This window comes from Symsagittifera roscoffensis, chromosome 8, assembly GCF_963678635.1.
Source record: "Symsagittifera roscoffensis chromosome 8, txSymRosc1.1, whole genome shotgun sequence".
In the NCBI taxonomy this organism is placed as follows: Eukaryota; Metazoa; Xenacoelomorpha; order Acoela; family Convolutidae; genus Symsagittifera; species Symsagittifera roscoffensis.
In genome coordinates this window covers 14,183,779-14,255,445 of record NC_087069.1, presented here as the reverse complement: position 1 = coordinate 14,255,445, position 71,667 = coordinate 14,183,779, and the positions used below count along the sequence as shown (strand labels likewise).

The window sequence follows — 71,667 nt, the reverse complement described above, 5'->3', positions numbered from 1 at the left end:
GGTTTACCAGACTCATCAGGGCCCATAACGATAGTGATAGTGGGAGTTATGATGGCGATACGATGGCTGGAAGCTCATGTAAGGGAGAACAATACACAGAAGGCGCCAACGAGAGAACAATTGCAGAAATTGGATTGTCTATAAGATTTATATCTTTTTGAGACAAGGTGCAAAATCTTGAACATTCCGATGGAAGTGAAAAAGATATGGACCAAAAGACGTCTGATGCCATGGTTTAGAGCCAACATGACTGCATGGTTGTACGGACATGCTAAGAAGCATATGTCGAAGCACAGCAGTGTGTACAGTGCGTATCAACTGGACATTGGGGCATGAGCTTTCAAGCGAGCTTTTGTAACTCATCGGAATGCAGTGACCACCGCAGTGAAGAGAACTTCCAGGACGAGTGAATTTAACGGAAGGGAGAAAGAAGAGATCTTGAAGGAAGATCTGGAGAGAAACGTGACGTTGTGTCTCCACAACAGCTTCTGCAGGAACAGAGAATCTAACGTTGATCCTCTACCTTGTAGTAAACAAAGAGTAGAAGAGCAGAAGTATTGGAGGACTGCTTTCAACAGCGTCAGAATAGCTACCGATGTGTTGCAAGACACAGAAACTAAAAGTGCAGAGTCAATGTCGCAGGAGGAGGAGATGGAACATTGACAGAATGGTCGAAAAAGAAAATGCAAAAAAAAACGAAATTAGAAAAATTTCGAATTTTAAGAACTTATAAACGACGAAAAAATAAAAAACAAAGAAGTGATGAAAGAGAAGAAGTTGAAACTCAGAATTGTTTTGTATGTGACGAAAAACCCAAATGAGAAACAAAGCAACCAAGTTGTAATTGAAACTGAAAGAAAACATTTAGTTGAATTTTGAACATTAAAAGAATTTGTTCCTTTTATAAATTTGCATTTTGATTTTAGTTAGTGGCTTTAGAGACACTTACTATTTATTTATAAAGGCTTGAGTGAGACATATTTAAATATTCCAGCATGCAAGATTGTTTTTAATCAACTAGGACGATTTATCACTTTGTGATGACATGAAAAGCTTGGGTAATCTCTTGAAGAGGGAGATTATTTCATTGTTCTTTCTAACCACAGAGTTCCTTAATTTTAATGTTCAGGACCAATAACAACTAAAATTTCCGAAAGGAAGAAGCATAGTAGGATCATTTTAGCTTGTTGGTTGGCAGGACTCTCCTGCAAACTAACACCTTTTAACACCTAGGAGAAAAAATTTTAAATCAGGGCATTGACATTGGAAGTCGGAAAAATATTTTATCTTAAGTCATATCCTCGAACGTGCAGATTAATGAAAGAATTTGGAAGGCTATGGTGATGTAGTATGATGCCATGTATATTCTGCAGTGAGTCGATATGACGTGGTTAAAAGTGATTTCGTGCATTTTGTAAATTCTGTTCAATGGCACTACCATTTTTACGAAGACTACGAGATTCAATGGGGAGATCGACCGGGCTGTCCGGGGAGTATGTAACATTCGACCAGAATTGACAAAAAGACAGTTTCGAAGGGTTGGCGGCTAGCCTGGAGAATTGGCAGTTTTAGAGGATTAACAGCGTTATTCAGACGACTAGACAAATCGTGAAGGCTAGAAGATCCTGGAATTTTTTTTTTTTAAATTTCGAATGATGACGTCAGATTTTCTGAGAAACGTCAAGAACGGCGATTTTGGCTGAAATCCAAAATAAAACAGAACAACGATAGAAGTTGCGAAAACAACAACGACGATACTAGTGAGAAAAACAGCCATGAGAGATAGAAGAATACGACACAGTATTAGCAGAGACCGCTCCGAGTTGCAACGATTGTGTCGCTACAATCGTTGCATGGCCATTCACACTAACGGTGAAGGGTGGAAACCAGCCTTCCGGAGAGGAAATAAGGGTGTTATTTCCCCGGATTCAGGAACTTCAACCATTTTAAACTAACTTTCAGCTTCCTGGTTATAACCTGAATTGAATTTAATTAACATCTGGATTCATTTTCTGACGATGAGAAGCTAGGAGTTAAGGGAAAGATGATGATTTTTATCTACTGAACTAAAACAATAGTAATATAATAAATAGTAGTAGCCCTGTTTTTACGAGTGACCTCGTGGTCTTGAGATACTGAGACCCAGCCATGAGCTCACTAATTTTGCATGTAAGTAAGTTAATTTGAGCGTTCTGGTCGAAGCCGGAGAACAGTAACGTTTTTGTCGACCCGATGGTAGAAAGACCACCAAAAGAACTGGCTTTGGTAGAGACGGTGAAAAGAATGTGGAGCTTTGTTTAGACGCTGGCCAGTCGTTTTATAGCTTAGCTTTAATTTCCGTCGATATGTACTTCCGGGCGAAGGTTACAATTTGTAAAGTTTCGATTGGTGGAATTTTTTTAATTTTTGAAATAACGAAGTGTATGACACTTTTTATGATCTTTGATCATTTTGTACAGATAGTTTAGAATTTATGAAACCTGAAGATGCACAAAATGTGCGAAAACGTTTGTTTGAAATTACAATTTTAACGCATTCTCAAAAATGTAATTAGAAAAATAGCTAATTTTGTTTGGTTTTGTTCGTCATGCTTTGATTATAAAAAACCTAGACGCCGGATGTGTTATATTTCTTTCTGAAAAATGTGGATGGTACCATGATAACTATGACAGTATATCCGAATGAATAGTTATACGCGTCAAACAAATGACATACTAATCTACAGTTAAATTTTGAACAGTCTAACGAGAAGGGTAACTTAGTTTTTGGGGAATTGAATGTAAGGGTGGATTCTCGGAAATATCTTATCTGTGGATGGTATTAAAAGTCAAGTGATACAGGGCAAAATCTTAATTTTAGGAATGCACAATAAAGAAACATAATATAAATTATAGTTCAAAGTGGAATAAGTTTGAAGAGGCCATGAAAGTAAACAGAAAATAATGGGTTGACAACCACTACAAAGGAACTTAAAATGATAAGATCGCGTTGAGGAGACTTGATAGAAAAGTCTACAGGAGCCTTGACAAGGCTGAAAATCAAGAGGGGATCGACTATAAAGACACATCACCCATTGCGGTGCAGTACCGAGCTGGCTGAAAACCTCTCTACTATCCTTAAAGTATTCTTTTTCGCGTGACTTAAAATCATAAATGGATTACAAGATTTCATTTAATCGGTGTAATTCAACCTATGTTGGACAAACGGTTGACAGCTTACTACTAAAGTAGACGATCACCGAAAAGAGGACTCACCCCCTGGGCTGGGCAACCGCTAAGGCTGTGTGGAAATGAGGGCACGATTGCGGGAACCAGAAAACCAGAATGAACTTTGTCTGTTAGCTCGTGAGATGCCGGTTGGCCGAAGCGGCATTTTAGTATAGATTTTAGATTAGATCATCACAAGGTAGATTTTTACGCTCTGCAGTTCATGAACTCATGGCGCTCGGAAATTCAGGGGGCCCCGCCAACAGTATACCGGAAAAGGTGAAAGGAATCGATGATAATCATCAAAACTATTTCAAAAAAAAAATGTATTGAACGATTTACGACTTGACCGTTTAGCTCTGTGCTTTTATTCTCCTCAAGTCGCTAGAAAACAATGAACTTGAGTCCTTTTTTCACAAATATTTCCTTGACTGGTTGATTTTTTTTAAATCTGACTTTTGAGTCATCATTAGTGTTGTTATATCTACTTTTGAATTATCAGTTTTTATTAGCAGTTTGCAGTCATTTTTCAGCGCCTGAACATCACTTGTTTTTATAATTTTCTAGGCAGCTTCTTGCAGTCATTTTTTCAGCGCCTTAGCACCACTTGTTTTCATATATTTGTAGAGCAAGTGATGCGAACGTCCACTTTAATCTAAGAAAAATAATTCAATAAATACGTGAACTCTGTTTGAAGGTATCACGTTGAGCCTCACATGTTAAGGACGACTAGTCTAATCGGTAAAGGTAAAATGGACCTTATTTAATGTTAGATGATATAATTACCCGCAGGTAAAAAAGATAACCGCAGAATCAACATATTTTACTTCCAGTGCATATTTAGACTTTGACCTGTGCTGCTGATTTATGATTTAGATCAAACACGATTTTGTTCAGACTCCATCATAATTAATGAAATGATTTCAAGTACTTCTAATTTTATTCATGCGTCGATTATCAAATGTAGTAATAACTGACACTTTAATAAGCTTTCAGTACGAGATGCGTTACGGCTTTGCGTTCACTCAAATGTGATAAAGGTAATCCGGCAGTATCTTTAATGGGTTTCCTCATTTTAGTTTAAGTTTTAGTTTAAAATGTCTATCACAAGGGTTTGGACTACAAAGCGAGAAATCCGGCTTCCAAATAAACTTAAATTCACAACCAATCATCTAGGGGAGAAGAAATAATCGAATCAGTAGATGTGTTGGCAATGGTCAATTGCACTTTTGTGCCGGCAAATATATACCAACTATCATCTTTTTTAAACAGCAACCAGAAAAAATCAATCATCTACTACAAACAGTCCTTAATTGGTTCGGTTTTTATTGCAATGTCGTTCTTTCCTTCACCCAACTCACCACGAAGCTGCAATTCTAATTCAGCGAACAACCCGTCTGATGTCTCATCACCTGAGTCTGATCGCCAATCGAATTCAGGTTCGAGCAACAAATCACAGTCACAGCCTATTCCACTGCTACAAACCGGTCACGCGTATCGAGCAACACAAGAGGAGCATGGCGCGTCGTCATCTCTGGCGGGAAGTTTGGAGAGCAATACTGCTGCAAGTTTAAATCAATCACCAGCAAGGAATCGGTTCACATTGAGCAAGCGTAGATCAAAAATTGAACTCGGTTCAAGGTCTGTGCCGAAAAATATGTTAAGTTCAATTTCAGTGCCTGATAACATGCCTGGACCAAGTTCTCTTCCCACGTCAGCAACCCCACCCAGGCCTCGCTTGGTTAGTGCTTTAAGCTTTTATTGTATATAACAACTCATCCAAAAGTTTTCAACTCGTGATCAGCAAATCGAAGATAATCATTGACTAAAAGAGTATTTTAATGGACGCTTGTCAATATGATTTCAAGGTATATCTTGGTAAATAATTGAAGTGATTAACTTAGTACCCTGTCAAAATTAAGTTTCCAAACTAAGTTATCTATTATATATCTAAATGCGGGCTTCATTATCTCTCCATGCTTAAACTTTTTCAACGTATTATTTTTGAAAACTTTAAAATCCTGACGCAACCAACAATAAAAAATTGGACTCCGAGAAGTCCGAGGAATGTGAAAAAGCACCAAATGATGGAAAATGTTACAAACTTAACACAAAGAACACAAATTTATAGATAAGAACATAAAATGAATCACTTAATGAACGTTTCCGGGCGGGTTCCGCGCTATAATTTTTGCATGTTCAACGACAGATTTTTAAAGATCTTTAAGCTTTGTCGGATAATGCAATGTTTTTAAAATAAAGTTAAATGGTAGTTATAGCTAAGCATCGGCGGCAACTAACAAAAGCATAAGCGGCAACTAACAAATTGTTTTTTACAATAAGTTATCGCCCTCTATAAAGTCAAACTGTTGATTTTTTGTTATTTTTTCCTATAATATTCTTATTAAATCTGATGTCAAAGGTTTACTTGAAACAACATGTTGTTGAAAGCTTATCTTTATAAGTGACGACGCACAATTTTGAGAAAAAGTTATGTCCTTCGAAAAAGTCAAAGTTTTGAAACTCTGACAGTATTTTCAAAACTTTTCGACTCTACTCGAATATTACCGTGCCAATTCTCAGGTGAAGTTTTCTATCGGGAACCCAGTTTCGGAAGTATTGTCTACTTTAGCGGCCACTACCTGCTTTCTTAGAGAAGAAGTTTTGGGTTTCGGAAAATTTTTGAACTTTTGACTGTTTATTGGAAAATCTTTGATTTTTCTTAACTACCCTGGCAAAATCTGAGATAGAAACTCAATCGAAAAACTGGCTCTGTGAATTTTATGCAGAAGCGGCGACTCCGACTCCCTTATATTTTTCTAGAGAAGTTTTTTGTCCTGGGTGGGCAAAATTGCATTATATCAGACATTTTGCTCACTTAGTTTAGAAGAGAAAACGTTGAGAATTTTGGCAAAGTCCAATTTTTGAATTTCTGCATTTCGTTCCGCATCGGATATCAAACATATCAAACACACATTTCCAAAAATCAAAAAATATCAAACACACACTTCCAGCTTTAGCTTGGCCTTTATTGTCTTTTTTCGAGTTATACGAAAATTTGGTCCAGTTTACAGTTAGCAAGTGGTGTGATGATCGGCTTCGCCTGTGTAGGTCGCAATATTTTTTTCAGGAAATCAATTCAAGTTTGTTTGCTTTATGGTAGGCTAATCGATCTCTCCAATTGTGAAAGCAGAGTTGGCGCGAAAAAGGTGATCGATTTCTAGTTTCGAAGGTAAAATTTAGTTTTTAAATTTCAGTGGAATAAAACTTTCTCGTGATAATCCATTTTTCTCAAGTTGACTTAACTTTATCAAAAAAGGCCGATTCTATCAAAACGGGCAACGCTACAATTGTTTTTATTTTTTTCAAACCCACAAAAAACTTGTTTATTCTGAATAAAAATGCCTTCCCACCAAGCGCGGTGTGTTTGAAAATGAAAACATTCTAAATAATATCAAATTGAGATAGAAAGGTTTCCGCATCAGCAAGTTTAATTTTTGAAAGCAACAATTAACAATGATTCGTTTTTTCTTTCAAAAAAGCATCGAAGCAATTTGTCCTTTTTGTATAAGGTGTTCCGCTTTCTATTCAACAAACTGCTATGCAGTGATATGTTGCTTTCCTAGGTTATATATTTTAATGAAATTTATCAATGACTTGCTCTTTTTTCTTTTTTGAAGCGTTTGAGTGATATTTTATGAAAGCTTCGCAGATATTTAAGCTTTTTTCATTGAAGAATAATACCCAATTTTTTGTTACCACATATAGTTCTCTTTCACCAACACAGCTATTCAGTGAATCCTTTTTTCTTACATCATGTAGTTTTTAAAGTTTTTCAATAATTTTTCCTCTCATTTTTTGCAGTGATGTTTTATTTTACTGGTGTCTTCTCAGTTTTTTCACACTTAAAGGTTTGCAGTGGTGTTCCCTTTCTGTAGGTGTTTTTTTTCTATGTTTTCTAAAGCAGGACATCTTGTTTTTGTTTTTTAGTCTGATTTTTTTTATTTTTCAGTGATTTTTCCTCTCATTTTTTCGCAGTGAGTGTTTTTGCTTTTTTGGTTAGCGAAAGCTTTGCCTTGATGTCTTCTTATGTCTTTACACTGAAAGGTTGCAGTCGATTTTTCTTTTTCATTTTTGATGTTTTTCTATAGCTGGAGGTTTTTTGTACAATTTAAGTGTTCGTTGGTATCTTTATCATTTTGATCCTCTGTTCTGTTGAATTGGCGTGATTTATAAAGCGATATATAAACTTCTTATAAATTCAGCCAGTGAAAAAAAAATTATTTTTGATTCAAAAAACTTCTTTTTTATCAATATTTGAATTTTTACTAATCATCTCATTCTGATGGTAGTTTGTTTTGTTGAATCAGTTTGATTTGTGAGTTTTTCTATAGCTCCAGTAACGAAAGAAAAAGTTTAAGTCAATTTTTCAATCTCAGTTTGATTTGTCATCTTATGGTCCTCTGATTTTTTGAGTGCGCGTTCGTTTTGTATTATGATTTGAGCTTTGAAAAATAACATCTGTGGCTTTTTGGGAGAAAAATCTCTTTTCTGATATGTTTTTAAAAAAAAGAAATTGAGGTTATCATGATCTGTATTGCTGAATTAGCCTTATATTTAGGTCTGACATAATGAAACGGCGCCTGTCACTTTCATTTAGAGGAAAGTTAGTTGTTATATTCAAAATCATTTTTAATTAGGTATATGAGCACTTTTTGAGTTCAATTCTAGTCCATTGTTAACATGTCAAATTGTGCTCTCCTAACCGAAAGAGTAATTGGTGCGAAAAATCGTGGAAGGCTTCTCGAAAGTGGAATTTTTAAGGCTTCTCGAAGTTTCGAAAGTTTCTCGAAGTGGAAGGCTTCTCGAAGTTTCGAAAGTGGAATTTTTAAGATTCCCCAATGAAATAAAAACCCATTAATTCAGTTTTCTCGAATTGGTTGTATATATCAAAAATGTGTCAGTCCTAAATTGTTTTTGAAATTCAAAGAGCTGTAAGGTGGTTTCTTTTGTCTTCGAAATTCAAAAGTTGACGTTTTTTTCTCAAAAAACAAGTTTATTTTTTTCCTTGCGTTCATCGAATCTTTTCCAACTTTCTGTTGGCTATGTTTTTATTTGGCAATTTTTCCGCTTTTTAATGCCTATGTGAGGAATATAGGAAAGCGATATGGTGAAAGCGTTTCAGTTTTACCTGTTTTCAAATAGAGTTTGTTGCGGCTTTGAATCTCTCGGTTGAGTTTACCCGGCTTTCTTGCCGGATCTTCGGTTTTAAGCTTTGAATTCCTCTCACTCTTTTTGGAATTACTTTAATTTTTTTGCGGATGGACTTCGATTTAGTTTTTGTCGGAGGCTGTGTTGCCTAGCTTTCTTCCTTCAAGAAAAATCTGAATAATATCTATGCCTTTTTGTTGCTTGTCGGAACTCAGCCAATTGAAACAGTCAATGTTTTCTTTCAATCATTTCTACAATTGACAACAAGCCTCATTTTAACCCCCCTCCCCGAAGGTTTCCTAGAATTTCTTTTCCATGGGGTCTGAGTGTAACGCAATTTGACACATGGAATCCATTTACAGTCACGTTAAATCACTGGTTCTTTTTTAACGGTAATATATGTGGGAAAGGGCCGCTTATCTAACTCTACCCTTGTTGCAGGATCGTCGCTACAGTGGGTGCTCCTTTTCTGATGATGACTCGGATTTCTGTACCGGAGAACCCACCTACCTGTCAGTGGTAGCCCCAATGTCTCCCACATCCCCGTATATCTCCCCCCTTGAAACATCCCCTCCCTCATCTAGGGTGAGTAAAATTATTAGATCAGAAAGAAACAAAGAAAGAATTTATTTATCCGGAAATGTGATATATTTCACATTATGACTTCCAAATAGTTCCTTTCAAATAAAAATTGTAAAGATTTTGAGTACTAATTTGCCTGAAGTTCGATATTTCTGATCATATCAATAAAGAAACCATTTTAGCTGATATTTTTTGGCAGAATTTTTGTTGATTGTAATTCTCTGGTTGTAGTATTTTTTTTAGAGAAACTACTGCTGGTGCTGATTCAAATTATCCGGTCAAAACGAATAAAACTTTACATTTAAAACGCGTTTTGTTCAAATTGGGTTGACTTTGAATTTAAACTGACGAATACAAATAATTCTTAGAGTTTTAGCTGAATTAATATGTTTTATGCATTTCATTTTGCGACAATCGGGAACTAAAATTTACCAAACAAAAACTATCATTTTTGAATTTTTTAGTCAGTCAAAATTGAAGCCAAAACTGTTAATTCAATTACTGAAGAAACTATATCACAATAAGTCTCTCAAATAGCACAATAAAATTTAATAAGTGTACAAACTCCAAAAAGTTGCGCAAATAAAAATTGGTTTGTTAAATAGTAAAAAGACATTTTTTTGTTATCAAACGAAAATAAGGAATTTGAGAAGGTAATAACATGCTTAAACTTAGTTTGCTGTTTGAGGCTCACTGGGCTATAGTTTTGTCGCCAATTGAACAAATAGATTTGGCGTAATTTTTGATTGACTAGAAAAAGCAAAAAAAAAATGTTTTTGGGGCAAAATTTTGAGCGCGAGTTTCGCAAGAAAAATGCACAATTTGTTCTTCTAAAATTCCTGGCAATATTTGTCTTCATCATCTTTGTCTATAATTAACTCAATTTGAGAAAATGCATTTAAAATTTCAAGTCTTATTCATTCTGTCTGGATAGTTTGAATCAGTGCTGTATGTAAACAGGTCGTCATCATGGATAGTTTATTGATTGATTTTCCTTTTTTAGCCAAGTGTGACTTTAACTGTGGATACTTCCAGCAATACTTGTCCTGGTCGAAATGTTATTGCGGCCACTGTCCCCTTTGCTAATGACAAGGTATCCACGAGATACTGGCCTCCTGTTGTCGTCAACAACGAGACCAGAGTCGCAATGAGCAGCACCACCTGGTGTCCGTCTCCTGATGAAAGGTCAAGGTCACTGCCCGATATCTTGAATACCTCGAAGGATTTAGATACTTTGCGCGATGTTGCGGAAACCTGGCACGATGTCACGGATACCTTGGATGATCCTGATAATACGTTGCGTGATGCTGCGGATACTACTATTGATGATGCTACTGTACGGGATAGCTTGCGAAATATGACAAATACTCCGCAAGGTGTAGAAATTGTCCCGATGAGAAGAAATAATACTGAACCTGAAGCTGAATTATCTTCGACGACTCAGAAATCCGGGTCAACTTCAAGCAATTATATGTCCGTTGGGAGTTTTTCGGTGGACTCAGTTGGATACCAGTCGTCGTCACGGAAAGCTAGTTATGATACAGCGCCTGATGGTCTTTTAGCTGTAGCTGATAACTCCAGCAGCATTGTACAAGAGTTCTACGCTCAGTATGATGCCAGATGCGGCATGCACTTCAAACAAGATGCAGTCAGTCGGATTGAAGAAACGAGCGAGTCCACCTCGATTTTGGATACAGCTAGTCGTTGCTCGTCAACAGTTGGAAAAGGTACGAAGTCAACAGGAGGTCAAGATCCAAGTAGGAATCACGATTCGATCGACCAATCGCAAGTTAAGAATGGACCAAGTGGCACGGGGTCTCCGAAATTGAATGGAACAGAAACACGAGGTTCTAATAGAATGAGAGATGGAGCTTATATTTCTCTCGTTAGTGAACTCGCTACTAGTTTAAGTTACTCCAATCAAAGTTCGGAAACAGAAACGTGGGAAACAGAATCTGATAATACAAGTGGTAGCTCATTAAGTACTACAATGGAGTTAAGTTCGCCCGCGAAGCATCCGTCTTCTGCTCAAGGAAGTTTGGAAGAGATCTCTATTGCCACGGGATTAAGTGCGCTGGAGATTAGCTCTAGCACAGAAACTTCTGACAGTTTTCATGAGTCGCAATTCAACAGTTATTTGAGTCCAACTTCTGACTCGACGACCACTGATTCAGAAGACCACAACCAGGATAAACACGGAAAGAATAAACAAGATAAGTTAAGGTAACCATGTTTCTTTAATCGTGAAAGAATGAAGTGGTTTTCCCTTATGAAGGTCCTGGGGATTTTTCAGGAAAAAGTTGTAAAATCTTTTCATCCTAAAATGTGATTTTCTGCTGTTTGAATTTTAATATTTTTAAGTTCATTTCAAATTCTTCTGCTAAAAATTAGTTTAATTACGCTCTCCAATCAGGGAAGTGGAAATGACGCAAAAAAACCGTAAACGACCTCTAGTTTGAAAAGTGGTTATTAAATTCTAGATTTGGGCAAACTACGCATCAGGTAAGCATGAGCGAAGTCCAAAGTTTCTATCGAACCACTGTTGCCCCGTATTATAAGATCAAATTCTTTCTTTTTAGCCCAGAAGAATTGGAGTTGCTTGAAATCAGAGAAACAGATCCAGAGTATTACGCGAAACTCAAGCAATTGAACCATAGTATAAAGGTAACGCAAGACATCAGATACAAACAGAATCACGTCAAGTTTGAAATTTGCCCTGGCCACAAGCGAAGATTTCATGATAATGGTACGCCCCATGAACACAGACATAAAGATTCAAATGTGAACCACGAAGCAAATGAAAAAATCAATGGAATGAACCACGAAAGTGGCGAAACAAACAAGATTAAACTTGAAGTAAACAAAAGAAAAGAAGGAACAAACAACGAAAATACAGCGGTTGACCAGAAAAGTATCAATGAGAACAATGGAAAAGTTTCTGACTGTGAGACGTCGCAAAGTCCGAGCAGCGCATCTTCACTACAAAATTCACCTGCGAGTTCTCCGAAGATGGAGAAAGCGCGAGTAAAAAGCCCTCCATTGCGAAAGTCACTAAAAAGTAGCCCACCGTCGGACACGTCAACTGAGAGTAGTCCAGCGTCGTCCGATAAATCCCCGATGCAGATATTGAGATCACCGAAGCACTACTCCCAAATGAAAGATCCCAAGACTGGTCGGGTTCCAGGAGGTATCTTGAAACCTGAGAGAAAGAAAAAAGTAGAGGTTATGGGTTCAAAACAGGGCAACGGCGGGAGGAACGTGCGGTTCAGAGACTCATCGGGACAACCTTTGACTCATGTTAAAGAGTTTGATGAACACAAAGAGTGGTTGGAACTGGTAGATAAAGATACCTTGGAATACGAAAATAAGCAAGTTTTCAAGTGGGCAAATGATCCTGCAAGACCTAAATTGAAATGTGGATTTGTCCAACCGGCCTCGGACTATTTGAAGTTCAGAGAAAAGCTCTACTCGAACTGCGTGAGCTTGGAAAACGTGGATATTCAGACTGACTGTTTTCTTGCTGGAAGTGTAAAAGTAAAGAACGTCTGTTTCGAAAAGCGAGTTTTCATTCGGATCACGTTCAACTCTTGGAATACCTCGACAGATGTTATATGCACGCATTCAGGTAATTAATGAAAAATGGTTAGATAAACCACAGGAACACTAGACTTCTTCCCTAATTCGTCCTTTTGCTGACACCATTAAAAGTCAGAAAAAACTAATGAATGGGAAAAAAACGTTCAAGTTCCTTGATTGATGGATCAAAATCGTCCATCAAGAAGAAGTAGTTTTTATAAATATCAATAAACGCGTTCTAGACTTTTTCCCGTAAGCAATTTTGTCCATAGGATGACTGAACTTTGTGGTCATCTTCAATGATTTCTACCCATTTTTGTACCCAACTTCTTATAGACGTCTTATTGCTGTAATTCAACAGCTAGATTCATCGACTGAATTGACAAATGTTTTACTGCTAAAATTTTTTTGAGATGTGGGTTGATTTTTTTGTCGGCTTGATTTCGATCCAATTTTTGTCGGCTTACTTGCCGGGTAATTAATTCTGTATTTTTTGATAGATTTTTGAAGTATTTTTTCTTAATTTTCATGAAGGTAAATATAGTTCATGGTTTTCTGGTTTTATAGGCGCCAAAGTGTTTGTTAGAATTAAAACTTTTTTGAACTTATCTGCTGAATTTTTTTTTTTGGCAAAAAATTTCAGTTTTTTTTCGGATGCATGGTTTTTTGATTTTTTTTCTAAAAGTGCTTGAAACTAGTTTGAGTTTTAATTAGTTGAGTGTGTTTTAGGTTTGAGCAATTTTATTTTAAATTTGGTTGAAGTTGATGGTTAAACGTATTGTTTCAATATGTCAAAAAAATTGATACATTTCCAGATTTTTTTGCAAGATTGAATCGACTGTTTTGTCTGCAAAGGAATGTGGCGGCAAGTTCTGCACGTGATTCAGGAGTGTGGCTCTTTGGCTGAAGTTTTTGAAATTTCTTTGTGGTGGATTTTTTATTTCTTTTATTGGCGGATTTTTTAATGTTTTTTATTTGTTGCGATCTAGCTTTTTTACCTTTGCGAATAATTTTCATAATTAATAATTAGTGATGTAATTTGGTTTTTGTAAGTTTTTGGAATTTTTTCTGATTTTCGGCAAGTTTTTTTCTGTAACAAATGTTAGTAATTTTTTGCTTTCATGTTTTTGAAGTTTTGTTTTTCATTTTTTTTCTTTGTGGTTTTATTATAGCAATTAGCGGATTGAGCCTTTCATCTCCGATTGTTCTTGTTGGATATGCAGATTGTTTTGTTGCAAGATTTAATGAAAAATTTTCGAGAACATTTAGGATTGTTTTGTATCTCTTTTTTTTTATTGAAATGGTTTCTTATCGTCTTCATCGATTGGTTAACAGAAACAAATGAATAAGCCCAAGAAAAGGATAAGAGTTGAACCCATATCCATCTTTTGTTATGAAAATAATAGATTTTTCTAACGTTGGCAATAATTTTTATTTTTTTTTGTTAGCCTACGATTTTTTCAATCAAATACTGTTCAAGTTTTTCAAGTTTGAGACACATTATCTTTTGATTTCGGAGCTTCATTGTGTATCGCAAGAGGTGCGAAGCTCAGCTTCGCCTCTGTGTAAAGTTTGTTGCGGCACAAAGTTACTTTTTCAGGCTTTGAATTTTGATTTCTTTTGGAGTTAACTTCATTTCCTTTGTTAAAAGGTAAGCAAACTCTACGATTGAACATGAAAAATTTAAAGGTCACTCAAAACGTGATTGATTTTTATTTCTTATTTTTTTTTCAGATTTTATCAGTGAAAATAAAATTTTACTTTTGAATCCATTTTCTCAAATTGGGTTATTTTTTCAAAAAATGCCAATCATGAATTGTTCTAGTGTTCTCATGAATCGTTCTCTTGAATTTAGTGGTATCTATGTTTTTCTTTGAAATTCGAAAGTTGAGATTGTTTCAAAAGTTCAGTCAGTATTTTTTTTCTGTTTACCTGCTTTCATGACTTTTTTCAACTGTCTGTTGGCTATATTTACCCTTGCTATAAGGAAGGTTATTGCAATCGGGTTCTCGACTTTTTTTCCTTAAATAACTTACTTCACAGAAAATATATATATATATATATGTTTTTATTCGTGCTTTTGTCATAATTTTGTCGGCTCCTTTTTCCGTTTTATTTTACATTCATTTATTTTATCTGGTAAGCTTTAAACTATCTGGTAAGCATAGGTTTTTAAATGATTTAAAAAGTTTTTACTATATTTGAAAGTTCTGTAATTTGTGGATTTTTTTCGATTAAACGGTTTTGGCTGATATTAAATCAGCTTCGTCAAATTATTTTGCGCAGTTTTGAGGGCAAAATGTATTGTTATCCCTTTATGTGTTCCGTTACGAATGATTCGTAGAAATGTTTAAAACTGTATAGCCGAAGTTTTTTTATGACAATAGTTTAGTTTTCTGCTCAAGTTCTTTTCTTCTTTATTCTGTTCTCTTTAGAAATCTTTTCTTTTAGATTGAACCTTAACATCTGCCAGGTTCCTTCCTTTTTGGCCTAGGGGTAACGCCGTTGCCTCGGCACTTTAAGGTCTCTGGATCGAGTCTCGGCCGGACTTTGTTTTTTTTTTATTTTGTGCAATTGAAAAAAAATTCGGTTAATTTTGGATTGTCGATTTTTCGTTTGTCTGCTCAAGTTTTGTCGGCAAAATTACAACATCACGGATTTTGCTTGTGCTGTAAGCAACTTTCATTGCAGTTGCAAATGCAGGTGTTGTTTAATTTAGTTTCAGGTTTTCGGTTTTCGTACTTGCTCCGTAAATTGTTGTTTTCGGAGCAAGTTGCTCTGCTCAAAGATTGTCGGCTTTGTTTCCTCTGCGTACGTTTTGTTCAGTGGCTCATTCGAATTTCAATTGTATGGCAAGGAACTTCTCTCGAGACATCAAGAAATGTTAATTTTGTTAGACCTTGTTTATTTCAACTTTTTTTTTTCATTTTTCCGATTTCTGTTTTTTGTGCTTGTGTTGCATCGCAAGTGGTCCGAAGCTACGCTTAGCCTCTACTGAAATTGAAAAAGCTTCAAACGTGTTGTTTTTTGTTTAAAACTGTTTTTGAGAAGCTGATATTAAATCCTAAAGGGTTGCTTCGTTTAACGCTTGGTTTTTTCTCAATAGGTAACGGGACAAATGATACCAACCTGTTCGATACGTTCAAATTCCTAATCGATATCCCAGTCTCGTGGCATGACAACTACCGAATTGAATTCTGTGTATGCTTCGCTGAGCAGAATGGCACGGAACATTGGGACAATAACGATGGTCTGAATTACTCAATTGTTTCCGGACATACAAGTCTGAACACCCTGTCAAATCCAAGAAACACAGTATCGACAGATGTGAACTCGCCCCTCTACGCATATTGGCTTGCAAATTCTGGAATAGATGAAATGCACCCGTATTGGTGAAAACTGGGAAAGACGAGTTCCAGAAGTGTCTGGTTAAACTGAATGTTCATTGATGTTTGGAAAGCGAACAAGCGAGTAAATCTGAAAGCCCTGTTTGGAAAGTTAAAAGCTGTGTTTGTCTGTAGTTTGCTGATAGAGATTATTTGGTGCACTTACTAATGCAATAAACTTTAACTCAATTTTTGACTAGCCACTTGAAGTTGTAAAACTTTGGTAAAATTTGTTTGTAACCGTTCCTGTTGTAAATATTTATTGGACCAGTATTATTCTGGCTAACTCTGCTGATATCAAACTGTTTTTTGTTTGAAAATGACGTCCAACCCCCCTTGTTGACCCTTCGAAGTTATTCACTCATCTGATGGCCTTCAGTGACCTTTCCTCCGATCAAAGTTCTATCAAGCTCATATTTTTGATTGATTTCACCTTCGGGCATTCGAATTAACTAGTTTGTTGCTATTGTTTTAGTTTTTGATGTTTTTATATGGAGCTCAATTCGTAGAGAACTGTTTTGCGCCAAGAGATGTTTAGTGGTTTTTGGCTCCTCTTCGCTGAAACTGATGAGAAAGAGTGGTCAAACTAAACTAGCTTGAGACATGTTTTTACTTCTTAACTACTTATAACCTGTTAGTTATTATACACTATCTGTTAACATAACTGAACAGTTAATTATATTTGTGCTTTCTCTTGTATTTCTAGTTTGAGATTACAAGAAATTTGAATTATAAAATTGTCGCAGCTGGCGACGAATTTGTATTTGTACAGAACTAACATGATAAAGTAGATGTGTTTCAAAATTATACTGGATCTCACAGGAGTGGTTGTATTAGAATAAATAACATCAGGTAGTCGATTGTCAAGTTTACCAGCTTAACCATACAGGATTGTAACACTAATAACTTGTAATAATCGCTCTAGGTTAGTAGTCTAGTATTAAATATATGACTGCTCATCTTAGTTTTCTTCTCCTAACCCTCCTTCCACGGTGCTTCACTTTCAATTTCAATTCAATTCGAGCGAATTTCGAATCATTTAGTTTTGTACAAAATTTCAATGATTTTTATCATTAATTCTTTTCAACTAAAAAATCCCTAGCAATTATAGACCGTAAGAGATTAGTTGAGGACTTTTTTAGCGAGTGCAAACACGTTGTTAAAGTGCAGAGGTCTTCTGCACTAAATGGCCCAAAATCAATATGTCTACATCTTTTTGGAACTCAAAATAGTAAGGTTGGATTTGATTGGCTAATAAGACACTCAAATTCAAACAACATGGTCCGGCATTTCAATTAAAATGTCAAGCAGATAAGATTGTTGGTCGAAATAACCAAACTTTTATTCTGCTGAAGCCTTTTGACATTTTTTTTCTCGTCCGGGCAAAATTTCCCAAGCTACTTTAAACATTATTTTTAGACAGAGTTCCACATTTTGGTAATTTCGGCTATTATTTTTATCTGCTGGAAGTTTTTCCTGAATATGTTGCCTGAATTTGAATGGCTAATACTAGCCAATCAGATTGGACCGCATAAGCTTTAGTTTTAACTCAAGATATAAAAATATTGATTTTAGGCCGGTTTTGTGCATAAGACCCAACTGCAGTTGTTACATTTACGTTTCATTTGATTAATTGCAATATGAAGGTGACCGAAAAACATCGAAACCGGTCAAAATCTGTTATGAATTTTGTGGTAGTTCAGGCGTGTAATGCGACCCTCCCCTAAGTGACCTGCCGTAGAATGTCCTCCCCAAGCATGTATTAATTTAGTAAATTAATTATACATAAAATATTCATTTTAAACAAGCGAGCTGAATATACCCTGGAGAGTTTTTTATACCAAGTAGCTATTGAATCCCATTATTATCGTTACAAACTTAACCATTATTTGGTATCAATAGATTTTTTTGACTAAATAGATCAATTTATTTTGCCATCGAAGCCAATTTCTGAAAAATGGGTATTTTATCCCCCCAAATTGATTGGGGGGTTGTACGGTTGATCCCAAATTTTTGTCGCGATTATAAGTACCTCAAGGAGCGACCGCCAGGAATTGAGAGCGGTATCATATCTGTGTCCTTCATGAATTTTGTGGTAGTTCAGGCGTATAATGCGACCCTCCCATAAGTGACCTGCCGTAGAATGTCCTCCCCAAGCTTGTATTAATTTAGTAAATTAATTCTACATAAAATATTCATTTTAAACAAGCGAGCTGAATATACCCTGGAGTTTTTTTATACCAAGTAGCTATTGTATCCCGTTAATATCGTTACAAACTTAACCATTATTTGGTATCAATAGATTTTTTTGACTAAATAGATCAAAAATGAGTATTTTATTCCCCCAAATTGAATGGGGGGTTGTACGGTTGATCCCAAATTTTTGTCGCGATTATAAGTACCTCAAGGAGCGACCGCCAGGAATTGAGAGCGGTATCATATCTGTCCTTCCATTTTTTCTTGGCTTAAAACAAATTTGTACGGTTGATCCCAAATTTTTGTCGCGATTATAAGTACCTGAAGGAGCGACCGCCAGGATTTGAGAGCGGTATCATATCTGTGTCCTTCCATTTTTTCTTGGCTTAAAACAAATTTGTACGGTTGATCCCAAATTTTTGTCGCGATTATAAATACCTCAAGGAGCGACCGCCAGGAATTGAGAGCGGTATCATATCTGTGTCCTTCCATTTTTTCTTGGCTTAAAACAAATTTGAACAAATTCTCAATATCATGATTTCACAAAAGAATATAATACTTTTTCCGAAAAGATATCCATCATAAGTTATATTTTAAATTTGACCTTTTATGTCTGTCAAGCAAAAGTATATTCTCTTATACAATTTTTTGGAGATTTTGCTCTTCTATAGTTTTTTTTTGGACTGGGTAGGAGGCTTCATGGAATTTAACTTCCTATCCATTAACTCAGTAGCTTAAGATTAACTCTTGATTAACTCGAAAAAGCCAAAACAACCCATTTTTGAGGTGAAATTTTGGTTGCGATTTTCGCAAAACAAATAGAACCATCTTAATTCCGGTTAATTTCTAAGCATTTTTTGTTCTCTTCTCTTTTTGTCTAATCTTAACCGAATATCAGGTAACTCGGGTGTTTAAATCCAGTAGATGTCAGTAGTTTTAGTCAGAAATGAATATAGTGAAGAAACTGATACAGGCCATGTTATTTTTTTCAAGGAAAAATTTTCAAATTTTTTATTGCAAAATTTAAAGTTTTTCGGTTGATCTTGTTAGGTGACTCATAGAGGTCGCGATGATCTTATTTTTTTTTCATGAAAAGTCTTAAAATTTGCGCAGGCTTAAATTTCCTTTTTCGCTATTTGACTTAAGAATTTTTTCAAGTTCAGTTCATTTATTTTGGTAGAAGGAATGCAAACTCCACTATCGAACAGCGAAAACGTGGTTGACTTCTAGTGTCGAAAGTGAAGTTTAATAATCGAATTTCCATTGAAAAACACATTTACCTATCGAGCCATTTTTTTTTTCATTTTTTCAAAATGATCAAAAAAGTGTCAGTCATAAATTGTTCTAGGGCTTTTTAAGATCATCTTTTTTCTCTTTAAATTTCGAAAATTGAGCTTTTTCATAAAATCTCATTAATTTTTTCTACTTACGCCCATTGACTCTTTTCCAACTCGACGTTGGCTTTGTTTTTGTTAATCATAAATTTGAAGTTCAAGATTTTGAAACTCGACTGTTGGAATCTCTTTTTTGTATATTCTCCTGGCCTTGATTTTTTGTAAAATATCTTTGCGTTGATGGATAGTGTCTGGGTTATTTATGTCAATTGATTGATTAAATAGCAATAATTTCTAGCTGGTCAAAATCAGATGTCAGTAATTTTTTTGAGTTATCTTTTTGCTGTGTAATGATTTTGCATTGGTTCTATGTGGTAATCAAATTTGTATTTTGTTGTGTTTTAGTTCAGTTTAATTTTAAGTGGTTTTTTTTCACGCAAATTAGGCTCCAGAAATAATTTTAAGACAAGACCGAGGGTTTTGAGTTTGAAGTTTTTGCAGTAATGAGTGGATCACATCAATATTTGAAAAAGTTCACGCGGTGTCGAGAAAATTATTCCTTATTCTGGTATTTTATTCAAGTTATAATTCTCAGACGCGTAAAATTTTGAAGCGCTTGTAGTCACGATTCAAGCGATGTTTCAAAAATTCAAAAAAAAATCGAGAAATTTTTGGTTTTAAGACAAATTAAGAGCGAGAAAATTCAGCGAATAGAACAAAAAGTGGTTTCTTAAGCTGTAAAAATTATCTTCTGAAGTTAAGTTAGCGCTCCTCTGGAATCGGGTAGAAGAATTATTTTTCGAGTAAAAAATCAAATCGACCCAATTCTTTGGAAGTACCAGTTGAATCCTGACAAATTAAAACAATTAACTGGACGCATTCTAGTCAACGTAACAACAGGAGAATTAAACATAAACACAATCTGAGATACACTTTCTTCGGGCCTTTGGTGCTATAGCCATCCCCAGCAAATTATATCCTCCCTACAATAGTATAAACACAGTTTGTGTGTGGGGGGTATAGTTTTCGCATGAGTGTCTAAAGTAGAAAAAAAGACGAATCTTCCACTTGGTCGCCACAAATTAGGGGCTCGATCACTCGGCTTAAAAATTTTTCCACGGCTCATTTTTGCAGCCAATTTTTTAATCTGCATTTCGAACTTCCTTTTTGCCATGTTTGCTTTTTGCGAATTTCAGCTTCGCCTCTGGGTTGCACAAAAATAGTTAGCCGTGGCTCAGTCATCAGAAAACCACGAAATTTTGCGATGACTTGCTACTGAAAGTTTGCGTTACACGACTATGTGTGATTGCGAGACTTCGGGTCGATCAAATTAAAAATACTGAAGTTCTGAATTCATACTTTTACACACGTACATATGTTATATCTGAATTACAGGTCCGAACTTTTGTTTTCAGATATTGTGTTTTGAAATCTTTTGTGCTAAATGCTTTGATGCTTCTGAAAATCAGTGTCGAAGGAGTTTATGACGCCGATGTCAAATAGTTTGAAGGATTTTGTGGTGTCCCAATGTCCCAACCGTGTCTTTTACATCCCCGATTTCATATCAGAAGTAAAAGAGCAAGAGCTGCTACGTCATATTTACTCCGCGCCCAAACCCAAGTGGGTTCATCTGTCCAACCGTAGATTGCAGAATTGGGGAGGAATTCCACACGCGAAAGTAGGTGAGATACCAAAATGGCGCTCAAATAGTTGTCCACAGAAAAAGTTTTCTTTTTTCGTGGATAATTGCTGTCTCGTTGAATTCATCAATATTCAATGCCTCTTGTGCGAGCGCTTTTGATGCAGTGTTTCTAGCGTGTGGGGGCTTTTATAGTGTTATTGGCAAATAAATTTGGGGTCCTTGAATTGGAAGAAGAGTTTTTTTAAAGGTGTCTATACTAAGTTAGTCCATTGTCTGAAAAAATCTTTAAAAAATTTAGTCTAAAAATTGAATACATTCTTGAAAAAGGTTTCTTTTGATAGTTTTGGATTAAAATTGATCTGCTTCAAATTGATCTGAAGGTGGTTATCTTATATGTTTTCTTCTTTTATTGTTGTCAAAAAATTACAAAAAACGATGCATATATTTCTTAAGCAGGGGCACATCAGCGGTTCTCCGCGATGAGCTGAACAGCTCGAATGTTGGTCTCTTCCCTTGTGAACAAATTGTCAATTATTGTTTTGGACGGGGGGGTCGTTTGAATGAGACGTTTTTTAGTGGAAGTATTTGCTGAATTGTAGAAGTATTATGAAATGGAGATTTTGGTTCAGCAAGCGTTATCAAATCGGAATGTAGACTTTCGAAAACTAATAAAATCAGTTGAATCACTTGACATGCTCAATTTCATGAAAATTCAAATTTAACAAATTGGTGAGTACTAGATACTATAGGTTAGTTTCAGGGGAGACTTGAAACTTTTCAAAGTTTTACACAGTCGTTTTCTTCGCCTCAAGTGGCGTCTGCTCAAAGATTGTCGGCCTTGTTTCAGCTTCGTTAGTTTTGTTCAGTTGCTTGGCATTTTTGCCTAGATGTCTCGCTGGGAATTTTTGCCTAGAATTTTTGCTTCGTAAAAACGGGTTTTATGAAATTATGGGATCGGGTTTTTTGTTTAAATTTTTTGAGACGTTTGGGAAAATTTTATCACTTGCAAAAAAGTTTTTTTTTCAAAAACTCTTCTGCCGGTTTTCTAAAAAGGGTATGAATAGAAAAATCGCCTACATTTTTATGTTACTGCTTACTCCTCTGGCCTGTTTTTGCTTTACCCCTTTACTTGCAGCCTTCGAAAAAGTCTGTGGGGGAATTTTTGACCCATGTTTTTGATTTTTTTCTAGTTTTCTCAAAAACTAACATACCAAATCTGAGTTTTTGGTTTCATTGAATAAAACAGACACGAAAAACTCCTCTCCATAAGCGGTTACGCCCATACTTTTTAACGAAATTATGGCCCTCGGAATATTTAAGTTAACATTTTTCATCGTTTCTTGAATCTTTTGTAACTTGTTTAACAGAATCACTTGTATCACCTGTATCTTGGTTCATAATAACGAATATGCCTGGGATGGCAAAGGTCCTGGGTTCGAATCTGACCAGGATCTGTTTTTTTTATTCAAACGGGAAATATTCTGTTTCAAATAAATCTTTCGGCCTTTGATTTGTCTGCTTATCTGTTGTCCGGTTAGTTTTTTCATCGTGAAATCGTTTTTTTGATGCGCGCTTTTTTTAATGTTGATTTTAGTGCTTGATTTACTCCTACAATTTGTAATTTTGCTTACCTTGACTTCGTGTTTCCTTCTTAGGTTTTTGTGTAGCGTGAAAAATATTCCTCGGCCCAAGTTATGTCGGCCTATTTTTTATCAGCTTAATGACCTTATTTAGGGTAATTTCAAGAGAAACACAACTTATGCAGTCCTATCCCCCGATTTTTTAAAATTGTTTGTGTGTTTACCAATCAGTTTTTTGAATTTTTTTTTTCACTATGGAAAATTATTTCCAAATTCATTGGAAAAACTTTTTACTGAATTTCAAAAAAGGGTATGACTTAAAAGGCTGCCTAGTCCACTGTGTGCCTGTATATTCCCCTAGAGTCTCTTTTTACTTGACCCCTCTATCTACAGCCTTCGAAAAAGTCTGTGTGGGAATATTTGACCCATATTATCGAGTTTTTTTCTTTCAAAATACACATCTCAAATCTTTCAATGAGTTTTTGCTTTCAATGAAAATAACTGTTGTGGAAAAGTTCCCTGCATGAGCGGCTACGCTGAATTTTTTTAGACAAAGTTTTGACCGTTTTTCATGATATTACTGCTCCATAGACTTTAAAAGGCAGTCGGAACATTCAGGGCCTCGCCCTGATACAAGCAGTCTTGTTTAATTTAGTAGAGAAACAAGTAAGGTTAGTAAGGTTCTTCCAGCATCAGTATAACAAATTCGAAAAGTATCAAACACTTACCTTCAACTTAAGCTGGGCCCTAGGTGTCCTTCGCCGAGGCATAAGAAAATTTTTTGTTAACCTATTTTTTTAAACCATTTTCCTTTTTCGGTTTATGCTTTTTTCATGATTGTGTTGTGATGTATCGAAAGTGGTGCCAAGCTCCGCTTGGCCTCTGTGTAGAAGTGTGCTTCGTATTACAGGGAATGATACAGGATGCGATCCCAACTTGGCTGCAGAAATGCATCGATGATGTCACCGTCCAGTTAGCCGATGTGCTTCCAGCGGACACGAAACCGAACCACGTTCTAATCAATGAGTACGAAGCAAGTCAAGGTTGGCGATAAACTGTGATTTTCAAATCTTTGAAAAATGTAAAAAAGTTGAATCAACTGAACATTACAGGTCCTATACTTTTGTCTATAGTGGCGAAAATTACAGGTCCTATACTTTTGTGTAGAAATATTTCGTAGAAAAAAAAAGAATTTTAGTAATTACAAATAACGTGATATTCAAAAAGATTTTTTTTCTAGATGCAAAAATAACGTGATAATCAAAAAGATTTTGCTTAGAAGTCTTAATCTTAATTATAAGAGAGATACTCAGCTTGATCCAAATGTTTCAAATGCCAGTGTATTCCAATTGTATATCATGCAGTCGTATCGCTTTAGTCTTTGAACTTCAAGTTCACCGGAAAATCTAATGTTGCGTGCATGATTTTGCATGCGTGGCTGATTTTTAATTGCTCATTTTTTCACTGGTTTTCAGTAAAAGCCTAAAGATCGTGTTGAAAGCCATTTAAATGAGCGCATGATTTTAAAACACTGATATTTGCGCAAAATTGCTCGAACATACAAAAATGCTTAATTAAAAGTTTCAAATCACTGATTTCAAATCACTTTTAAATGGCAAGAGAAATTCTCAAGATTAAAAGAATCTCCTAATTGCGTAAAGTCCCAATTTTGAGGAATGAAACCTGCCTGCACTTTTCAATGTGACATTTACATTTAGGTATAATGCCACACGTCGATGGACCACTATACTACCCAGTGATAGCGACGATCAGCCTCGAATCTCCAGTTCTACTGGACCTATATTCATCATCTGCATCATCATCATCATCATTGACAACCTGTGCTGAATCTAAAAATGGGGTCGAAGTTGATTCTACCTCCAAGCACTCAAGCATTTCTAATTCTAAAACTGATCTTAAATACGATCCTGCAACAAACTCCGTACCCGAATATGATCCCATGACATCAAGTGAGGTCAAAAGCGAATCTGAAGTTATGGTTTCTTCTGGCGATTCAGTGAAGTTAGATAGAATCGGATCTGTTTATCTGCAGCCAAGAAGTTTGTACGTTGCGACTGAAAATGTATACACTGAGTATCTCCATGGCATTAGAGAGGAAATTAATTTTGACTTGAAAAGTGAGAAAATTCTGAATGTTGATGTTCTGGAGAAAGCTGAAAAATTTGATTATTTAGATATGCTAGAGAGAAGTAAAAGAGTTTCGATAACAATAAGACATGTACCAAAAGTACTGAAAAATAAATTGTTTATACGCTGACGATGAGTTTTATATGATTTAAAACTCCTACTACAAAAAATGGTAATTTATTATGGAAATTTTAAGATTGAGACTCTTACATTAGTAAATATATCAAAAGTTCAAGTTGAGTCATGTATTTCTTAGAATGTTTTTTTTTCAGATTCAAATGAATTCATGATCCGAAAGCTTTCGGAGAACTGCAAATGTCTTTCCCACAATCCTTAGAATGATTTGGAAAAAAGCTTGAAAGGTCATTAGCCTGGATTAATTGAAGATCAATTCGAATACTTGATGGTTGAATACATTCAGGATTAACACCGGTCAGCCTTTTGTGGAATTTGAGAAGTTACTGATGCTCTTTTGAAGATTTGTTTATTTTGCGATTGTAGGTCATTGACTTCGAAAACAGTTCTCATTTATGAACAGGTCAATGCAAAATGTTCTCTCTATATTGATTTCAAGATAATCGAAATCGTGGAAAAAATTAAAGACGAAAAGAGAGAATTTAGAATCCAGGAATAAACCGAAGGAAATTGGCAACAACCGTTAAAAGTTGTAAAGTTAGCAAACTTATCGCGTCTTTGACTCAATAAGAAATGATTGACGATATTAAAATCTAGCGATAGATATTTGATCAAAAGAACTTTTCAACAGGTCTGCGAGGTAGTAAACCCTAGAAACCCTAGCACCAAAAGTATTTACAACCTTAAAACATGTCATCCCCCTTGTCGGTCAGAGTACGTCACGTGACAACCGGAGGCAGTGACGTCACATCTTCTTCGTCCTCCCCGCTAGACCAACAGCGCCATCACCATCAACACCACCACTCGACAATGGAGTCGTCTTCGGATGACATCGAAGAAGTGAATAGCACCAGGGCAGCCGCGGGGGAACAGGGGGAAGTGATGGTGGAAGTGGATGTTGAGGGGGAGGGGGAGGAGGAGGATAATGAAAGTGTTCTTCTACCCCCAGCCCCCCAGCCTGTCATCATCAGAGGCACGGGCTCCGTCACCATGTAAGTTGGGGTTTTTTAAACTGATTTAACCATAAAGCAATAATGTTATCAAATTTTATTTGACAACGCAAGCTTAAATGGTCCCCTTTAGCTACAATTTTACGACATGAACTTTTGAAAGCCATCTTGTTTTTTTTTGCTAAAGGCGGCGATAGACAAAGCGTTTTTTGAGGGAGAGCACGCAACAAAAAATCGCATTTTGTCCCAAACATTTTTGTCAGGCGTCTGTTTTTGCCAAAATTGTAAATACAGCTCGGAAAAAAATCAATTGCGTCGTCTGAAACAAGTGAAAAAGAACGAGAACATTACTTTGATCCAACTTGAGAAAATCCCATATTCCAGCCTGTTAACGTAAATTGAAAAAAAAGCAATTTCTGGTTAGTTTTTTTTACACATTCGGCTCATTTCAGTTTCGGCTTGAGTAACCGCTTCGACACAGAATTCCCTCAAGCACTGCATGCTAAACTAGCACAGGAGGAGTTCAGACAGACGATGGGCGAAGTGAACGAAGTTTTGAGACGCACTATGCCTCTCAACTTCAGGTGGCTGCTATGTGGCTGTGTCTGCTGCTGTTGTACTTTAGGATGTTCCCTATGGCCTGTTATATGTCTGAACAAACGAGTTAGTGTTCACTTCTGTGACAATTCGTTGAATTTCTTTGTCTCGTAAAATCTTCACTCAAATACTTCTAAAAACATTTACAAATCAACCACGATTCGACACGTTTGATTTTTATCTTGAACAAAAAAATATGCTCTGGAGATTTGTTTCAAATTACAAAATCATCGATTCAAAATGCTAAAACTTGAGAGAAAAACAAATTTTTAACCTTTTCTTTACTTTTTCTTGTTTGTTTCAGACTAGAAACACAATCACAAAGGTGCTAGACAAAGAGAACCAGCGTCTATATCGAAAGGTAAGAAGCTCGCCTTCATGCTTAAAATCAGAGCCAATTCATATGTTTAAACATGAAAAATAGTGTTCATTTAAGGCTTCTTTCTCATAGAGTTTATCTTTTGATCTCCCCTAATCAATTCATCTTTAAAAGCTAATAACATTGTGACGTAATCAGGGAAAAGTTTTCCTGCCTCATTTGTTGAACTGGGAAGGTTGATTGACATTTGACCTTTCATGTTTCAGTTGGGAATGCGATGGCAACTGAGCAAACAGCGCTGTGAAAACCACAACATGACAGAATATGTTAGTCAAATATAGTTTTTGGTTCTTCATTATGGGTTAATGTTTATTCTGACCAAGTCAGTGAGTCGGTTGCAGTTGTGTCCTTGCTGCGACCTCTCTCTAATGAGTGGGATGGAACTATTTCCGATTCGAAAAAATCAAGGATAGCCGGTTACTGTGCAAGTTGCATAGAATGTTCCGACCATAGTCGTAAATAAATACAACAAAAAATTGGTTTGTTTTTTTTTCATCGTGGTGTGATAAAAGGAGCTGAATGAAAAACGAGAGATTAGATACATTAGACATTCATAGTAAATTAGCAAAATTGAAAAACAGTTTTTGTTGAAAAATGACTGGAAAAGCGGAAAAAAATTCGAAAAAAAAGGTTTCATAAATTTTTTCACATTTCTCTGCAGTTTTTTGATTTTTAAAGTTTTCAACAGGTTTTTCTCGACACTGGGAGATTTTGTTTGAAGTTTTTAATGTCGTTCGGATCACGACTGCAGGAGCTTTAATATGATATATCACTGAACTCTCTTCGATGATTATTTGTGGAAGCTGGTTTTGCACGCAAAGCAAAAAAGAAAAAGGTAAAACACACCCGATTACAAAGTTCCTCCCCATTTTTCAAATGGTGGAACAGTTACGTTTACATTTTCTCCTATAAAAAGAAAGCTCTAAATCTTTCTCGTAGTTTAACTGGGGAATGGACCGTATCAGCTTACTTTCAGTCTAATATTTGCTTGTTTTTTGCTTCGACCATTAAAAGGGTAGAAATTTTGTCTTCGGATGTGTTTTAGTTTTTTTTTGAAGTGCTTCTTTTTTTCATGAACTGTTCCCGGTACCATAAATAATCAGTGGAAAGGGTCAAATGATATATCATATTAAAGCACTTCTAGTCGTGATTCGAACGACTTTCAAAAAAATTCCCAGAACTACCGAGAAAAACCGGTTCGAAATTTTTGATATTCTAGTTTCGAGCCAATAAAGCGAGCGAGCAGGCTTATAATTCAATTCCAGCCATGAAAACTCAACTCCAGTCAAATTTTGAAGTATTTTAAAACTTTTTTTGGGATTATTTTTTGTTTGATTTTTTTGTTCTCTTCATTTTTTGAGGAAAACAGTTGTCGAAAATGCCTAATTTACTCTTTCTTCCGAAGTTCTAGGCTGTCGTTCAGATATTCTCATCGCACCACGAACAAAACACTGCATAATTTGAACGTCACAGATTTCTTTTTGGGGCGCGAGCGTTCGGTGCTACGTGCTCAGAAATTGGGCACTCTTATATAGCTTATGAGTATGGGAGCCATGTGCAAATTTAGTGTGTTTACAAAATCAATACCTTTTATCTAGAAAAATACCAATAACTAGAAAAAACGCATTGTGTTATTTGGTTTTGTTTCAGGTGCTCAAGATTTGCTTTCTGCCCAAGTGGCAAGTTCTTAGACCAGACTGATCTTTCTTCCCCAGTCAGTCCCCCACCCAACCGCCACACCCTCTGTTCTCGCTCTACATTCGTCCCGTGCAATCAATTATCAAGACTACTCTTTTCAATATGCAACCGAGAAATCACCACACCAACTCAAAATTACCTTCCAAATTATAGGAGCGAAATGAATATGAAAACTCATATAATTTTTATATAAAGAATGGCGCAAATCAAGGCCTGCTTTTGCAAATGAATGAAACTTGAATTGGAGTATGAACCAATCAATATGTTTGCTTTATTTTATCGCACTAGAATATTTTAGTGTGATATACTAAAAGTCTTTTGCAAATATTCTTGGGTTAAATTTTTGTTCAATATTCTTGAGAGTCATTTATATTTTCAGTTGAAAGGGTCAAAATAAACGTTTTTGTTTATAAACGACAAGTTTTTGAAATGATCAATTAATATAAAATTTGCTTATTGTATGCACGTTTTGACCGCTTTAATTGGATTTTCATATTTTGCCCACCATGACCTTAGTTAGTTTCCTCGGTTATAAAAATAAACAATTCAAAACATGTTCATGTCGTAACTTTTAAAAAATCAACACTTTTTAAATGGGCAATTGTAATAAAAATTGAAGGTACGAGTGACATTTTTCGGGTGTCAAATATGCGTACAAAGGGCGACAATTTTTTTATAATGCTTCAAAACTTTTTGAATGATGAGGCGGTGATAAAATGCATTGCAAGTCAGAAATAACAGCTTTTTTGACCTGAGATGCATAATATCAGCGCTACCAGTAGCGGATTTAGGGAGGGGATCTTAGGGGCTTGACCCTCTGCCGACCCAAAGTCCCCCTTTGTACTTTTTTGAGATATCCATTTTTGGCTTACTGACTCTAAAGGTTTTCTAAAAGCGCCAATATATACTAATTTTGAGGGGGAACCTATTTTTTGGCCTGTTTTTTCAATAATTTGCCTGCGGTGAAGAAACTTTGGTCAAAATAGGGTCTTAATAGTGATTGGGAAGAGCTCAGAAAATCAATTTGGTGGATCTACTAAAGAAGGTCGACAAAGTTTTTCTAAGTTTTTTGAAAGTCCCCACACCCCCCCCCCCCCCCACTCTCGAGAAAATCCTAGAGCCGCCCCTGACCGCTACACCAGTTACCAATGTAGTCAAGTGTAACGGTTTGAACTCCTATCTCTAGAAATTGAAAGTTATACTAATTTCTTTTTCGAGATTTATAATGAGGAGCAATTAAAGATAAGAGGGGTTTCCGATAGGGGAGTAACTGGAATTTCTAGCCTTGCTTTCTTGATGTTTTTGGCACTTCAGCAATAATAGCGTTTTTCTGACGCTCACTCCGCGATCCAGACAATTTGAGACATTTTGACTATTTTGGTTGCTGAATATTGAAATGTTTAAAGTGTATTGTTTGTACGATGGTTTCCAAATGGTAATGGCGGCGCTTGCTGCATTAGTAACAATCTTTCGATCAATTTGAAAGTTTTGGAGCGTTTTTTTAACATTCTTTAGAGGTGTATGCTTTTATGCATTGGATTCGGAGTCTATTTTCATGACAAGGTCCGAATTGCAAAACTGCTCCCGACCAATCAAAATCTTAAGATAAACTGGGTTTCTCTCCCGTGATTCTTGTCATGAGTGATTAACCATTCAATCCGTTGCATGTTTGATTCACAGTTTCTTTGTTTCATTGTTTCTTAATAGAAGCATTTTCTATATTATGTTGAAGCTAAATTTTTTTGAATTGACCACCCAATAGACAAATAAACCTACCTCTCTACGTGTATTTTATCTTCATGGCTGCTAGATAAAAACACCGATTCCGTCTTAATTTATGTCACTCTGAAAACATGAAGTGTTTATTCTAACTTGAGAAGTTATGATTTATTACTGATTTGGTTAATAATAGTGCTACCTTATGATCTTGGGCATAAATCATACAGCAGCTTATGTTCTTGATAGAATTGTAGTTAGATCAATTTTGGGCAAATTAATTTTTCATTCGTTGACTTCTTTTAAATGAGGTTAAGTAACAGTGGCGGATTTTGGACGACTACTCTTCCCCACCCAACGATTCTCTTCAATTCTGGTACAAGTTTGCGGCATCCATTTTTAGCTGATTAATCTTAGTTTTTCTGAAGCGGATTTTGGCGCCAATATATACAATTTCGATGAAAGCTCGAGCCGAAAAGTTGAGTTTTTTGGAAACGTTATAAAAGTAGCCTACAAAGCGCCTATTTGGTTGTTCACAGAGGAATTTGACCGAGACGCATATATTTATTTTTGGCGATTTGAAACAGCGCGAGCTAAAGCTCCTGAGTTAACGTATGCAATCCCGACTCGTATTTCTTCGTCGAACATGTTTGAAATTTGAGTGAAAACGCTTTGTGTAGTAAAATAGAACGTAGCAGGTATCATCCCCAGCTGTGGTCGGCTTATTTTCAGGGCTGATGTTTCAAATCTGTCTCATATTTGTTGAGCTTTTTTTAAGTTTTGAATGCTTGTTTCCGCAGATTCAGGCAGTGTTCTAAATTTACCTGGGGAAATCTTAGTAGCGCCCCAATGTAAAGTTTTTGCTGCCATAAAAAATGTGAATAGTGAGCGATGCCATTTCTATTATTCTATGCATCTTAAGTTATTTAGTCATCTATTTAAAAGATGTTCGAGAAAAAGTTAAGGTTACAAAATTGATATTTCTGTAGTGAATGTTAATAGACTTCTGACAATTTAGCAGGATTTTAAGCATTTAAATTATTCGAATTTCAAACGAAAGTTTAACTTACTGTTTACGCAAGCAATGCTTGTGTTATAGTATGAACTCTTTTTTTTCCAACTTAAGTCGCAAACATTGTTTCGGTAAAATGTGTTCATTTTGTAAGTGTTAATTTTGATCAATAAGCAGCTATAAAGTACAGCCAATGGTAAGGATTTTAACACAGGATATTATTGTTCCGACTTTCGTTGACTTGTTACTAGGAGCATAATGTATTACTTTGTACTTAATATGGCGTGTGGGGTAATGATTTTCACAAAAAATCTCAAATTAATTTTTTTTTTAAATTTTCATTACATATAATTTTTTCTTGTTATTACTGCTCCATTGACTATAAATTGAGTCATGTCAGTTGGTAATTTTCTTTTGTTTTCAAATTGACCGGTACTGCATATGCGTCATAATTGGCGTGCGTCACTTAAGAAATTTTGAAGACACAAAGTTTTTCTCAATCAGTTTTTCCCAGTAGCGTTATCGGTCATAAATTTTTTGCTTGTGTATGCAAAGTGCAACTTCGCCTCTGTATGTAAACTATGTTTGACAATTTGTACTTATAATCACTGAACAAAATAACTTCTTGACAATAGACCTTTTAGCTTAACGGGGGATAGGAAGTTAGACGATTAGCAAATTAGACGGCTGCAACAAATCAGAAGTTCGACGTTATTTTTGTAAACAAAACTAGAATTTTAGACGGAAAGCATAGAACTAACAAAATTTATTGCTTGAAACAAAAGTTCACAAAAACAAGAAGAATACTTAATCCCCTTGCATGTCAACATTTTTGTATAATTGATATATAAAACATTATTCCAAATATTATAATTATTTTTGAAACGCTTAAATTATAGAATTGCATCATGTAAAAAATTGATATGCATTTTACCAAGCTCGAACGAAAATTAATTTTAGTCAGTAAACAAATGTCAGACACGAACAATACAATTACGTCTAATTTCCCATAATTGTAATTTTAAGCTTATTTTTTCTGATCACGTTTATTTACTTGTCTAATTTCCTAGCTTAACAACCCAAACTTGAAGCACTTTACATAAATGGACTGAAATAAAATTTAGCGTCTTTTATTTAATTCTTAAAGAATTTGTTATCGTTCCCGGCTGGATAAAATATCTGACTCAATGCGGTTTTTCCCTTTTTAGATTATCAAAAAAGAGTTTGTAATGAAAGTTTTCTCTTCCGTTAACAAAATTAAGCTGGCAGTAATTTTTCTATTCAGACTACATTCTGTTTACATTTAACCATTTTAACGAAGCATCAAAAAATATCGTTTTTCAAGGCTCAAATATGAAAATATGTTTGAAGTATTTTTTTTCCGGTGAAGTTTTGATCATTTTGAATTTTATCGTTTTGGACGAGTTGATGCGAGCGAAATTTCTGCTGAAGCGTAGCTAATATGGCGAAAATTTCCAGCTCAGTAATTATTGACACAAGCTAATTGATACAATTAAAAGGGCAGTAGATGCGAAATTTATCGTTTTGTACTTAACATTGATTGTGATGGTAAAATCTCAATTTTTTTTCATTTTTGGAAATTTCGACTTCAAATTTACCTAAGATCTCCTTAAGGACAGTCGCAATATTCAGGGAAACTTGATTTTTTTTTGTTATAAAATTTATGTTGAAAATAAGTGATCTCCATTTGACGATTACCAAACGAAAAGCAGGCGATAAAAACTTTTTAGAATGTAGTTTGTTATGTTTTCTCTGGAAAAAGTGAAAATTGAATACGCTCAAATTTGGGCTTTCGTAGTTCGAATTTAAGATCGTTTTTTTCTTCAAATTATATCAAATCAATTCATTTGCTCAAAGTAAAGGCAATTATGATTTCCAAAAACAAAAGTGCAGATGGTGCAAAAACGTGAATGAGTTTCACTATCGAAAGTAGAATTTAGTCTTGAGATTTCCCAGCGGAAAAAAAACTTTGTTCTCTCTAGTTGGGTTAATTTTATGAAACAATTTTAGTCATAGAAGATTCTCGTCAAACAAAGAGCTTTATCTTTGTGTTGTTTCTTCAAGTTCGAGACAGTCTAATCAATATTTGTGTTTCTTTGAATTCGCAAACGTTTTCCATTTTTCTGCTGACTATGCTTTCCAAATTGGCACTGATTTAAGTTTATTGAGAGTCAGTTTATTATGATGAAACTACTTCTCAGTAATCAAATTCTGTTTCTCATTTTGAAGTCAGTTTTACAGTCGTTTACTTAAAAAACCACAATTAACAGTACTTCGATTAGTTTTCACTAGATTTTATAGCTGAGTGTTTGTTGGGTTTTTCGAATGCATAGTAAATCGTTGACGACGACGTTTTTTTAAAATCTTCAAGATCTGTTATAGATTTTTGAAAGGAAGTGTCGAAAATTGTTGTGCTGAATTAAATACTGAAATCTCAAAAAAAAACGTTTCCTTCGCAAGACGATGAATTTGGATTAAAACAGTCAAACGTTGTTAGGTTTTATTGCGCAACCCCAAAACACGAAAAAAAACTTTTTCGCAACCAATTTGTAAGGATATTTTACAATGGTAGATAAATGGCAGTTTTCGGGCTGGCGTTTCATTAGTTTCCAGCAGTGAAGTTTGATTTTTTGATAAATGAGTTTTTCATTCATAAAATTATTTAAAACCTTTGTGTTCTTCTTCACTTTTTGAAATTTGGCGAACCTAATTTGAAACGATTGAGTCAGCCTTGAAATGTAAAATGAGCACCATGCGTTCGATGCTAAATGAGCAAAGAGTGCAAAATAAGCGAGCAGTGTTGGATATGGGGTAAATATTTGGACATAGGATTTTTTGTCATGTAACTACTACCCATCTAAAAATTGTTCTGAAAAAATTGAGTTCAACCCAAACAAAACTTCTCATATCAGAGCGAAGCGCTGAATGTTCCGACTGCCTTTCAAGTTCTATGGAGCAGTTCAAGCTTCAAAAATTTCATTGGATGTTTCAATTTTTTGAGATTTTTTGATATCATCTCCCAACTGCCATGTAAATTACAAAATGATAGGAATTACTCCTATTAACGTAGCAATCATGGCAACTAGTCTGCTTTAACCAATTTGGAACGATTTTTAAGGCGAATTAAATCTGCATCAACGAGTTAATAGCGCGAAATATATTGCGCGTTAATTGTCCCAAATCAGCAATCCTTAAACTCAAAAAGGATACAGAAATGATCACATGCGAAATAATTTTTTATATTTGAGCTCAGGATATCAATCTTTTCGATTGATTTTTTACCCAGACAACTTAGCCTGGACGTAACGAACATGCTTAAGACTGCGAACGTCCTGGGTTCTTGTCGGCCAATGATTTGCCTGCTTATCTGTTTGCGGCAAAAATGTCACATCCTGGAATCGTTTTTGCGCGCATTTATTTTATAATTTTGCTCATAGTGTTTGATATACGCCCACCATGAGTAATTTTGCTTACCTTGACTTAGTATTTCCTTCTTTTTTTTTGTTTCGCTAAAACAAAATTCCTCAGCCCAAACTCTTTCGGCCTATTTTTCATCGGCCTAATGTCCTTATTTTGATTATATAAATGAGAAACTCAGTTTTAACACTCCCCTCTGCAAGTTTTCAAGCTGGTTGTTTGTTTACAAATTGATTTAATGAGTTTTCACTAAATACGAATGTTTTGGAAATCTTTTCACTTTTTGCAAAATTTTTAGCTTTTCGCAAAACGTTCTCCTGATTTTCGAACAAAGGGCATCAATTGAAAGCCTGCCTACTCCCTTGAGTGTCTGCATACTTCTCTGGAGTCTTTTTTTTTGCTTGACATCTCTGTCTACAGCCTTCTGTGAAAGTGTGTGGGAGTATTTTTGATTTTTTTTTCGTTTTCTCGAAAACTCCCACTCTCAATTATGAGATGTTTTTTTTTAGTTTTAATGAGTAGAAGTAATTTGAAAAACTACCAGGCATTAGTGGCTACGTCCAATTTGTATTACACAAACTTATGGCCTTTCGAAAAATCAAACTTTTGATTTTTGACCGTTTTGTGAATCTTTTTTTTTCTTCATGAAAACTAACCTCTCAAATCTGATACTGTGGGTTAAATGGAAACAACGGGAAGTGAGAAGCTTCCCTGCAACAGCGAGCACTCACAGTGTTTTGTACAAAAGAAGTTATAGGCCTAGGAAAAGTCCAATTTTTGATTTTTCTACTGTTTTTTTTTAAAATTATTTTGAATTTTCTCGAGAAGTACTCTGCCAAACCTGAGATTTTGGGTTCAATTCTCAAAATAGGTTATGAAAAGCTCGTTTACTTATTGGACTACGGCCAATTCGATATCATAGCTTTTCAACTTTTTTGAATTTTCTCGAAAAATACTCTGCCAAATCTGAGATTTGGGGTTCAATTCCCACAACTGATTGTGAAAAGCTACTTTACTTATTAAACTACGCCAAATTTGATATCATAGGTTTAATCAAATGAATAGGCTGTTCAAAAGCTACTTTTTTAGTTGGTTGCGCTGAGTCTAACTAAGAAAAAAGTTATGGCCTACAAACAGGTCAAAGTTTTAAAGCTTTGACAGCTTATTGGAAACTTACTGACTTTACGCGAAAACTACAGGGCCAGTTCTCAGGAGAGAAACTCGGTCTTGGGAATCTCATTTGTTTAAGCGGCCGTAACTAGTTTATGGCAAAAAAAATGTCATAGATTTTGAAACGTTTGAATTTTTCGTAAAATTTACACAATCAAATCTGAGATGAAAAGTTCTGTTAAACCCGTTGCGATTATTAATCCTGCAGAAGCGGCGGCTCCTTTATTCCTAAATTTTTTTTTGGACTAATGCTAGCTCCTTAGAAAAAATGTTTATCCTGAAATTTTTTACTCGTCGCACCTAATTTAGTAGAGAAACAAATAAAACTTTGGGCAAAGAATAATTTTTGAAATCACACTTTTCATGCCGCATCACTGTAGCAATTTCATTCAATTTCAAACATGTACCTCCAGCTTTAGCTGGATTCTAGTTGTTTTTTTATCGAGACATACAAAAATTTTGGTTCACCTAGTTTTTTCAGCCTCTGAATTTTTAAGTGGTGGGAAAATATGTCAAAAATGGCTAGTTCAAAAGTCGAAATTTGTTTGAAGAAAAAAAAACCACCCCGATCACGAATATCCTGTCTTTTTCTTTGAAAGTCAGAACAACAAGGCTGCTCGTATCTGAGCGAAGCTCTGATTGTTGCAACTGTCGTTTTAGGTTTATGAAATAGTGTTTGGTTTGGAAAAAAAAACAACAAATGATTTGTTTTGCATATAGCTAAGTATTAAGTAGACCGAATAGCATGCCTCTATTCAGTTTGGAACGATAATCCCTAAGCACAAATAATCTGTCACCTTCTTCAAAAGTTGGATCAAAAAGCCGAATCATTGGCCCAAGTGAGAACACTGGTAGACTTGTGTTGGACGCCATTGCGATCTTGTTAACTATTTCCCCACCTATTGCAAGGGGGGATAGCTAACAAGGTACAAAATTCGTATATGCTTAACTGTTCAATTCTTTCTTTATAGGGGGAAGATTTGTTACAAGGTACCATAGTGGGGAAATAGTTAAGAAGATCCTGCCATTGTCCTGGTTTTGAACAATTTCTTCAGCCCACGAAACTCAAATTATGAGTCATTTCAGCTAAGGGATTGTTAATCCAAATTTGTTGAAGGAAAACGGCCTTGAAAGCACTATGCACAACTATGTATTTTTGTTTCTGGGAAAGCTAGAATATTAGAACATTCAGCTGAAATGGAAACTTTCTGAGAAACATTCGAGGTATATCTGGCTAAACTATCGAAGATTTCTCAAATTGAGTTCCTCGGAATATCTCAAATTAATATCACACAAGCTTGTAAATCCTTCATAGCCCAAAAACAGTTGAACGCAAGTCTTCTCAATCATTAAAAGGCTGTTTAAAAAATCTTCAGTTTTCTCAATCTGTTGAAAATTAGAATTGATTGAGCTGAAATTGTCTTTAAATTATAAGCTTCTCGATGTCTTGATGCGCAAAATGTGTTCAATTCTCACACGCAAAACAATAAGATTTGACATTATCTTATACATGGCGTTATATGTTGTCGATGTTTGGTACGAATTTTGTGCAGCTTGAAACTTCAGTTTAATACAGTTTTATGTTCAATCTAAACGTTGAGCAAAATTGCATTGTTCTATATAATAAAGCTAAAACTATTTAACATTTGAAGGACTTTTGAGATTTGACTCGTAAACCCAAATGTTTTGCAAACCCATTTAGCCCACGAAGGGCAAATTTTAATTGCAATGAACGATAAAGTTCATCAATAACCAAAAGTTATTGAACAAAAGTTGCACCTTTCGAGTTTGCATTTATGAATAGGATTATTTACTTGAAAAATATCATTTAAACTTTGATATAATCGGTTAACGCTATGGAAGTTAATACAACAGATGATATTGAAATTTTTCAATCAAATGGCGTAAACGAAGACTCCGATTTCCATGATTTACGTATCGATTCTCGAAATTCAAATTCCGATTTCCACGATTCGTTCCACGATTCCGGCTCTTTCAGTGCTGATTACACAACAAATGCTATCGGATTCGGTAACGATTATGCAGCACTGCAGTCTGGTTACGTAACTTTAGAGTCGGCTTCTCGTGCTGTCGAGCAATTAGATTCGGCGAATGTCGACACGAAAGATCTCCGGAAAATTGTTCAACAACAGACTCAAAATTTGGACCCCGATACTGCAAATTTACTTTCAATGATGTGTGTTGCATTGGAAAAAGCGAATGATGAGAGAAATAGCTTCGAACAGATGTTGAGACAAAGACATTCGGAAAGTTTGAGTCAGTTGTCTGAAATCAATCAGGAGGTTGAAGAGCAAATTGGCCAAGAGCGCGAACGATTGGATCGCGACTTTAAAGGTCGGTTATTTTAGCTACCAAGTGCGCTAAAAGTAGGTAGGTTCAGCTACAATGTGGGCTCAGTGTCAAGTCAAGAAAACCGAGTCTGATTTTTTTACTGTTTGAAAAAAGTCATAGAAAAATTTGAAACAATATTCATTTTTTAAACTTATGTAATTTTTTTTGTATATACTTCTGCGGTTGGACTACAATGTGGCATAAAAAGCAGACATTGTAGCTGATTAAGTGCCAATGATATTAAAGTAGGCGGGGGGGGGGGGGGGGGGGGGGGGGGGGAGCCGACTCCTTCTTCCTTCTCAGGGATTCGATCCCCTGCCGACCCAAAGGGTCCTTCTTTGTACTATTTTGAGACATTCAATTTGGGCTGGCTGGGGAAGCGCGCGACAAAAAAACGCGATTTTTGGAAATTTTGAAATTGAAGTTTTTTTGAAAATCCACCACACCCCCCCCCCCCCCCCCCCCCCGAGAAAATCTTAAATCCGCCACCCCTGAATCATGCAGTAAAAGTTCAAGGAAACATTTTTGCGAAATAAGGAACATAACGCTCTCTAATTACCAAAGCTAAAACCACGCGAGACATCGAACGACTTCTAGTTTTTGAAATACAAGCGGATTCATAAGTTTACTGACTGATTCAGTTTTCTCAATCTGGGTTGATTTAGTTTCTGTTTAACAAAGGTCAATCATCAGAGATAATTTAAACCCAAAATGATTTTGAAACATATTTTTCTTATTTGAAGCTCGAAAGTTGAAAATTTTTCTGTCTGCTTGTTTTTATTGAAACTTTTCCAATTGTCTGTTGTCCATGATTTTACTTTTTTGTTTTAAAATTTAGCAAAAAAATCTTAAAAACTAACATGGGGAGTTTTTTATTTACAGAGACCTTGTTCTTGCACATTTTAAGAAGTGACCGAATATTTGTCTGTATTGTTTTTTTTTCTTTTTCGGAAAAGCTATGACTTTGATACTTTTTTAACGATAGTTTGGATAATTTTTATAGTTTTTAACTTTTGAAAGTTGCCTTTGCCATCTTAAAATTTTGTTTATTTCAATACTAATAACTTTATTTTCAAGCTAAAACTTATAACCATACATTTTATGAAATTGTACGTTTACCTTAAATTTCGGCTGGGAGGATACCAAAAATGCATCAGCCTGTCGGGTGGCAGCTCCTTGAGCCAAATCTGTTTGCTTACTTTTTTAAATTGAGTTCATATAGACAAAGGAACGCAAAAGTTCTTCAAACATCACAAAAAACTAAAAGAGAAAAAAATCTGTTTGTTTTGGTGTTGTCTAACAAGCAAAATAAGATAAGCAAACAATACTATAACAAAGGGATGGAAATTTATCATCACGTACTTAAAAATTGTTTGTTGTCACAAATATATAGGTCTTTTATTTTATGAAAAATTGAGTCCAAAGATTCATTGGTAGTTGTTAATGCTTCAAGAAGAATATTGTTATCCAACTGTAAGAACTTATAATACAAATTATAAATACTACTTTCAATTTTGTTTTTTGCTTTTGTAGTAAGCTTGTTTCGACTGGGAAGTTTTTTTCTTGTATTGCCTGGTTTGATAGTATATGTTATCTTCTGTTCAGTTATGTTTTCATGAATTTTTTTATTTCCACAAGATCGTCTTATAAATGTGACAATTATTCAAAAGTAGGGGGTTTGAAAACTACCAATTCTGTAAACTTGGGTATAATTAAAACCAGCGATCAACCGTATTAAACTTGAACAGAAGTCGAATATATACTTTACCTTGACAAAAAAAACGCGAAAAAAACGCGATTTTTGGAAATTTTGAAATTTTTTTGAAAATCCACCCCACCAACCCCCTCCCCCCCCCCCCCCGAGAAAATCTTAGATCCGCCCCTGAATCATGCAGTAAAAGTTCAAGGAAAAATTTTTGATGTTTCAAAAAAAAAGTTTCTTCCGTTAGCTTATCGTTACTACTTTCAGAGCACGAAAAGCGCCGTCCAGCACTCTGGGCTGTTAACTTATTACAAACATCAAAGATTAACCTCACTGATCGGCCAAAATTCTCGGCGTTTTTTTTTCAACTTATCAACATGTTTTTTTTGTATACCAAAAACTGGTAACCACTTCAAGATGCTTCATTTTTCCACATCAGCTGTTATAGCAGCTTTTTCACCGGCTTTTTCCCGGCATGTTAACCTAGCAATCCTTAAAGTTCACGAAAAAAAACACATATCTGGATTAGCTTATCAAGGCTTAAAATCATCACAAACTCTTATCATTTTAATCAAAATATTTTTTTTCCACATATACTACACAGGTAAAACTGTTTCTAATAATTAATCTAGCATTTGCCTATAACAGCCTTTTTGCGCAGTAATAACAACCTGCTTCAAGTAAACTAATTCGTGAAGTTTGACTAAATACACTGCAATTTAGAAACAAGATGAAGTTTTGTCATAAATTTTTGGGAGAAAAAGTAAGGGGAAACAGTTCTAAATTAAAACACCAGATCAATTGGTAATAGGAAAAATTTAAATGGATCACTTTTGATCAATTGTATTCAAAAAATTGGTAGCTTTAAAAAGATTTTTCAGATTTCTTTGTCTTCATAATTCTCTCCGAAACTAATATAAATGCTATTTTAAAAACTTTCCGCTGTATTTTTTTTTTTCATTTTTTCATTTACTTTTTTTTATTCAACTCCCAATGAAAAGCTGATGACTGTGCAAAAAACTTCAAATTTTTGGGCCAAATTTTTTTCAAAATGTGGTGGTCAGCCCTAATCAATATTGAACTGAGTTAGAAACAAATAACGACGAAAAAAGGATGTCACCTCCTTGTTTACTATAAAAAAAGCCTTCGCAGGTGGGGGTCTTGAACCTAAGCCGGACTGGTGTACTTGTTTGGGCGGTAAATTAGCTTAGACTTGCCGTAGTGCAGTTTTGGTTTTAAAAGCGTAAAACGTTCTTACATATTTTCTATTAGAGGTTGTACAAGCACCAATAGTAGCCGTTGTCCGGAGCAAGCTTACTGAATTATTTTCTTTTTTTGAAACATTATGATTGACACTTTGAACTGCTGTCGTTGACCTCGTCGGAAAATCCTCTTTGTTTGGGAATGCAACACCTTGTCGTAACCGCTTCAACTCAACACACCTCTTCTCATGAAACCAAAATGTAGAATCGCGCAGCTGGACAGCTTGTAGGTTCGCTACCATAACGCAGAGGTCGGTAGATTCGCTTGATATCAGCTAATCTGGAAGTTTGAGAGCAGTAACGTCCTCGTTCAACCAAATTCCGTACTCTTCTTAAGGCTTGAGACCAGCAAAGCAAATTCATAACAGCTGGATTACCGTATAAATATCTTTCTATCACTTTACTATATAGCGCACTAGTGTATGATATGCAAAATTTTTGACAAAATTTTTATCCGTTGAAAAATATGATGAAAAAAGACAAAGCTTGTATACAACTGAATTCCTGTTTGGTCTAGTTATTTGATTTTGTTGAAATTGTTCTAAAATAGGTCAAATTGATTTTACCTGGTTTGATATCGAACAAATCGACACGAAAACGAACCAATTTCAAAATTAAGTTTTGGGATTATTTTTTATCAAGCAAAAAATCCATATTATTTATTACTGCTAATCCGTTTCAAGAAGTATAGCTACAATCGTTGAAATTTGTTCCCACAATTCGAATATCGATTTCTATGTTCGTATGATGATCATATATATTTGATAATGGCTGTTGAGCTTGGAAACGTGATTTTAAGATTTTTTTAACGTTTTTTTTTGTGTTTTCAAAAGTTTTTTTCCGCGCTTTTTGAATTTTGGGATGTGACACCAAAGCGAACAGATTAACTTTTCTTTTATCGGCTTCAGTTATTTTTTGAATTCTTTGTTTATTTTCAGTCTTTATACAACCAACGCATTCAGCGTTCTAACATGGTTGGTCCACCGCGCTCAAAGTCATATCATGACAGGTCAAATATTTGGTGCATGTAATTCGTTATAATTATAGATTAAAAATGAAACAATTAAAAGTTGAGATCAAGTTGCTATTTTACATCACAAAATTTTTTCACGTCAATTTATTCACGATTTTAAGTTTCATGTTTTTGTTCTGACCAGTAAAAAAATCGATTTATTCGGTTTTATTTATGTCACATAAAATATGAGGTGCTAAAAATGACCGTGATATTTATTCATGTAATTATCAAAAATACAAAGTCGTGATTCGCGCTGCAATAAAAGTTTTCAATGGTTTTTCTCACAATAGTGAAAATCAGCTTGGGTTTTTCGCCTTTCAGTCTTTACTTTTTTCTGGAGACACAAGTTGCAACCGGTAGCGTTTTAAACAATCCGGTGGAGAATAAAATCTTAAAGTATTACTTGACTGTGCTATCGGTTACAAGTTTTTGGCTGTCGAAAGCTGAGGCACGATACGACACATTTCCCCTAGTACAGAGAAACGATTTTTTTTAGCCAGGAAAAAATGAAAAAAATGGGTTCAAAGCTATTTTTTGTAAAATTATTTGAACTGGAGCCATCTGAAATACTTGCTCACAGCGGGTTTCTGTTTTTAAAATCGGTTTTCAATCCAAAAATTATTCGAAAAGAAAAGTAGTCAACACTCAGAGGTTTGCACTGATAAAATCAGTCACATTTTTAGTCATTCCGGTTGTGACCGCTCGACTAGCATAAAACTCAACCGGCAGAAAAACTCAACCGGCATTCAAAACATGAAAATGTACCGACTAGCATAGGTTTTTTTCTCAGAAAAGCAAAAAACAATGGTCATCGTTTCAATTTGAAACGTGCATTTCTGAAAAATAGAAAAATAGAAATTAAGCAACCAACAAGCGAACGAAAAACTCGAATCAAACGTACTATATCCCCTCTAAATCTAGTTAGGGGGGAAAAAGTAGGAATTTTTTAGCAAAATAATTTAAGTATAGCCTATAGGTTTAACCAAAATTAACAGAGTTATAAGAAAAAGTTGAAGAATGTTACAAAAATGCCCGGGTTACATAGCCATGGGAAAACCTTGAACTTCCTGCCAGGAACTTAAAGAAATCACGGCAACGCTGGACTTCCTGCCAAGGCCCATCTATGAACCCTGCCTGGCTTTTTTGGCGTTCTTCCACGATGGGATTTTTTCTGGAACAATTTTGTGAAATATAAATTGTTCCCTTCTTGAAAACAATTTCATCAATTATTATTTTAAAAAGGCGAATGATCAACAACCATATCCAAAACACAATTATCTTGGAGCCCAAATTACATTAAAATTTCATAAAAATTGCATAACCAGTTGGAATAGTAATCCTAACTTCGGCTCGGTTACCTTTCGGCTAGTTGGCCTACCACCTCTAGTTTCTTGAAACCTCTTTCTTGAATAATTATTTAACTGGTTCGATTGTAGAGCGACAGGAGCAGATGCGCTCTCTGGTGCAGTCGGAGATGAGTGAGCTGCAGTCCAGACTGGATCTGCTGGAGAGTGAGAACAGCCAGCTAAAGTGCAATCTGGAAGAAGTGGACAGGGCCAAGAATGAACTCACAGATGAGTACGAGGACCTCAAGCGCGACAACAGGTAGTCATTTTATTAACCAATTACAACCCGTCATAATTATTGCGTTTTCCACATACATTATAGATTTCAGAAGTATATAGCTAGTCGCAGTATTTAAGTAAACTTTTAATCAAATTATTCATAAAAAACTTTTTCTTGCAAATATTGAAACAACCGGCAATACATTAGATGTCAGTGGCTATACCGTACCATTGTCTCCATTTTTGACGAAATTTTTTGATAACATCTGAAAGATATTTTTGTCTGGAGCTTAAAAAATGTAACTGGTGATCGTTTTTCAAAAAATGATAATGGTTTGAATTTGGGATTACTTTGACGATTATATTACAAATTGCGATATAACGCGCGATCCATTTTGTTCTATTAAAACGTAGCGGCAACTTAAATCCTTCCAAATTGAAGTTTGCTCATATTGATACGTTATAATGCGCAGAATTTATCATTTGGTAGTGTACATAGCTTATGGGGGATATAATTTGCAAAAAGAGCTTTTAAAAAATTTTCAAATTTTTCTGTTACGAAGGCCTAGTTTTCCCGAGCCTAGTTTTCTCGAGCCTAGTTTTCTCGTATTCTATGTGCAGAAGTGATATTTTTCTTTTTTAGTTTGGAAAAAAACAGTTTCTGGAAAGAAATAACCAGAAATAAGTTTACTGCTCAGCCGCAACGAGATAAACATGCTTCGAGTAAATAACACTAACAATGCAATGCAAAGTAATACTTGTTATAAGAAGTCTTATTGTCACTCTTCATCAAGGACGGTAGCTTGGTGGCTAGGACAATTGCGTGCAAAACTGAAGGCGAGGGGACTTTTTTCTAGCAAGAAATAGCCTAGATTCAGCTAATTTCTGATCAGAATTAAGATGAGAAATAAAGAATTTGAACATTTCAAAAAAAATTCTGACCAGAAGTTAGATTAGATATGAAGTATTTCAGGTCAGAAATAAAGATATTTTGCGATACGGGTTCCGAACATTTTATCAGATTTTTTACAGCAAAAGCTAGAGATTGTCGATAGAGGCAGTTGGGCTCTGCTTTGATATGCAAGTAGTCTTGTTTTTTTTTGTGTAAAGAAACCTGAACAGGACTGCTCTTAACATGGCCAAATCCTGAGAATTGAAATTGCCTTTTTAGTTCTGTGGAGAAGTGTTTGCTTAAGAAAATGTATGAAAATGTCAAAGAAATAGAAGTTACATAAAAACAAATTTTCAGATTTTTATGAAAACATCCTCTCACACGCTATATTAGTACAAAAAAATATCCTTTGTATATACAGACCAAATAGCACGCTTCAATTACTTTGAAATAGTTTATAAGACGGATTCAATATTCGCTAACGAGTTAATACCTCACAAAACATCCAATCTCTGCTTACGCGTTAATAGCTCAAAAAAAATTGCGCACTAATCGTCCCAAATTAGCCTTTTTTTAACCCCCGTTGTGCTACTAAATATGATCACAGGTAAATACAATTTGAAATTTGAGCTCTAAAAGGAGCAAAATTCTTCGACTGATACAAAAATTCGATAGTTAAAAAGAAAGTCGAAATTTGTCTGGAGTACCACCCCCCGCACAAATTTCTTTTATTTTCTTCGTATATTGGAATGAAAATTTATGTTTAAAAATAATTAATAGTTTGCATGGGACTTAAAGTGGAATTAAAGTTTTCTCTCATTTGTACTAGGAAAAATTTATTTGAATTGGTCAAATAGGACAGTTATATTCATATATCGGAAAAAAAAAACAGAATTATTTCAATTTTAAACCTTAATTTCCTGATATATATTTTAACATAAATGCCAAGTTGAAAAAAAATGCAATAAAATAAGTTTCTTGACTCATTAAAAGATATGAAAAGTTGTTATACCTGCACACTATTAAAGAAACCAGATGAAAAATACCATCTTAAATTTCATAATTGGTTCCTTATACTATAAGCAAATACTACGCACAAGTTTAATGAAGTGTTCTCCATGGGACTTCCTAAACAATAAATAGTATCATATGACGCTTTTAAATAGATGAAGACAAATATTGAAATTATATACTGAAAAAAGTAGATTTATCTACGTTAGTCGCACTAAGTTTTCTAACATATCGTACTTAGTTTCCTAAGTTTCCCACCAGGATCCGTGATTATTACTCGGTCCAGAACAAAAAAAAATAGCACTGCAGTTTTTCAACAGGGCATAACAGCTGTTCTGTTGGTCCTTTCTTTTGTGGGTAAATTGTCTTAAAAATACAATTGTAATAAAAGTTCAAAAAGGATAGCATGAATGAACATTAATATAAAACGATCTAAATAGTATGAAGATTTACTCCCATAATTATCTATAAGGTCGTAGCGTATTCAGCCAGTTTTATCTGGCTGCAAATTGATATTAGGCCAATAACTATTCCAAATATTGCGCAGCACCTTGCAATTTTTTAATTTTTTTTTATTTACGCGTGCGCAAAAAGTTTTCTTTATCTTAAGGCCACCAAAATCTTCGAAATTTCATTAGCTGTTTTAGGCGACTATTTTAAGCTAAATGTTCTGTGCAGCAGTCACTTTTTTGAAGAAATTAGCGCTTTTGAGTACTTTTTAAATTTTAAGAAAACTATAAAAATTTGAGATTGAGCGGCCAATAATTGGTGCCGTAATTTTTTTTGAAAGACAACATAGCAGCAGCCGTCTATCTGTTTAATTCTTAAACCATTTAAAAATCTCTGAAATTTTAAATCCCGGTTGAGGCTCGAACCGCTGCCACTGGCTCGAGAAGTTTAACTGTTTTTTTTTCAGATACTTGGAGGAGAGTCTGAGTGTGACAAAGGATGAGTTACACATGTCCAAGAATGTGGCCAGTGCCATCAAGGCCGAACAGATGGAAGAGTTGAAGGAGAGGGAAAAGACAATCGAGGAGTTCACCCAAGGTCAGGCTCAAATTGAACCGATTCTTTAATTTCCACTCTGAAATTGTCTCCTTTTGAAAACTCTCACATTTATGAAATATGATTTTTACAATAGAACAACTGCTGGTTCTGCTATTACGGAATCTATCATATCTTTGTGTCCAAAGATCAAAATTTACTTGAAATTAAAAAAAAATTTCTTTGAAAAATTTTGAAAATTGTTTGTTTCTTGAAAAGTCCTTTGACAAAATCTTGTAAAGACGATGAAGAGTGTTATAAAAAATTGTTGAAATGTTCTCAACAATTCGTCAACGATAGAAAATTTTCATACCATGAGTCGTTAAGAATATTGATTTAATTGATGACATGTTTGAAAATGCAAACAACATCAAAAAATGCTGTTTTTTGTTTCAGAATAAAATTATATAGTCTCTTGTACATTTAGACACAAACTGAAAATACAATATTTCTCGTCAAAATTTAACACTGTAATCTCATGCGACAATTAAGAAACCTCTAGACTTCGACATCTCTGGCTTTTTTTCACCGTTTGGTTAACATTAAAAACGTCTGAAGTCCAGTACACCAGGTTTTAGAAAACCAAATTTGTAAAATAGTAAATTTTTATGCTTTTCTTCTGTTCTTCAGAAGCCGAAGAAGACAGATCTTCACTTCTGGAACAAATTCAGGAACTGGAACGAGAGAGAGCGAGATTAAAAGAGGAAAGGGACGAACTGGAGGCATTCAAGTCATACTGGATACAGTCTGGACCCCACAGAGGAGTGACAACTGTCCCCCATGGTGTGGATGAGATGACACCTCCGGGGGGCAGTGCAAGTGGTGTGATGGACGAGGGGGTGATTGGGGGTGGAGGGGGTGGGATTGATATTCATGGCGTGGAGGGGATATTATTACCAACAACGAGTCAATCGGGTAAATATTTTGTCCCCGGCATTATTTTTGTCAATGTAAACCAATCGAATCTCATACTTTTTTCAATTCGAAAATCTAAATGTCTAAATTCATAAATAGTTTTTCTAAGTTCTAAAGTATTGATTTACTGTATTTTAAAAAGTGTTAATCACAATTGTTTTCTTGAAAAAAGCAGCAAAAATATGTTTTGATTAGATTTTCATGAGTAAAATACTGAGATTTGATTCTTTCAAAAATGAAGATTATTTTTTTTCCAGAAGAGGATGAGTTTTGGGTTCTGGACCCGAAGAGCAAGCCGGCAGTGGACACTGATGACACATCACACTCAGACTCTTTTTCCAGATCAAGGTCAAGGTCACCTTCAGATATAAAACAGCGGACTTACTTGACCGAAAAATGAAAAAAATTCTTGAGTACATGAACGTTTGACTTTCAGAGTACTCTTTTTTTTCCTAAAAAATTGCAAAAAAAATCTTTTTCCTCCAAAAATATATATTGAAAAAAAAATCAGTTATAAAACACAGCATGCTGTAAATAGAAACATAGTTTACTCTGAAAATATATAAATTGAAGATATCATTGAGTCTTCCGCGTTTAAATTGTTTCTGGCGGTCAATTGAGTCTGCTTTGAACTTTTGGGTCAAAGGTCACGGGGGTCAAAGAGTTCGACAATCAGTCTAGACTCAGTTGGGGGCATCAGCCACGCAGTAAATGAACATATCAGAGAGGCCGAATCCACTACTAATCTCTACACAAATACACCCAATGAGAAAGTGTTCAAAGTCGTGTTCTTGGGTGAGCTTTTCTTTTTTTACCCTATGAGATGATTTTCTCTAAAAAAAATTTTTGCTTCGACCGCTTTTTTTGTTTCTTTGTGTTAGAATTGCTTATTTTTCTTTAAGATTATTTGGCAGTTAAAAATTTACTGGAGTGTCATTTCGTGAACTTTTGTTTTTTTTCCTGCCTGAAAACAATTTAGTATTTTGTATTCATTGGTTATTTTCGATCTTTTTAACTATCCCCCCCCCCTCGGGTACCTAAAAAAGAATATCCTTCTATAAAGAAATAAATCAACAGTAAGCATATCAGAACTTTATTCCTAGTAACGAAACCTTCCCCCTTTTTGCAAAATGGGGGATATAGTTGAAGAGATCCGTTATTTCTTCAGCTTTGATTTTTAACTATATCCCCCCTCGGGTACCTAGTAACGAATATACCTCTATAAAGAAACAAATCAACGGTTAAGCACATCAGAACTTTATTCCTAGTAACGAAACCCCCCTTTTTGCAAAATGGGGGATATAGTTGAAGAGATCCGTTATTTCTTCAGCTTTGATTTTTAACTATATCCCCCCTCGGGTACCTAGTAACGAATATCCCTCTATAAAGAAATAAATCAACGGTTAAGCACATCAGAACTTTATTCCTAGTAACGAAACCCCCCTTTTTGCAAAATGGGGGATATAGTTGAAGAGATCCGTTATTTCTTCAGCTTTGATTTTTAACTATATCCCCCCTCGGGTACCTAGTAACGAATATCCCTCTATAAAGAAATAAATCAACGGTTAAGCACATCAGAACTTTATTCCTAGTAACGAAACCCCCCTTTTTGCAAAATGGGGGATATAGTTGAAGAGATCCGTTATTTCTTCAGCTTTGATTTTTAACTATATCCCCCCTCGGGTACCTAGTAACGAATATACCTCTATAAAGAAATAAATCTACGGTTAATTATATCAGAACTTATACCTAATAACGAATACCCTCCCCCTTTTTGCAAAATGAGGGATATAGTTGAAGAGATCCGTTATTTCTTCAGCTTTGATTTTTAACTATATCCCCCCTCGGGTACCTAGTAACGAATATCCCTCTATAAAGAAACAAATCAACGGTTAAGCATATCAGAACTTTATTCCTAGTAACGAAACCCTCCCCCTTTTTGCGATATGGGGGATATAGTTAAAGAGATCCGTTATTTGTTCAGCTTGACTTTCCAGGCGACACGTGTGTGGGTAAGACTTCCTTCATCCAGCGATTCCACTGCGATCAGTTCCAAGACAGACTCCCCTCCACAGTGGGAATTGACTTCCTGCTGAAGAGTGTCATGGTCAGGAACACCCCCTGCACTCTGCAGCTGTGGGACACTTGTGGCCAGGAGAAGTTCAGGGCACTCACCAGGAACTACTTCAGGTAAGCTCAATCAGTTAAAGTTACTAATAGTAATTTAAAAAAATCACGATAATAATTTTTTTAAAATATTATGATTTTGTAAAACAAAGTATTAATGCAATTGATTGTTCCGACTTTCGTAACGAAAGTAACGGAATATTTGTGCTCGCGGTGGGTTTTTTCTTCAGACAAATTTCGACTTCTTTACTGGCCATTTTTGACGGGATTTTTTCACATCATTCGAAAGCTATTGTTGTCCTGAGCTTAAATTTGAAAAGATATTTTACCTGTGATTGTTTTTCGTTTAGTTATGGGGGTTTAAAGAGTGCCATTTTGGCCAATTTGGGACAATTAACGCGCGATATATTTCGCGCTATTAACGCGTAAGCGGAGATTTAATCCGTCTTAGAAATCGTTCCAAATTGAATGAAAGAAGCGTATTTGCCATAATTTATTTGTTACAATGAGCGAAATCTATTTTTTTGTTGTTTATAAGGCGTGTGGGGGGGATGATTTCATCAAAAAGTTTCAAATTTTAGAATTTTTTTTCATTTTTATTTCATTACATTTAATTTTTTTATGTTACTACTGCTCCATAAACCCTAAAAGGCAGTCGGAACATTCAGGGCTTCGCCCTGATACGAGCAGTCTTGTTAATCTTTTGTTCTGGTAGTCTGAGACGGGGGTTAGGAAATTAGACGATAAGCAACTTAGACGTGACCAACAAAAACTAATTTAGACGTTAAATTAGCATTTAGACGGTAAATTAGAATTTAGACGTTAAATACGCAAAACTAGCATTTTAGACGGAAAGCAAAGGGCTAACAAATTTTTTTTGCTTAAAACAAGTTTTCATAATTACAAAAATAATATATGCTCTCATTGCATATCAAAATATTTATCTCAATTGATTTATAAAATGTTAATTTCAAGATTATAAAACATTTTTGAAATGAATAAATTATACAATTGCGGCATGTGAAAAGTTGATCTGCATTTAAGAAAGCTGAACGAAAGTTAATTGTAGTCGGTAAACAAATTTTAGACACGAACAATACAATTACGCCTAATTTCCCTTATTTGTAATTTTGCATCGACGTCTAAATTCGTTTTTGTTGGTCACGTCGAATTTGCTTTTCGTCTAATTTCCTAGGCTACGTATGAGACTGATAAAAATCCCCTAATTGATTATATAAAATTGTAATTATACAAGCAATCTCGCAAGCAAATTGCATAAAATTGTAATTAAGTAATTACAAAAGCGATCTTGCAAGCATTGTGTTACAATTCGAGTCCAGTTTTTCTCTAAACCAATTAGCATAAAAAGTGTTCAATTTTGTAAACACTTTTGCTGCATAGTATTATTGGCTTTAGCAGTGGGACATTAGTAGCATGTGTTTACCTGTTTTATTGATGGCTAGTGATTTGATATCTTCAAGAGAACATGGAGTTGATGAGAGGACATTAAGGGTTCGATTCCGGCTCATGGTGAAAATTTTTTCAGACTTGTTTTTGCATTTTCTATACTTAATTCCTTTTTAGAGCCCTTTTTGTGGTTTTTTTAGAGGTGATTGTGAATTGTAGCTTCACCTCTGTGTTGAAAAAGTTAACTTGAAAAATATAGTAAATAATGAAATATCAACTTTACTTATATGTTGTTTAATCATTGCCAATCACTCACACTGAATTATTTTAAGTATCCAATTCTGTAAAAAAGTAATTACGCTGGAAGTTATGATAAATAAGGAACAAAAGTGATAATGAAAACACAGTATGGTCGCTTTATTTTTGACAGATAATTTCAGGCCATTAAACGAGCTACTTTTGAGATGGGATGCACAGATCTAAATACTTGAAAAATCTGAAAACCTTCACAAAACTAAACTTTTTAAAACCATTTTTTTGAAAAAGAAACTACAGATCAGCGATGTGTACCCAATTTTTTTAGATTGGCCAGTGCTGATTGCATATTGAATTCAAAAAAAACGATATCGGCATCGAACAAACTTTTTCGACAACTGTTTTTGGCAAACGATTTCTTATTTCGAAACTTGAAAGCTAGCGTTTTCTCCGGAAAAAACTTTTTTTGGGTTAAACCATAGCATGCTGAAGATTAAAAAAAACAATTTGATCCAAAAATTTCAGTTTTTAAAAACTTTCAGAAAAGCGGACGGAGTGATTCTGATGTATGACGTCACGAGGCCAGAGTCTTTCTACAGTCTGAAGACATGGATGGAGGACGTCACTGGATTCGCCCCTGGAGACGTCTGCCTAATGATAGTGGGCAACAAGGCTGACCTCACACCTGTGAGATTTTATCTATCTTGATTTTATGCTAGCTTGACCGAGGGTGCAAAGCTTAGATTCTATTCTATTCTGAGAAATGTAGATTGAAAATATATTTTTTCAACAATTGTCAGAAAAAAAATCTTAGACATCCCTGAAAGTTTCTTGGATGGCCCCTGGCAAAAATTGGAAGGTTTTACTCTGCAAGCGAACCATTCGTAGCATATGTAAAAAGCGACTATTTGCAGCACGCGACGACTCGTAGCAAGCGACAATTAGTTGCGGTAAAATTTTTGATCAGATCAAAAGAAATTAGATGAAAGGGTTAAATTATAGAACAAAGAAAATAAAAATCGAAATTGAATGAGAGGCTCTCAAGTTGCTTGAGAATATTATTGTTAGTATAATGTTTAAAGATTTCAACTAATACGGTCTGACTTTTTTCCGTATTTTGCACCTTGGCCGCACTTTCTCCGGCAATTATTCTTTCCAGTTCATTCTCCGACAGACTTTGTTCTGTTCTCAGGAACTGGATAAATTTGTGAATGGTGGGGTGAGCACACCCCATCCCCATCTGGAAGGCCCTATGCCATCCCTCTACCAAATTGTTGGTTTTCTGCTTTCCATTTTTTGTTTTTTGAACTGGTTCCAGAGTGAAATAAGGAATTGCCCAATCCCTCTGCGTCCTCGGAGGATAGTTCCAACCCAAGTTGATTCAAAGTAATTGACGTAATCTTGCTACGAATTGACGCTTGGTGCGAATTGTCGCCTTTTAAAAATGCTGCGATTAGTTGCTTGCAACCAATCGTCGCTTGCAACGAATTGTCGCCTCACGGGTTTCTATGAAAGAATTCCAAACACTATAGAGGTCTAAAATCCAACAGTTAAGCTTATGCAATTTTGGCACTTGGTAAAATTGGGATTCGTTGCTTTCGTAATTCGTATTCCATTTTTTTAAAAACTCAAACGAGGAGGGGTATTGGATTATTTAATTATTTGTTTATTATTATTTAGGACCATTCCTCTTGCCAGGTATTTCAAGCTTTTTCAGATTAATTCAGTTGTTGTTCAGCGTTTACATGCAAATCTCGTGAAATTGTTTGTTTCGAATAATATTACTGCTGGCGAAATAAATTGATTTACAGCTTTCTTATTATTTAAAAAAATAATGAAAACCAATACTTTTCACTCGAGTTTGATCGGTTTTAAGAATTGTCTTGAAAATCATTTGCACGGTCAACTTTGTCAAATCATGCAAATTACTGTTCTTCTATTTTGCCTAAATAGAATTATAAACATGTTGGAATTCCTCAATTTCCATATCGGCTCTTCTACCGTCCCCACCCCTTCCCCCTCACACAGCGCTTTTTTATTTTCTTAAAATTTTTTTTTTACATTTTTCAACATAATTTGTCTCATAGAAAACTTGGTATAAAACTATTAGTTGCCCCGTAAAAATGGTTCATTTATCTGGTGGGGAGAAACTGTAGAATAGCCCGAATATCTATTCAAATGTGTTTTTGGCTTAAAATCCTATTTTTCAGCTGGAGCTAGATGCTGAATTAGTTAAAGCCACTCTCGGCAACCAATCAGATTTCTCCTTCACCGAAGTCAGCTCACGAAATGGACAAAATGTTACGCAATGCATGACGCAATTCACGTCACGACTTATCCTCAGAGAGGAGGACCGAATTGCCTTTCCTGAGTCGACATTCAAGAAGTTTTCCCAAAATAAACCCGATGTTGTGTCGCCCGGAAAAAAGAAAAAGTGTTGTATAAAAAACTAGATTTTTTGTCTATTTTGAATTTGTTTCAAAGATTAATGCTTTAGTTGTAGTTGGTCACATTCCAAGAAAATGATAAATTGATTTGTGAATTTAATTGTACAAAATAAGTAAATTTTGCGTTCGTCTGAACTTGTTCAAAAAGGTTTCCCTCATACAGAAAAATTGCCCCTGTGAAGTTTCCCAGGTCAAAGTATGCGATTCAAATTTCGACAGAGGCGTTCAAAACGATTGTAAAAACTTGCGCAAAATTCCCTGGTGAAGAAGTTTTTACTTCCACTCAAAGACGAAACAAAAAGTCGAATCGAATATAAAGTTGAACAAGGAGAGCCGGTTCCTTCGCAAGTTGGACAGAATGTGTCGACGAAATTGGTTTAAGATAAAAAGTTAATTTTTTTTTCAAAAAAAGCATTTTTGCAGTCTCAATTTCCTATTAATTGTATCTTAAAAATGCGATTGAGTTATGTGAAAAAAGCAAAGAAAGCGGTAACTAGAAAAAAGATGATCAATATCGTTAAAAACTTAGTGTAAATAAAGTTGGGAGGTAGAAGCTCCCAGTGGAATCCGAATCACGACCAAAAAAGTTTCAATATGATATCATACTTGAACCTTTGCAAACATTCCTTGAGGAACTTTTCCTTGAAAGCGGAGCTTAATTGCAAACAATGTACTATTTTGTAAAATGAATGCTTATTAGTTTGTGGCTTGAAAATGTATTTATTATCAATCAAAGCTAAGCTGGCCGGACAAACAGTTAAAACTGGCCGAAAAAAAAATGAAAAAAAAAACGAGCCTTAATCGAGAGTTCCTTTCCAACCTAAGAGAGTGATCGTAATTTGGAGCTCGCAACTAAAATCGAAAAATGACAAGACTGCTCGTATCAGGGCGAAGCCCTGAATGTTCCGACTGCCTTTTAAGGTTTTATGGAGCAGTAAAAACAAAAAAAAATGAATGTTATAAAATAAAAAGAAAGAAAACTTTTTTTCTAAAGTTTGAACTCTTAATGAAAATTATCCCCCCACACGCCATATAAAGCGCAAAAGAATAGATTTCGCTCCTTGTAACATATCAATTATGGCAAATAAGCTTCGTTCAACCAATTTGGAACGATTTATAAGACGGATTAAATCTCCGCTTACGCGTTAATAGCGCGAACTATATTGCGCGTTAATTGTCCCAAATTGGCCGAAATGGCAATCTTTAAACCCCCATAATTTTACGAAAAATGATCACAAGTGAAATATCTTTTCAAATTTGAGCTCAGGACAACAATAGCTTTCGAATGACATTAAAAAATTCCGTCAAAATGGCTAGTTAAAAAGTCGAAATTTGTCTGAAAAAAAAACACACCCCGAGCACAAATATTCCGTTACTTTCGTATCGAAAGTCGAAACAATAAACAAGTTAAATAAATAAAATGGGTTTTGTTAAATATACTCAACGTCAGAGAAACAATATCTTGTTATTAATTACTCAATCATTTTTTTTTGAAGTTTGGATCTTTTTTTTACTATCCCACTAAAAAGGCGACGGATTTAAGGTACAAAAAACAACATGTAAATAATCTATTCATTTACTTTGAAGTTGTAACTTGAACCACCATAGCTTGTAACAGGCGCGAATGTTGAGTTTTTCATTTAAAAGAAAAAGCGTTTTTACTCAATCATATATTTTAAACAAGACTGCGATACGAAAGTAACGGAATATTTGTGCTCGGGGTGGGTTTGTTTTTCTTCAGACAAATTTTGACTTTTTAACTAACCATTTTTGACGGAATTTTTTTAATATCATTCAAAAGGTTTTGTTGTCCTGAGCTCAAATTTGAAAAAACATTTCACCTGTGATCATTTCTCGTAAATTTATGGGGGTTTAAAGGTTGCCATTTTGGCCAATTTGGGACAATTAACGCGCGATATATATTTCGCACATTTAACGCGTGAGCGGAGAATTAATCCGTCTTAAAATCGTTCCAAATTGGTTGAAACAAGCTTATTTACCATAATTGATTTGTTACACGGAGCGAAATCTATCCTTTTATACTTTGTATGGCGTGTGGGGTGATGATTTTCACAAAAAATTCAAATTTTAATTTATTTTTTCTTACATTTAATTTTTTAATGTTATTACTGCTCCAAAAAACCTTAAAAGGCAGTCGGAACTTTCAGGGCTTCGCCCTGATACGAGTAGTCTTGTTTTACTTATAATCTCTAATCTTTTTAAACACATGTATCTCCTCGATTGACTTATTTCTTTAACAAAAGTGTATTTCGGTGGATCTCTGTGGAATTGGGTTTTCTAAGTCAGTCACAGTCAAGTTGTATTTGTTACAACGCACGCTGACAAAATTTTTGCTTCGGTCGCTCACCGAACAAAAATTGACTATTTGGGAAGGTTCGGAAAAATGGAGGGCACGTCGAGATAGCAGATATAAGCTGAGTTTGGGCTCAGTCAGTTGACAGATAAATTGCTTGCCTTGACCCCTGCTTAAATAAATTTTCCGCTACCCTATAAAAATTTAAAAAATTAATTTTTTTAAATACCATCAATTCTAATAGTCTAAGACAAGTAAAAAAAATACTGTGAAGCTTTGTAGTGTATACATCCTTTTCAACAGATTCTGAACTTCGAGTCATTTTTTGACCCATTTGACTAAAATTAGTTCTGTTTCAACCAGTTCGCTGAAAAATGGCAATTGGAACAAGCGGAAAAAAATACGTGGTTGGGACCCGTTACTATTTCAGTGTTCACAAATCCATACTTTTGCGTTAGATTTTTTGCGATAAAAGTTTTGTGGCGTTTCATAGAGCAAACATTTCACTGCCTATACTTCTTTCACTGGGTTGTTATGCATGCTTTTTTAATTTTCTTTTTGAGTTTTCTGATTTAAAAAACGCAAAACGCGCAGAATCAGAAAACTTAGGATTTAGTCAACAATTATGGGAAATTCTTAGCTGAAGTGCGAAAGAGTATAGGTAACGAAAGAGTGTTTACAATTGGGGCTATTTTTTCTAAAACCAAAATAGCCTTCTACTAGAACGACCATTCAACAAAGCACAATACTTTTATTCAATTAAAATTGCTTAAAAAAATTAGTGGAGAATGGAAAAAAAACCATAACACTTTTGTTTGCGTTCAACATACTAAACGGCAGTCATCACGTATTTTAATCAAATTTGCTTATCACGTCAGGTAAAAGCCTCATATTTTAGTTTTTTGTTAAAACTCAGTCTGCGAAAAGGTCGTGTCCCTTTACAACTTTAAACATTATTTTGATACCTACTTTGTTTGCCACTTCAGCTCAGAAAGAAACCCTCTCGAGTTTCGACAATTTTTTTTGTTCCGGATTTCGAACACGAAGTAAAACCTATGTATGGGGTGTTTTTTATTATGTCAAAGCTCGATTTTTCAACTATTAATTTTTCTTTTTGACGACTTTTTTTATTCAGCTAAAAGATACTGTTGGCCGGAGCTCGAACTTTTTAAAAATTTATCTGTGATCTTTCTATGTAAAAACATGGAAGTTTGAAAATTGTGAATTGGGCTAGTTTGGAACAGCTAACACGTAGAATACTAAACCATTGCTTTTGGTTTTTATAGCGAGCGTAACCAAAAGAATAAATCGTTCCAAAATGAATTGAAGCCAGTCATTTGATTTCAGTTTTAGAATACCAAACGCGAAATATACTCTTTGTACTTTTCGCAGCGTCTGAGGGGATAAAAAACATTTTCTATATTTTTCAAAACTATTTTCTCAATTTTTCAATTTACAGTTTTTTAATTGGCCTTAAAGGGCATTCGAAACTTTCAGGGCTTTGCCTGATACATACGGTAAATCAAAATACAACCGGTAAACAACTCAAAATTATGCAGTATAGCACAACAAAAGAAATCAAAGCAAAGAAATGTTCGCACAATTGTGCGCCACAAAACTTCGATTGCTTTTATAAAACAAGACTGCTCGTATCAGGGCGAAGCCTTGATTGTTCCGACTGCCTTTAAGGTTTATAGAGCAGTAATAACATACAAAAATTAAATGTAATAAATTAAAAAGAAATTTTTTTTAAAATTGAAATTTTGTTAAGAAAATCATCCCCCCACACGCCATATAAAACACAAAAAGAAAAATTTCACTCCTTGTAACATATCAATTATGGTAAATCAGCTTTCTACAACCAATTTGGAACGATTTCTAAGAAGGATTAAATCTCCGCTTACTCGTTAGTAGCGCGAAATATATCGCGCTTTAATTGTCCCGAATTAGCCAAAATAGCAAACTTCACAAAAAATGATCACAGGAGAATTATTTTTTCAAGTTTAAGCGTAGGACAAACAATACCATTTTGAATGATATAAAAAAATTCCGTCAAAAAGTCGAAATTTGTCTGAAGAAAAAAAACCCATCCCGAGCACAAATATTCTGTTACTTTCGTATCGAAAGTCGGAACAAAAACATGAATATATATACGCGTTTTTCTCAATTTAATTGAAAAAAGACAAAAAATGAAGAGAACCTAAACAAAAAAAAATCATAAAGTTTTATAAGTGTTTTTCTCAGTTTTATTGAAAAAAGACAAAAAATGAAGAGAACTTAAACAAAAAAAGCAGAGATATATACGCGCTTTTCTCAATTTAATTGAAAAAAAAATTGAATGGAACTTAAACAAAAAAAAATTATGAATATTTACGCGTTTTTCTCAATTTAATTGAAAAAAGACAAAAAAAATGGTGAGAACTTAGAAATTGAACAGAAATAATGTGGAGCCATTCAATCTGTGAAGTCTTGACTCTAAACATTGCCCTAAAAGGGGCATGCTTGGTTTAGTATTCAATCAAGAATTACCCCAAAAACTTATTTCAAAATGAGCTTCTTATGTAGCCTAACAGGTTTTAAGAAGGGCATGAATTGTCAGATTTTGTATATTTCGTGATTGCATATAAGAGTCAAAAGTTGCCCAATTTCGGGGTGACTTTTAACAGATTTTAGCAAATGACTTGCACCAATTTAGTTCTTTTAAATATCCAAAAAAAACTTTGTTCTGAATACTTTTTGTCCAATGTTAGCCCAAATTAGAAAAAAAACGCTTGTAAAAGTCCCATTTTTTTCTTTCTTTCCAAATAATTTAACCCAGCACTGCTCAGCACTGAATTTTATTCCCCAGATTTTGTTGGAACATTTTTTTGTGCAGAATTTTAAAAACATTTGTGCATCCAATTTTTTCCAACTCCCTGATAATTTGAACAAGACTGCTCGTATTAGGACAAAGCTTTTAGTGTTCCGCCTGCCCTTTGATTGGTTTCGGATGATTTTTAGTAAACTTAAAATTGGCAAAACTATGATTTGTAGGCTGATAAGTTTTAGGCCTGAAATCTAGGCCAAAAATCTAGGCTCCCGAGGGACCAGATTTTTGAAAGTCGGAACAATAATGTGACTTAAGCACCATTACTTGCTGATTTTGAAATTGAGAATACTCGCTGATTTCGAAAAAAAACTTGAGAAATCGGGGTCGCTCAAGAGTTCTGGCGGAGCCCGAAAAAAAATCGCTGAACTATTTCAGGCCTGCAAAACTTTCCAAAAAATTACCCCGTCAAGATCAAATGACAGCTGTTTCAGTGAAAAAGAGCGTTTTGATGTGAAAGAACAAGTGTTTGCAGAATGTAAGTCAAAACAATATTTGTAGATTTACTTAATTTTGTTTTGAATGAGCTTCCTTACAAAGGACATGTTTCATTTGTTTTCCAATTTAGTTAACTTATAAAGAAAAAACAAGAAGCGCATTCAACAAGGAGTTACAATTTGACTTCCTTCCTAGCTCACAATTTGAATTCCCTCAGCCAACCTAAAACTAATTTTAATCTTGGCATTTATGAAAATTCATATTCCTTCTAAAAAAAATTGAAAATGCGTGTTGATGATTTTGCGGTCAGTTTTTTGTTCACCAATGCAATACTCTTTTGTAATGACTTTTTTTTTCCGAAAATTCATTTTCAAAAACGAACACCCATTTGGGTTCTTCTGTACCCAACTTATGATGTCTTTTTATTTTTGACGCGCGATATCTTGCCGTTTTATAGCACACGTAAGCGCTGAATCATTTCAAATTGAAACGAGACTGATCGTATATCAGGGCGAAGCCCTGAATGTTCCGACTGCCTTCTAATCCATCCCCAATAGTTTTGGGAAAAGAAAATTTTGAAAAACTATAATTTTTGAACAATATCAAAGAGCAAGTGTAAAAATTTGCGTCGTAAGAAATTAAAACTACCCATTAGCTAGCCTCAAGTCAATTTTAAACGAGTTTGAAGCGGGATATTTGACCACTATAGATAATTCACGTTACGCTTATGAGATGATGGACAAAATCTACAAAGCGCTCATGAATCAGTCCAGAGCATGAACAAAATGGCAATTTTTTCAGTCCCAAAACTTTGCAAAAATGGATCGAGGTAAAACATCTATGTACATTTGATTTTGGGGAGCCAATTTTTTCAATGGGGCATAAGTTTTTATGTTAAAAACTATTATTTCGATCGCCGAAAATTGACTGAATATTAGAATAAACATCTCCAAGCACAAATTTCTGTTTCTGTCGAAAGTCAAAAAAACAAGAATGCTCGTATGTATCAAGGAGCAGCCCTGAGTGTTTCGACTGCGTTTTAATTTCTATTCAGTAGTTTAAAATAAAAAAAGATGAAATAATCAATTTTTTTTCTTTTTGACTGAAAATCATCCTCCACACGCTATGTAAGGGACAAAGTGATATGTTTTGCATATATTAAAGTAATAAATAGAAAAACAATTATATCTCAATCCAATTTGTAACGATTTCTAATACGGATTAATTCTCCGCTTACGCGTTAATAGCACGAATTATATCGCTGGTTATTTGTACCAAATTGGCCATATTGGCAATATTTAAACCCGATAACTTTTCAAAAATGATCACAAATCCGTCAAACACTGCTAGTTAAAATTTCTAATTTTTTCTTGAGAAAAAAACAAACCGAGCACAAATTTTATTTAGTTTTCTTTGAAAGTCGGAAAAATAAGACCATCATTATACGATGCGAGACGCTAAATCCATCCCTTGGTAATTACCATAGCGTGAGGGTACAATAGTTTTGTGGTTTCATATGTCTTTCCTTGACTCGCTGCTACTTTTTTAAATTCTTGCTGCTTTTTTTAAAAGTCTTGCCGATTGTATCTTAAGACGTGCCGCAAAATTTTTTTTTCTTATGAGCGCGAATTGATATAAATTTTTTTTGAATTGAAATTTTTTGAACCCAAAAAATTGAATTTGCAGGTGCAACTTAGGATACGAGTTTTTCTGCCCTATTCTGGAAAAATCTTCTAAAATACAAACCGCTACGTAAGAAATGACTTTTGCGGAGCGATTTAGGAAAAGTTTCTGTCCTCGGGACCTAAAAAAAACGTTTTTCGGGTCGAGCTGGTCTTGAATTGCAAAACTTTTTGAATTCCTAAGTCGCTGAACACAACCCGATTAGTTTGGAGATTTTTTGGAGAACAAAAACGTTGAGTCGCGACAACTTTTTCATTATTATATGCGAGTTTTAGATTGAAAAATTGGAAGTAAAAAAGACAAGTTTTAGATAAAAACAGTTTGTCAGAATTTTTGCGCGATGATCAATCTGATGAGCAAGCTTGAATCTATGGGTTGCTGATGTAGCTGTTTTCTGCTCATCGCAAAAAAAATGCTCTAAGTTGTTTCAATATAAACGCCAGTGTCAAACTGGTCAAAATACGATCAGACAGAGACCGGTCAAATTGACATTTTTTCTGATCAAAAAAACGTTTGAGAAATATACTTAACTTACAGTCTGACGGTCAAAGTATGGGGTCAAACCATATTCGAAGAAGGGTCGAACTAAAATTTATTCAATGTCGAATTAAAGTTGTATCAGGGTGTAATTAGGACAGAAAAAAAAGGTTAAACAGGATTTGAGCTAGGTTCGAGCCCATGCCCGCATCTAGTTTCAAGCGTTAATGTTCGATTCGATTATATTATGATTTTAAAAACAATTAATAATCGATTATAAAGTCTCATTTTGAACACAAACTGCAATCAATTATAATACATTTTAGTCAATTATAAAAGATTCTTATTCCCTATACTTTTTGATACAATTATATATAATTATAATAAAAAGTAATAGAATGTTTTTGTCCCACATTAGATTGCACAAACAATCTCTTAGAATCGATTATAATCGATTATAATCCTTTTCGTTTGCCCATTTTGTTCTGAAACTTGTGTCTGAGTTCGCAATAATTTATGCTTTTCAGAGACGCTGGCTTGTGCGGAAAACGAAAAAATTGTTTTAGAAAGTTTCACCTAATTCAAATGGTTACTTTTTTTCTTCTTCCTTAAAGTTGTTTCATGTTGCATGGTTCAAATTTTTTAACGACCAAAACATCAGCACATTGCTTCAGTTTCATGATTTGAAAATCTCAGATCTCACTTTTAGAATTTATCTTTTTTATACAAAAATTTACACTAAAATTGCAATATACTATATACCTTTGGCGTGACAAAGTTTTGGCAAATTATAATCGACTATGATTGAATTAAAGAGTTCATTGTATGAATTATAATCAATTCTGATCAAAAATTAAAGATTATTTTTATCTTGGAATCTATCACAGTTATAGTTGATTATAATTCCTTTAAACACCTAATTTTGGTAAATTTCATCAACTAAAACTGTCAAAAATTCAACATAACGATCCGCTATAAACGATGATTTACAATTAAACTTGGATGCAGGTGTTGAATTAGGGTCGAACAAAAGTCAAACTTAGAGATTATCGTTTTAAGTTTTAAACACTGAATGATTTTGATTGAGCAGACTGAGTAGACTCAACCATTTTTGTTGGGTCGACTCGGTCTGATCCAACTTTGGCCAGCTCAACGCTAAAATATCTGAAAATATCTGTTTTTTTTTCAGCCCGAAACTTGAAAGTGATTGGCTTTCTTTTGCATCGACAAAACGGAAGGATTTGAAATTTTTCAACCAAGAACCAGTTTGAGAACCACGTGTAATTAAAAATGGATGAAATAAAAAAAGTATTTTTTTCTCAGATAATTCTTTTTGTTGAATATTTTTACTTGATTAAATATCAACTGATCAATTGAAAAAAGAATCACTTTTTCCCATGAAATTTTGTGATGAAAGGCCCTAAAATGGCAGAGAAGTCAAATTTCAATTTTTTTTATTACAAAAAGGTTTCATAAACTCGTCTAAATTCTGATGGAAAACATTGACAACTCTGTTTGCGGTTGCTGTTATTAAAAATTTAAATTGGGCTCTCACTGCGTGACTCATACAAAATTTAGTTATGTTGTTTTTGTTTTGAAATAAAATTTGTTTCCTTTCTTGTTAGTTAAAAGTTCGTCTTTTGGTTAATAACTTAACTCATGATATATAATTGAAAAGTGATAAATTTGATAACAATGATAAAAATGAGCAAAAACCTCCATTTTGATTGTGGGTAGGAGGATTTCAATCCTCGTGGGACAAAAAGTACAAAATTTTTTGTATTACTCAAGAACTAATGAAATAATTAATAAAAAACTGATTGAAATTGTGCCTGCCATTAAACGAAACATAGAGCGATTAAAAACTACTGCTGAATTGCAAAGAACCAAAAAATTACAAAATACGAACAAAACCAAAAACGTTTTAACTTCGAATTGAATTCAAAACTTTTAAAACAGGTTCTTTCACATAAGCCGATCTCTACGAAAACCATAAAAAATAAAAAATTTAGATGCAAGGTTGAAGAAAAATGGAAAACAAAAAAGGATTGTAATCAATTTTAATCAATTATAACAGATTTTTGTGCACAGGATTTGAATTAGAAATTGGGATAAAACTAAAAAATTCCATGAAAAATAGATGCAATAATAGTTTATTATAATCGATTAAAATGTTTTATAACTAATTATATATGGATTTCATAAGGAGAGATTACAATCAGTAATAATTGATTATTTAATATTTTCTCAGTTTTAGTGAGACTGGTATTTCATGAATTTTGTACTTTTAGCCGTAAACCGCAAAGTTAAAAAACAAATTATTGGAATTCTTTCAATGTCCAGTGAATAGTACTTTTATTTCGCTATTGAGATTTGAAGCTGATGTTTTTTCTCTAGGGTTGAAGATTCAAGAGAAAGAGTTTTTATTTTTGGTAATTTTATCTAGGAAAATTTGAAAAAGTTTCGAATACTGTAGATAAAATACTACTGTGCGCCTGTTCGCCTGAAATAATTGTGAGAAGAGGTCAGAATGTGTGAGAAATGTGTAAATTTTCCAATTTCTTCATGACTAGACATTGGCAGGAATCGCTTGCTTTGGTTATTTGGAATTCATCTAACTTCTTATAAGAGTGCCACCGAGAGTAAAGTCTGTTTTTAATAAAACACCGACTATCCCTGATTTTTTGGTTTTATAAATTTAAAAAAAACAATCATCGCTGCAAAAACAAGGCTATCTAGATAGCTTTTTACATAGTGCAAAACAAATTCTTCTACTGAACAATCTGTGACAGAAAAAAAACGTGGTGGTTGAATGGTCTACGTTTTTATGCATGATGAATGCATAATTCATCAGCACATAAACATAAGCATAAAAATAAAAGCACGATTTTGTTTTTACTAGCGCGGATTTAGATTATTTTTTATCACTCACTACTCATTGAAATTTATATGTAACACAAGCAAAACCAGAGAGCAAAACCGAGTCGTTTGAAATCATTTCGCCATATTAGAAGTATTTTGTTTTAATTACAGCAAAAAATTCTAGAACTTTGTTACGACGCTTTAAAGTTCTAGTTTTTTGGCTAATTTCAAAAAAGCCAAGATGAAATCATCTGTCGAAATGAAGAGCAAGTTATTGAGAATCTTTGTTTACATTTTGTTACTTCTGCTGACGTTTTTAATTATAAGAAACGGGATGGCTAGCTTGAACTTATCATTCGAGTCTTTTTGGACTATTTCTTTGAGCCAAACTCAAAAAAGTTCTTCCCAAGTTGGATGAACGGCCATGTAAAGTATTCTAGTCTCACAGAACTTTTCAACTTCACGCCTGGAATAGTTCATTTTACGAATGCTATTTTACTTTTTAAAAAACAGTAAATCTTGTAAATTCAATCTGAAAGCCAATTTTTGTCTATCGTTTCCCGGTTTTTATACTGAAAAAATAGCCTTCCGGATTTCATAATTTTGTTAGTTCTGTCAAGTTTGCTGATTTATTTTGCAGTCAATTTAACCCGTCAAAGCTCAGGCAGCTTCCATTCTTTATCGTAAATTACACATTCTCGGATTCCGTGAAAACTTTATACCATCAACCGCAATGAAAAACGAAACTCTTCAGGTTAAAAACTCATAGAATCGTTGGTCAGAGTCTTGATGTACTGTAGTTTGCAAGCACAATTTTACTTCAAAATTAACATTTCCATATAACGGTGCTAAATCTTTTTTCGATTTATACCATAGATTTTGAACTTTACATCATGATTGTTGTAAGGAGCAGACAGACATTGAATTCTAAACCACAATATTTTTTTCTATTAGCCACTAAAGTTCATAGATATAATACTGATTATTTCAGCAAAAAGATAGTTATTTAATAATTTATTGCAGCAGTAAGCCTAGCAGTTATCTAAAAGTAAAAATAATGGCAGTACAGTTTTTAGGACATTTTTGATTTCATTTTTGTTCCGACTTTCGATACGAAAGTAACGGAATATTTGTGCTCGGGGTGGGTTTTTTTTTCTTCAGACAAATTTCGACTTTTTAACTAGTTATTTTTGACAGAATTTTAAAATATCATTCGAAAGCTATTGTTGTCCTGAGCATAAATTTGAAAAGATATTTCACCTGTGATTATTTTTCGTAAAGTTATGAGGGTTTAAAGATTGCCATTCTTGCCAATTTCGCGCTATTAACGCGTAACCGGAGATTTAATCCGTCTTAGAAATCGTTCCAAATTGGTTGAAAGAAGCTTATTTGCCATAAATGATTTGTTACAAGGAGCGAAATTTATATTTTTGTACTTTATATGGCGTGTGGGGGGATGATTTTCATAAAAACATTTCAAATTTTAGAAGAAAAAAATTTTCATTTTGTTTTATTACATTTAATTTTTTAATGTTATTACTGCTCCATAAACATTAAAAGGCTGTCGAAACATTCAGGCTCCGCCCTATACGAGCAGTCTTGTTTTATTTAGGAATGGTAAGGTACAGTTTTAATTTTCATTTTCTGCACTTGCACGAAATGTGCTTCAAACAGTGTCTTCTCAATCGTTTTCTGTTTCGCCCATCTGAAGTCTCGACCTAACGAGCAGCCATCTTTTGAACGTTTTTGCGTTTTTTGTAAAAGCAACACTCCAAATCTAGCTCTGATAGTTTGGATAGAATTTCAACCCAGCCACTCTATCTTCTCCCTCTGGTCGAAATATCTGCTCAATTTAATTTTACCTGCAAAAGCTTTTCATGCTTTTTCTTTTGAACCCTGAGAATTGATTGGTTCTTACTGCCACTAGTACAACAAGTGTTTCAATATCACTTTAAGGAACTTTGACTGATATTTTACTGCTTGTAAGTTTTGTCAAGTTGAGCGACGGAATTTTTGAAAATCGATTACTTGATACTTGCAAAACACTTCTTTGCCGTTTTCTGTTTTAATGGGACCTGCATAATCCACTTGTTTTTTCCCTCGTTGCATAATCTTTGGTAGCTATTTAGAGGCATTTTTAGGATTCAAGTACTTGAGATTCTTACCTGCAGATACCTACCAAAAAATTATCGAGGTTGTCAATCGCGTCTTTGCCTAATTGTCATGACATCATGAATTTGACTCTCTTTGACAGATGTTTCGTGCAGACTGCGCCAACCGGCACATGACTCTCCTCGTTCTCCATCAGAAAATGACACTTCCCAGCTCTTCTCCAAGTGATCCTCCTTCGTTCATTTAAGCGCGCTGTTATTGTTTTCGTTCATTGCATCCTCACAGTCTGCTTCTGCTACTGGAGTGAACGAGTGAACCAAAGTGTCTTTGCGGACTCTTTTGCTCTATCTTTAGGTTCAGTTTTGGTGAAGTTCATGTCTTTTTTTCTGGGCGCATCGAGTTCAATCTTTGATCCCTCAGTACGATCGGAATCGCTTTTGGAGATTGAACACAGATGTGCAAAAATTGGCTACAGATCTGGCCGTGTTCATGACCTGATTTTGTTGAGGGATCCTTTGGCGAGTACCACTATCCGAAAAGATCCTCAATAAACTCCAAGAATCTTGAAGACAAAAGACAAGGATTGCATCGCATCTTGAAATTTTTTCAAAGATTTGTTTTCAGTTCGGTTTGCAAGCACTTTACAAACAAGTTCTAAAAGATGAAAAAATTATGAAGCGTTAGTAATGAGCTAAGAAATGAAGCAAGGTTTACTAAAAATCATCAATGTAAACTAAAAAACCATTTGCTGATCAATTTGATTTTCAAAAAAAAATGAGGCATTAGCAAATCAATAAATATACGTTATGCGAAAAAAAAGGAAGCAGTGCGACTATGATATTACGTAAAAATAACCGAACAAATTTCATAATTTGTGATGGTTTTCAATTACAAAGTCAATTAAGGCACCAAACTAAAACATTTGCATAGCTTTTTGATCTATTGACATGCTGAGCAAAAGAAATCATGTCAAAATTGAATTCAAAAAATAATCACCAGTACAACTTTTAATATTTGCTAAAATCCTTCAAAGATTTCTGATGATTTAAGTTCAATTTTTATCAAGGCGCTTTTTTCAGGCGTTAGCAATGCAAAACTCTAATTGAGATCGATTAATTACAAGAAAGTTTGTGATTACGTTTTATAATAACGAACACTCTAAATACGAGTTTTGTTGCGCCAAAAATTTTTTTAAAAAGTTTTTTGATGAATATCTTTTTACAAGCCATTGTAGGCAAGCAAACGTATTATATTGCTAATCGTTTGCTGGTGGAGTCCGAGAAATGCTTCAACATGTCAATCGTGAGACTTTTTTGATTATTGCCCAAATTTGCTTTTCAACAGATTTTCAGAAAGTTTCTATTAAAGCTTTTTAACAGTTTTTTCTCTGAAAAGTTTGTCCTTTGTGTTATCCTTTATCCTTTTTTACATGACATCATAACTCAGATTCATTTGAAGAAACATATATTCATTCTATCAATTTTGAAAACAAACATAACATATCAAAACATGATTGAGATTTTAAAACAATAATTCAACACAGAGGCGAAGCTCAGCTTCGCACCACTTGCAATTTTACTACATCTTTCAACATTAACACAGAGACGAGGCCGATTTCTGCATCACATGCAATACAAGGCAAAATCAGAGAAAAACTAAAATCTAGCCAAAATGATATGACAAGCATAACAAAAAAAAATTGGTGGGAAAAAAAATATAGAAAAAAAAATTCGAAAATTACAATAACACGTATTAAATTTGGTTTAGGAATTTACTGAGCAGCCAATAAGCCGACAACAAGTGGCTTATTTAAAAAGTAAATCAATGATTTATTGCATTGAAGCGACATAAAAATGTACACAGAGGTGAAATATAGCTTCGCAGCACTTGCGATACAAAATTGAATAACTACCAATACACGCAGATGGAGCGACTAAACAAACCAAAAAGATACAAATTTCGTTTTCCCAAAAAACTACTAAAATTACTATAAACTACTATTATCACCTAAATAACATGACAAAATAACCGACAGTAATTGAGATAAAAACCGCAAAAAAAACCATCGAAAAAAATATCTACCAAAAACTCACCTACACTTGTCCTAATTTTTCTTGAACAAAAGTTTTTTTGAAATTACAATGCCGAGAACAAACCAAATGAAATTAAAACACCGAGATGAAGCTGATTTTCGTACTTTTTGCATTAAAACGCCAGAAAAAGTTCGAGGCGAAAAAAAATCGAAAACGAAGAAAAAAACCAGGTTTATCAAAATGAATCAGACTAATTTTGAAAAACACGAAGACTCCAGCTTAGTTGGAATTTGAATATCGGATCCTAAGAAAAATTACCGAGCGATAAAAATGCCAAAAATAATTTAACAGAAACGCTTTAAGCCGAAAACAATCATTAAGACTTTAAGAAAGTTAACAAGCCTCCTCCCCCTCAAACCACTCACCATTTTTTTCTCTCGTCATGCCTCAAACCACACACATGCATATTCAAATTTCTTTGCTCGTCATGCCACATGAGACTATTAAGCCGACGATATATTTGGGGCACAAACGTAAAAAGCCCAGAAAAAAGGAAAAAGACGAAAACAAATATTGCCATGAAAAAGCTAATGTTTTTATTTTTTTTTCGCAATTTGGGCAACCCGGCGATGTTAAAAATTATGAAAGATTTCAAAGTTCAATTATCAAGCCAATAAAAGATCAGCCGAAATCAGTTTGACACTATAAAAAATTTAAGCAAGAAAATACAAAACAAGAAAATGGCAAAAATTCCAGAAAAAAAACAGCGAATTCAAATCAAAACACAAAAAACAATTACAATGTGAAAAGCATATAGCAATAAAAGTCAGTTATACGATGTGTCAACTCAGCCGACAAAAAAGCTGACAAAAATTGGCCTACAATTTGAATGAACATCCTCAGATTCGAACACAGGATCTTTGGCGCACCAGGAGTATTCGTTACCCTAGGTTATGTGGGCCAGGATCGTTACGATTTTGAATTAATTATGAAAAAGGTACCACTACAGATGACTCAGAAGTAGACTAGAGACGAGTTCTGTCAACAAAATTTTTTGCGGGAAAAATTAAGTACCCGATTGCAATACCCTTGATTATCGCAGGGGTAATTAAATCAGCCGATAAAACACAAAACGAAACTATTTAGGCCGCATAAAGTTTTCACGCGAAAATTAAAAGAAAATCAAGGAGAGTAATCATGTGCAGGATTATCATTTTACAAAAACAAACTGAAGAAATCAAAAAAAGCATCTGAAATTAACACTGCTGTCTGCAGATAATTCCCAATTTAGCAACTAGGTTGACGAATGATGAGCAGATAAACAGTGAACTGATGGTTCAATTTGTCCCTGAAAAGTATTTTACTTTCAATTAGGCTGAAAATAAAGTTCGACGGGCCACGAACCCCAGGCCTAAGGATACAAAGGCAACCACGCTACCTCTAGGCCAAAGAGAAGAAGCAAAGTTAATAAGATTCCTTGATAAAGCAACTTCGAAATTTTTACTGTCCTCTTACCAGTAAGAAAAGTTTTTTTCGGAAAAAAGTCAATTTCACGATAACAAGACACTTGCTCTCGCAGTTTTGAGAAAACTTGTTGTGAAAAAAACATGCCCCGTCAACAAAACACGGAATCAGAATCTAAAAAGCGGTATCACAGCTGAAAACACCTGAGCAGAAACTCAAGCCTAAGAGAAAATTTAAAAAAACTCGTTTTTTTGTTTGAATTGCAACCAACTTAAAAATCAGATTTCTATCAGGCTTAATATATTCAACACAGAAGCCAAGCAGAGCTTCGCACCACTTCAGAGAGAAAAATAACTCATTCTCATTAGTTGCAGATGAACCGACGATCGAACTTGTCGCAATAGAGAGAATCTTTTTCATCGTTCTTGTTTGTTTCTCCAAACAAATGTCGACTTTTTAACTAGCCAGTTTTGACTGAACTTTTTCAATGTTTGCCAGCGGTCGTTTGATAAATCTAAATCAAATTGAAAGAATTGGGAAACATAAAAATTAAATTTTATTCAGGGGTTTAAAAATGAAGCTTAGGTCACTTCAAAAATGAATTGTATTAGAGAAAACTTGAAGCTTGAATTGTATAAAAAAAAACAGGAATTTCGAGAAAAAAACTGATTGTTGTACAGCTTTTTTGAAACCTAGAACAATTGCCAACACACGAGCACAAGAACACATGAGCACAAAATTTTATCCGAACATAAGAGCGATTGAACGGCACACTGCGTTAATTTAGAGAAAAATGATGACCAGTTTTCACTTAAGCATAAACAATTACTGTTTTTGCAAAAAAAATACACTTGTCAGCCTAATAATTCCTAGTTTTCTGATCAGAATTGACTGATTTTGTTTCGATTTGATCTTGTTCGTTAATTTGTTTGAAAAAACAAATTCGAGATTTTGTTCCAATTTTGCACAGGTTCAATTAGCTTGATTAAGGTTTTCAATAAAAACTGTTTTCGGATTTTGTTCTCAGGTCTTCTATCAGGTTGCATTTAACTATATCCATCCATCTATTTTCAGTCAATAATAAAGAACTCCGATACATAAATCTTTTATAACTTATAATGGAACCATCAACGTTGTCCAGCTTCAATTGCGCAAGTAATGTTTTTGATAATTTTGAAAGGTCGTTTTAACCTAATTGGTTTTCTTCAGTTATGCAAAAACTAACTTTTCAGAGCTGATTACTAACAAAATCATTTAGTTTTTTTTCAAAAAATGATTCGAAAAATGATTTTTAAAATCACAAGAAAAATCAAAAACTCAAATTGCCTAATTAGTCACAAAGATTTAATCTGAATTATATAAATGTTTCTTAGCGTTGATATCAAAAAGACGAAGAAAAAACAATCATCGGTTCTTCAAAACTTCGTATGTAACGAAAAAGTGTACTGCATAATTTTGATCTTTGATA

General features: G+C 34.5%; 4 protein-coding genes across 5 annotated transcripts; all 4 read left to right on the top strand.

The window, feature by feature from the left end:
* Positions 1–4,295: 4,295 nt before the first annotated feature.
* On the top strand, positions 4,296–17,038 carry LOC134852978 (dentin sialophosphoprotein-like). The gene is made up of 5 exons (XM_063868872.1): positions 4,296–4,947; positions 8,859–9,002; positions 10,003–11,222; positions 11,579–12,624; positions 15,682–17,038. The coding sequence occupies exons 1-5, from the start codon at positions 4,420–4,422 to the stop codon at positions 15,969–15,971; spliced, it is 3,228 nt and encodes a 1,075-aa protein (XP_063724942.1). The 5' UTR covers positions 4,296–4,419; the 3' UTR covers positions 15,972–17,038.
* A 3,872-nt stretch (positions 17,039–20,910) lies between these two features.
* LOC134852959 (alpha-ketoglutarate-dependent dioxygenase alkB homolog 6-like) lies at positions 20,911–25,039 on the top strand. The gene is made up of 3 exons (XM_063868850.1): positions 20,911–21,169; positions 23,624–23,756; positions 24,432–25,039. Exons 1-3 carry the CDS (start codon positions 20,975–20,977, stop codon positions 24,989–24,991), a joined length of 888 nt encoding a protein of 295 aa, XP_063724920.1. The 5' UTR covers positions 20,911–20,974; the 3' UTR covers positions 24,992–25,039.
* Positions 25,040–25,137: 98 nt separating this feature from the next.
* LOC134852960 (cysteine-rich hydrophobic domain-containing protein 2-like) lies at positions 25,138–29,032 on the top strand. Its single transcript, XM_063868852.1, has 5 exons — positions 25,138–25,988; positions 26,399–26,609; positions 26,848–26,904; positions 27,129–27,188; positions 28,573–29,032. Exons 1-5 carry the CDS (start codon positions 25,687–25,689, stop codon positions 28,621–28,623), a joined length of 681 nt encoding a protein of 226 aa, XP_063724922.1. The 5' UTR covers positions 25,138–25,686; the 3' UTR covers positions 28,624–29,032.
* Positions 29,033–37,473: 8,441 nt separating this feature from the next.
* LOC134853096 (ras-related protein Rab-44-like) lies at positions 37,474–54,037 on the top strand. 2 transcript variants are annotated; one of them, XM_063869031.1, is made up of 10 exons: positions 37,474–38,311; positions 43,724–43,892; positions 46,672–46,802; positions 47,430–47,714; positions 47,972–48,062; positions 48,361–48,509; positions 49,712–49,904; positions 52,046–52,190; positions 53,184–53,201; positions 53,714–54,037. In XM_063869031.1, exons 1-10 carry the CDS (start codon positions 37,813–37,815, stop codon positions 53,954–53,956), a joined length of 1,923 nt encoding a protein of 640 aa, XP_063725101.1. In that variant the 5' UTR covers positions 37,474–37,812; the 3' UTR covers positions 53,957–54,037. The 2 variants fall into 2 exon arrangements, with proteins under 2 accessions (XP_063725101.1, XP_063725102.1); XM_063869032.1 differs by lacking the exon at positions 53,184–53,201.
* Positions 54,038–71,667: the final 17,630 nt, after the last annotated feature.

Coding starts and splice junctions, on each gene's coding strand:
- LOC134852960 (XM_063868852.1), top strand. CDS start 25,687: ATGTCATCCCCCTTGTCGGTCAGAGTACGTCACGTGACAACCGGAGGC. Junction 25,989..26,398: donor GGCACGGGCTCCGTCACCAT/GTAAGTTGGGGT, acceptor GGCTCATTTCAG/TTTCGGCTTGAGTAACCGCT. Junction 26,610..26,847: donor TTATATGTCTGAACAAACGA/GTTAGTGTTCAC, acceptor TGTTTGTTTCAG/ACTAGAAACACAATCACAAA.
- LOC134852959 (XM_063868850.1), top strand. CDS start 20,975: ATGACGCCGATGTCAAATAGTTTGAAGGATTTTGTGGTGTCCCAATGT. Junction 21,170..23,623: donor GAGGAATTCCACACGCGAAA/GTAGGTGAGATA, acceptor TTCGTATTACAG/GGAATGATACAGGATGCGAT. Junction 23,757..24,431: donor TGAGTACGAAGCAAGTCAAG/GTTGGCGATAAA, acceptor ATTTACATTTAG/GTATAATGCCACACGTCGAT.
- LOC134853096 (XM_063869031.1), top strand. CDS start 37,813: ATGGAAGTTAATACAACAGATGATATTGAAATTTTTCAATCAAATGGC. Junction 43,893..46,671: donor GACCTCAAGCGCGACAACAG/GTAGTCATTTTA, acceptor TTTTTTTTTCAG/ATACTTGGAGGAGAGTCTGA. Junction 48,063..48,360: donor GACTCTTTTTCCAGATCAAG/GTCAAGGTCACC, acceptor TTTGGGTCAAAG/GTCACGGGGGTCAAAGAGTT.
- LOC134852978 (XM_063868872.1), top strand. CDS start 4,420: ATGGTCAATTGCACTTTTGTGCCGGCAAATATATACCAACTATCATCT. Junction 9,003..10,002: donor CATCCCCTCCCTCATCTAGG/GTGAGTAAAATT, acceptor TTCCTTTTTTAG/CCAAGTGTGACTTTAACTGT. Junction 11,223..11,578: donor AATAAACAAGATAAGTTAAG/GTAACCATGTTT, acceptor CTTTCTTTTTAG/CCCAGAAGAATTGGAGTTGC.